The sequence below is a fragment of the Plasmodium brasilianum genome, chromosome 1 (assembly GCF_023973825.1).
Source record: "Plasmodium brasilianum strain Bolivian I chromosome 1, whole genome shotgun sequence".
Taxonomy (NCBI): domain Eukaryota; phylum Apicomplexa; class Aconoidasida; order Haemosporida; family Plasmodiidae; genus Plasmodium; species Plasmodium brasilianum.
In genome coordinates this window covers 1,452,483-1,524,571 of record NC_090114.1, presented here as the reverse complement: position 1 = coordinate 1,524,571, position 72,089 = coordinate 1,452,483, and the positions used below count along the sequence as shown (strand labels likewise).

General features: G+C 18.8%; 13 protein-coding genes across 13 annotated transcripts in view; 4 read left to right on the top strand and 9 right to left on the bottom strand.

The window, feature by feature from the left end:
• Nucleotides 1-448, top strand: part of MKS88_000607 (uncharacterized protein) — a gene marked incomplete at both ends in the record, with an annotated part of 2,603 nt that extends 2,155 nt beyond the window's left edge. The window contains one exon of the mRNA XM_067217253.1: nt 1-448. This exon is cut by the window's left edge and continues 691 nt beyond it. Coding sequence (XP_067075841.1) covers nt 1-448 — 448 coding nt within the window.
• Nucleotides 449-4,416: 3,968 nt separating this feature from the next.
• MKS88_000606 (uncharacterized protein) lies at nt 4,417-5,610 on the top strand (the record flags this gene model as incomplete). The annotated part of the gene is made up of 3 exons (XM_067217242.1): nt 4,417-4,443; nt 4,582-5,313; nt 5,437-5,610. 3 exons carry the CDS (start codon nt 4,417-4,419, stop codon nt 5,608-5,610), a joined length of 933 nt encoding a protein of 310 aa, XP_067075840.1.
• A 2,683-nt stretch (nt 5,611-8,293) lies between these two features.
• MKS88_000605 (uncharacterized protein) lies at nt 8,294-9,190 on the bottom strand (the record flags this gene model as incomplete). The annotated part of the gene is made up of 2 exons (XM_067217232.1): nt 8,294-8,977; nt 9,104-9,190. The coding sequence occupies 2 exons, from the start codon at nt 9,188-9,190 to the stop codon at nt 8,294-8,296; spliced, it is 771 nt and encodes a 256-aa protein (XP_067075839.1).
• Nucleotides 9,191-11,837: 2,647 nt separating this feature from the next.
• On the bottom strand, nt 11,838-12,922 carry MKS88_000604 (uncharacterized protein; the record flags this gene model as incomplete). The annotated part of the gene is made up of 3 exons (XM_067217221.1): nt 11,838-11,963; nt 12,085-12,708; nt 12,836-12,922. The coding sequence occupies 3 exons, from the start codon at nt 12,920-12,922 to the stop codon at nt 11,838-11,840; spliced, it is 837 nt and encodes a 278-aa protein (XP_067075838.1).
• An 11,093-nt stretch (nt 12,923-24,015) lies between these two features.
• Nucleotides 24,016-25,009, bottom strand: MKS88_000603 (uncharacterized protein; the record flags this gene model as incomplete). The annotated part of the gene is made up of 2 exons (XM_067217210.1): nt 24,016-24,795; nt 24,923-25,009. The coding sequence occupies 2 exons, from the start codon at nt 25,007-25,009 to the stop codon at nt 24,016-24,018; spliced, it is 867 nt and encodes a 288-aa protein (XP_067075837.1).
• A 2,454-nt stretch (nt 25,010-27,463) lies between these two features.
• MKS88_000602 (uncharacterized protein) lies at nt 27,464-28,347 on the bottom strand (the record flags this gene model as incomplete). Its single annotated transcript, XM_067217199.1, has 2 exons — nt 27,464-28,126; nt 28,258-28,347. The coding sequence occupies 2 exons, from the start codon at nt 28,345-28,347 to the stop codon at nt 27,464-27,466; spliced, it is 753 nt and encodes a 250-aa protein (XP_067075836.1).
• A 6,117-nt stretch (nt 28,348-34,464) lies between these two features.
• On the top strand, nt 34,465-37,037 carry MKS88_000601 (uncharacterized protein; the record flags this gene model as incomplete). The annotated part of the gene is made up of 4 exons (XM_067217190.1): nt 34,465-34,485; nt 34,603-34,681; nt 34,780-35,637; nt 35,899-37,037. The coding sequence occupies 4 exons, from the start codon at nt 34,465-34,467 to the stop codon at nt 37,035-37,037; spliced, it is 2,097 nt and encodes a 698-aa protein (XP_067075835.1).
• A 2,077-nt stretch (nt 37,038-39,114) lies between these two features.
• On the bottom strand, nt 39,115-39,988 carry MKS88_000600 (uncharacterized protein; the record flags this gene model as incomplete). Its single annotated transcript, XM_067217179.1, has 2 exons — nt 39,115-39,777; nt 39,902-39,988. 2 exons carry the CDS (start codon nt 39,986-39,988, stop codon nt 39,115-39,117), a joined length of 750 nt encoding a protein of 249 aa, XP_067075834.1.
• A 2,542-nt stretch (nt 39,989-42,530) lies between these two features.
• MKS88_000599 (PIR protein) lies at nt 42,531-44,421 on the bottom strand (the record flags this gene model as incomplete). Its single annotated transcript, XM_067217168.1, has 3 exons — nt 42,531-42,695; nt 42,867-44,258; nt 44,404-44,421. The coding sequence occupies 3 exons, from the start codon at nt 44,419-44,421 to the stop codon at nt 42,531-42,533; spliced, it is 1,575 nt and encodes a 524-aa protein (XP_067075833.1).
• A 4,862-nt stretch (nt 44,422-49,283) lies between these two features.
• Nucleotides 49,284-49,697, bottom strand: MKS88_000598 (uncharacterized protein; the record flags this gene model as incomplete). The annotated part of the gene is made up of 1 exon (XM_067217157.1): nt 49,284-49,697. One exon carries the CDS (start codon nt 49,695-49,697, stop codon nt 49,284-49,286), a length of 414 nt encoding a protein of 137 aa, XP_067075832.1.
• Nucleotides 49,698-52,049: 2,352 nt separating this feature from the next.
• On the bottom strand, nt 52,050-52,920 carry MKS88_000597 (uncharacterized protein; the record flags this gene model as incomplete). Its single annotated transcript, XM_067217145.1, has 2 exons — nt 52,050-52,709; nt 52,834-52,920. 2 exons carry the CDS (start codon nt 52,918-52,920, stop codon nt 52,050-52,052), a joined length of 747 nt encoding a protein of 248 aa, XP_067075831.1.
• Nucleotides 52,921-60,565: 7,645 nt separating this feature from the next.
• On the top strand, nt 60,566-61,352 carry MKS88_000596 (uncharacterized protein; the record flags this gene model as incomplete). The annotated part of the gene is made up of 3 exons (XM_067217134.1): nt 60,566-60,592; nt 60,739-60,885; nt 61,017-61,352. The coding sequence occupies 3 exons, from the start codon at nt 60,566-60,568 to the stop codon at nt 61,350-61,352; spliced, it is 510 nt and encodes a 169-aa protein (XP_067075830.1).
• Nucleotides 61,353-64,442: 3,090 nt separating this feature from the next.
• MKS88_000595 (uncharacterized protein) lies at nt 64,443-65,295 on the bottom strand (the record flags this gene model as incomplete). Its single annotated transcript, XM_067217123.1, has 2 exons — nt 64,443-65,105; nt 65,209-65,295. 2 exons carry the CDS (start codon nt 65,293-65,295, stop codon nt 64,443-64,445), a joined length of 750 nt encoding a protein of 249 aa, XP_067075829.1.
• Between the last annotated feature and the right edge of the window lie 6,794 nt (nt 65,296-72,089).

Here is a 72,089-nt window from a genome sequence, read left to right as displayed (position 1 = left end):
ATGTGTAAGTGAAGAAACCATAAATTATATATCATTAATAAATATAGAAGAATTGCAGAACAAAGAAAATTATAAAGAATTATATAAATATATAAAAAAAAAATTATTGACAAAGCTGTGTATCCTTGTGCTTATGTCGATATTAGAAGAATGTACAAAAGAGGTGAATTTTGATAATAGGGAATCATACTTGAATAGTTCAATAAATGAATGGAAGGCAGAAGTATATTCAGGTAACAAACAAGAAATTACAGAAAATACAATTGAATATATCAACAGTGATATAGAAAATAAAAGAAATAAGGAATTCCATAATCATATAGGGAAGGACAGTTTCAGAAATGAGATAGAAGAATGGATAATAGAAGATGACATATATGCAAATTCTATAGTTAATGATGGAACAATAAAAAAATCCCATGATATAGCAGAAAGACACACTTCATAAATTCATAGGTATACATCTAAAATATATTTAGATCATATTTAAAAAAAAATTCCGCTAAAAAAAAAGTTATTTGAATTTTGTAATACCTCTAAAAAATAAAGAAGTAGAATGTAAAGTAATGTGTAATAAAGAAGAAAAAAAGCGGCATGAAATATGAGGTTTGAAACTCAGACACTTAAAATATATTATTATTATATAGAATTTTTTTTCTTTCTAAAAAAAATATTCATTATAACATTATATTAATGCTCTATTCAATAAAATTTTTAAGATTATATTATATATATTAAAAAAAAATAAAAATTGATATTTGCATGTTCCAAAATATTAAACTTAGAAAAAAATAATATTTTGAATAATAAAAAAGAGCAAAATAAATAAATTTAAACACTATTTTTGAATTAATATAATATTATTACATAAATTTATATAATTATATTTTATTCGATTAAAAATAACTGTACAATATTCTTCACTTCTGAAAAGAAAATTATTATGTAACCTATAAGTATGCGCATTATTTGGAAATTAATGTTTTAATTGATATAGTAAATCTTTTCATTAAAGAAAAATGATGTTAAAATATATGAAAATGTAATTATATTCCACATATAATTTATCTTATACAAAAGTAAACTATATATTCTATAAAAAACTGTTAATCTCTATGCCCTAATAAATGTTCACATATAAATAGTTCTTATTTATTATAAATTTATAATACTATAACTGTTATATATATAATAATTTTTCTCTTGAGTTATTTATATATTCGAAAAATGCAAAAATCATATATAAAAATTCAATCTTTTAATAAAGAATTTAATTTTTTTTCTCAACAAATATTGTGGCTTAAATGAAAAATGATCATACATATATATATGCATTAATATCATTAAAGTATTTTTTATTTTTGTTTATATAAGTTTTATTAAAATATATTTAAATATCAAAGAAATTATTAGAATGACTAAAATGAAATTATTCTGGATGCATAAGTTTTTATATTAATATGTATATATTATTAACTTTTAAAAAAAGATATAAACCAATAATTATAAACGATTCTTATGGTTTATTGTTTTTTTTTTTTATACATTATAATTTATTAACATTTTAATAAAATCAAAGATGTAAAATATAATTATAAAAAAGTATATAAGTTAAACAGTACTAAATTGATAAATTTCAACACTTTTATAAAATGAAGTTCAAATGAAACAGAATAAGATTATTTCAAAGAAATTTCAAAAAATATCATATATTTTTATTTTTCTCCTTTCAATTAAATATCCATTTTTACTATATTATTTTAATAAAAAATATTTTGATACTTCCTTTTTGAGTATTGAAGGGTGTTTATAAATTTTGACTTTCAATAATTTTTCTTTTTCTCTTTTTTGTAATTACAGAATAATACTTTTCTTTAATATATAGTTAATAAGATTATTTCTTCTTATTCTTTTTTATATTATTTTATAAATTATACGTATATGCATATATATATTTATAACATAAACAAATATTAGATCTATTTGTTAAAACATATAATCCATTTTGATTCATAATAATTTTTTACTTTATTCGTATACCATAAAAAATAAGTAAATTATAAATTTTTATTTACTGATTTCTATTGAGTAAAAACTCTAATAACAACATTTCGTTTATTTTTTAAATGATATAATTAATGCAGTAATAATATTAAAAACAAAAATAAAAAATATAATATTCTGAATTAATTAAAGTATTATGATCAAGTCACACAATCCTAATTGTAATGTAAATTCTAATTTGTAATATAATATCCTCATACTACACAAAACATATATATTATAGTATATCAATAATTTATTTTTCAGAAAATAATTATTTTTATTTATTATTAATATTAACATTATTTATATTTCGAAAATTTTTAATAAATTAAAATAAATTTAAATATTCTTATTTTATATGACAAATAATAAATATATAGTTCTTTTAAAGTATATAAATTTAATATAAAAAAGGCAATTTTAAAAAAAATACTTTTAAGTTTTATAATATAAGATATATATCACTTTTATATTTAGATAATATTGAGTATATAGTACAATAATATTAATATGTAGGATTTCTTTTAATTTTTATATTTGATACATGAACATAATAATTTTTTTAATTTAATTATAATCATATAATCATATTTCAAGTAAAAATTATATTAAATATTATAAAAGAATATTAACATACATAAACTTATAAACATATTTATGATTTAATACAAAGTTCAAATAACAAAACCGTAATTTTTCGAAATATATAACACTCCATGATAACTATGTAACTATATTAATTGAAACGCTTATGTAAAAATTAAAAAAAGATATTATAATATTATAAATAAAAAAATAAAATATTAACCAAAGAATATCCATTGTAAAATAAATTTAACCAATATTTATTTTAACAGTTATAATAATTATAGTACTATTATAACTTCTACATCGTTCATGAAGAACAAGACAATTAAATACATATATGAAATAATAATAAAAAGAATTTTTTTTTTATAACATTTTTTAGTTTTTTTAAAATATATATGATTATGTATTAAATATATTAGTACAGTAAAGATATAACTTATAATTTATATATCATACTAAATATATATGAGTCTAGAGTATTTTAGAACAATATTATATATAAAAAAATAGAAAATTTTTATTATTATTTTCTAAGTACGTCGCATTAAATGTTATTACGTAGTTGAATCATTTTAAAATATATTATACATAAATAAAATATAAGTGAAAAACAACAATGGAAAATATTATAATATTAACTTTTGAAGCTATTTTATTATATATAAAAATAAAAACATCTATCATAAAAAAGATTACTAATAGGTTGTATGCTCTGTAGCTTATGATAAATTTTGATTAACGTATTAAACTCTATTTTTGTTATACTACAAGTACAAATGATTTCAATAATAAATTTCATTAAATAAGTTAAGATAATTATTAAATTTATCTTTTTTTCTTTAATATATAATTATAATTAATTTATAGTATAAAAATTCTTAGTTTTTCTGCATACATTTATATATTGAATACAGATATATATTATAGCACAACGAAATTTCTCAGGAAGAAAGTAAAACTTTGACTTTCACATGTTATAGGATTAATAGAATTGACGGATTTTTTTATAATTAAACGATATAGTTTAGTTATGGAATATTATATTTATCATAAAAACAAATTTTATCAGTAGCTATATTTTGAATTTAACAGATTAATACTTATTTTCATGTAATATACTACATTATAGTTAAATTTCTATTTCATTTAATTAAATTATAATTTTAGTAATATTCTTAAAGTTCAGTTTCTTAACCTATATATATAATGTAATATCTTATTATAAATATTAAATGAAATAATATGAAAGTTATTATCTTAAGAATAAAAAAAAAAGTTATAAAATAAAAAAGAAAATTCTATACATTATAAGTAGTTAATATTTGTCTGTTTATAACATTTTAAAAAGCCAAAACGAATTCCTAAATCGTTATTTCAGTATTATAGGAAATTTATATGAGAATGAACTAAAATTAATTTATTTTTTGTAATATATATGAGTTTAATTATATAAGCATTAAATGAATAAAAAAGTAGAGAAGTGTATTTTTCTCTATAATTTTTTTTATTCAGAATAAAATAATATTGTTTTTTAAAAAAATTATTATTTTATCAGTTAAAAGCGTTTATCATATATTTTACTACATGCAAAAAACTTATTCTAACAATAATATAAAGTAAAGAAGAAATTTTCCTATGTATTTTTTTTTATTTAAATTCTATGCATAAAAAAAAGGAATACAGCATATATAAACATATATATATATTTTTTCTTTTATATAAATATTAATATTACATAAATTTAATTTTAGTTACTTAATTCACGTATACGTATATAAAATGACACCAGGAACTACAGAAGAAAAGGTAAATTTATTTTTATTTTATAATTATATATATTGTTGTGTCAAAGTTTCATTGTTCTAGAAATGATATATAAATCTATTTAATTAAAATATCATTTTTCTTATTAAAATATTATTATTATATTCTTTTTATTTTTAGGAGAATACCGTGACATTATTTCTTCAATATAAAAATGAATTTGAACGAACACTCTCAGATACTCAGAATAGCAAAGGGAGTGGGGGTAATCCTGGGAGGTATTGTATTCGTAAAAATTTTAATATTATTACTGAAACTGATGAGACCTTTATCTCTCCCTGTCAAGACATTGGTAGATATTTAATTGAAATAAAGCAAAGTCATAATTCTTATAGCCCGAAACGTTGTAAATACTTGAATTACCGGCTAAATTCAGATGAAAAATATAATAAAAAACCTGAATGGTTTCAGGGATATAATAAATTTTCATCCCTGTTAGGTAATATATGTGAGAATTATATAAAAAATATTGAACCTGATATTTTATACAAACTTAAAGGATTATACAGATATTATGAGAATTTTAATGAATATAAAGGTAAAGACAAGGATACTAGTGGTAAAATTTGTAATGATATTAAAAATCTTTATAGCTTTTATAACGATAATTACAAAGAATGTCAGGGAAATAATGAAAATTTATTTTGTAAGGAGCTAAACAATTTTAAGAAAGCATATAATGATAAAATGAATAAATTCACTCCATGCGAAGGTTTACCACAAACATTACCACAAATAGAACAAACTTCAACACAAATATTACCACCTACAGAAGTAGATTATGTATTTGTTCCCATTTTAACAACATCTATTGTATTACTAATGTCTTTCACTATATGTTTTTTATATAAGGTTAATAAGACTTATACTTAAAATTAATAATAATTTATCACATATAGAATAATTTATTTTCACAAAAATTATAAGCATATAAAAATTATATTTTTAAATAAATATACATATATTTTGATGTAGTTTACTCCACTGAAATCTTGGATATATTATCGTTTACGAAAAAAAAAAATTATTGAACTTAACAAATTTCAAGAAGAATTGAGCGAATCCTTACAAAACCTTCATGAAGTACTAAATAGAAATTATGATGAAACTTCTCATAATATATCCTATCAACCTCAAGGACACACATGATGCAAAATTAACCGTTTATATTATTTTCAATAGAAAATAAAATATTTAGTGATATATATGTTACACTTATGTACAAATTTATTAAAAAGCAATGTAAACAATAAATAAAGAAATAAATATGTCTATAAAAATTATTCAAAAAAAAAGATAAAATAAATACGATGCTATTTTTAAAATCAGTAGTAGAAAATTCCAATTAAACGAGATTCCCCTTAGAATGAAATATAAATAATTTTAAAACTTAAGCATATAACACAAGATGATAAAGAAAAAGTGGATATCCTTATATAACAATATGAGGTAGCGTTTATTTTCTTAGTATTACAGAAGAAAAAACAACATTAGAAACAACACCAATAATAATATTATATAAATAAAAAATGTAAAATCTTGGAATAAAAACCTTAATCAAAATATAAAGTATATATCTACTTTTTTTTTATAACTTTATTCAAAATTTTTATTATTTGTCCACTTTCTACTTAATGTTACTAAAAATGTTACACATTACGTAACAGTTTTAACGTTTTTTCTCTTCTATTGATATATATTATATGTCATATTGTTGACATGGTATTTATCATTGGCGCTAAGGTAGATGAATTATAATTTTAATTGAATTCAAATGGGATAAATCCTAACCATTATTTTATAATTCATAAATATGTTCTGCTCTATCATTATTCTTATTGTTTTATTACTGCATTCATACCTTATTCTATACATAACATACATATGATTAAAAAAATTGATATATGATAAATAATAAAAATAGTGTAATACATTATAAATTTTTTGATAAAGTAAACTTTAATAATAACAAATAGTATTTAAATGCCTATGCTTTGTTTTTATTTTCTCCATACAAAAAGAAAAATACAACAAATATTCTTATTAACATAATAGCAAGTAACATGTTTATGTTTATAAAATGTGAGAAATAGAAATGTAGTTCTTATTTTATTGAGTTTCCAGATATAAACCATTTCTTTATTATCTATACATTCAAATAAGAATTATAATTTAGAAAAGTAAGATTTCATTTCTCATTACATGAAATTTTTAGGCACCGTGGTAATTTGTTAATTGTAAACTTCATGTACGCACTCATTTTTTTTATTGTACATAGTTACATATGTCTTTAAATTTTACTGTAAATACGAATTTTAGTTATTAACAATGTATAATATATTTTGCACTATACTTAATGTTGAGTTCAAAATAATAAACAAAAATATATGTAATATTAAAATTATAGAAAATTATTCAAACACTGAAATATTCATTTAGAAAGGATAAATGAAATAATTTTAATGATAATGAGATACCAAATTTTATTTTTAATTATCATTTCTTTACAGTAAGCATAGATTTAGTAAAAACAAAGTTCGGAGAACATGGTTCATAAATCTAATTAAAATAAAAGCAAAATTTAGTCTGTTACAATTGTTAATTATTGTTTTTATTTAAACAGTAATTATTTATTAAAATATATATTTACATACATTGTCAACCACATACTGTGACACATAACAAAAATAAAATATAAAAGTAATAAAGTAATGTTATCTTGCAACTTCATTTATTTAATATCGACTTAATATATTTTAATCAGAATTAATCTATAAAAATTATTTACTTAGTTCAAAAAATTCGATATTTACTTAATTTAATTTTTATAAAGAAATAATTTTAGTGTTGCAAAGGTTGCTTTCATTTATATATTAAATACATAAGATTTAAACAAGAAAACATTAACAATTAGAAAAATGTTTTTAAAATTAGAAATGTATTTCTTTTAAATTTTTTTTAAGTTTATATGTAAAAAAATATTTTATTTTCTTAAATCTATAAAATATATTTTTTTCTTTTTAAGTAATAATTGATTGTATATTTAATAATATTTATAAACTTATAAAATAAAATAAGAATGTAAATGAAATTAAAATATAATTCATAAGTTCTTAACTAAGAATCCTATATAAAAGGATATTACTTAATTATGTGTTTATAATTTTACTTTTATTCGATGTAAGGAAAATTAAAATTCTAATAAAAGAATTTTTACAATTGATATAATTTATAACACATTTCTTTCACTTAAGACATATTATATATAATAAATATTAATTTCTTTCTTAAGTAAAATAACATATATATATACATCAATACATCGAAATATATTCACTATCGTTCTTTTAATACAATGCAAGAGACATTTATTGTTAATCTAAAAATAACGCATTTTCTTAATAACCATAACTAATAATCATTTTAGATTACTATTATTTATAATATGGAAAGAAGAATTTTTAATTAAACATATATATTACCATAGTTTAATTTAATTATGCGAACTGCACTATGATACAATTATTTTTGTGCACAACAACATATTTTCTATACAAATATATATAAATATATGAATAAATACGTTATTCCATAATAATTATTAAGATACAATAATAATCTATATTCAAATTCAAAAGTATTAAAACATATAAATCCAAAAAAGTACTAAGAAAATATATTTCTCTTTTTGTACATAAAAAACAGTAGTTATACTCATGTGCTTTCATAATATTTTAAAAATTATATATATTCTCATTAAGAACATCACAAAAAATATAACACTTATTATTTCATATTAAATATTTCATTATGTAAACATATCCATTCCTTATTATTCATATTTTTCATTTATTAACTTAATTTTGTTATATTTTTCATTATTTCTTAAGATCCTATAGAACCCTATTATAAGCATAACAGCTAACGTAACCATAAGTACGCTAAATAATGCTATAATAAGATATGTAAGTACATCGTCACCCCAACCGTCTACAGCTTTCAATGAACTCAGAATATCAATCTTTTTAATTTTTTCCCATATATCTTTTAAAGATGGTAAACTTGATAATATTGGTATCCCTATTCCCAGCAAGATAAAAATAAAAAACATAGCAACTCCAGTTCCATACTTCCTAAATCTAATTTTGTTTAAAGATATATCACAAATTCTCCTGTTTCTTTTAAGAAAATGATCGTAATCTTTTTTTTTAATCCATTTTTTTTCAAAATGGAAATGTTTACCATCAAACATTGCATTATTATAATCTATAACTTCTGTATAGTATTGTGCCTTATTTAATAGACCTCTATTTGATTGTTTGTTTTTTTCTTTGTCTTCTTTTTCATTATTAGATATATTCTTTTGCTTATTAACACCATTTTTTAGAAAATTTTCTTTTAAACTTACATTATTCGAATATTTATCCTTTTTACTTTTTGCAAGCGATCGATAATTACTTGTATTTAAATTTTCACCTACCTTACAGTTTCCATCCAAAAATTTGCTACATGCCCACTAAAAGAACAACATGAATATTTATTATTTATATGAATAAATAACTCGTGCTAAAAAATTGTGATAGTAAATATAAAACACTACTAATATAAATAAAGTAAATATCCTTATATTATATAATCATACCATATCATTATTAAAATTACATATCCAAGTTAAAAGGAGAAACAAAAAAATTTTAATAAATATGATAAACTTAATTTTCTGTTTCATATTGTAAATCTTTAATATTATAATATATTCAGTAAAAACAAAATTAATAATAATATAATATACTTTTAATAATATAGTATCATATTTATTTAAAATTTTTTTTGTATCATTTGCTTCGTAAAAAATTATTAAAATATATATAACTATAAAGAATTTCACAACATTAACAAAGAAAAATAAATGTGAAAATAGATTGTAAAATTTTTTTTCTTAATATTACATAAAATTAACTCTCATTAAAAAAAAATAATGTGAATTTATTTATAAATATCAAAACTATATAATTTAATTATTTAAATTAGTACACTGCTTAAATAATATTTTTTATTAATTTTTTTCAAACTAAAATAGAAAAAAATATATATATGATCTCATATAATTTCAAAATATACAGTTTATATGGAATATAGAACATAGAGAATATAGATAATATACTCTTCATTATCATAGTACAATAATTACAAATCATCAAGGTATTCTGCTAACAATTCTAAAAGCATATACATTATATTGTAGGACTTATTTTTTATTCTTAAAAATATTCATGATTAGAGTAATAGTAATAATATATAAAATAACTATCATTTTGTGTCATGTTAAACCTAGAAGATTGTTTAGAAAATTCCTAAATATTTAATATCATTTATATATTGCAATACAATGAAAAATTGAATATATTTACCACTACATGATATACGAAGGAATACATCTTTTTAAGGCAAATAAAAACTGATTTTTAATATTTGTATAATAATTTTTGAAAATTATAATTTTTAGTAAGTAAAGGTTACATCATTATTTCTATATGAGAAAGCTTTATAAGAGTCTACATAATTTTTTTTTTTTTAATTATACTTATTCGGAATAAATATTAATATAATTCTAGAAAAACAAAAAAACATATTGTTACAGTGGAATTATTCAATATATGTACACCTATACATATTGTTTACTTAGAATAAAATAAATTAAAAATATATGAAGATTAATTTAAGAAAAAAAAAAAAAAAGGAACTAATAATAATAATTTTTATTTCTTTTATTAAAAATGTTATTAGCTATTTTTTAAAATCCTTATTCACAAAAGTTCACATATTCTAGTCTTATGTTCTGTAACTTTTAAGCATCCTTAAAAAAAAAAAAAAATTATTCATAGGTTATTCCATTGAATAAATAATAGTTATTAATATATAAGTAAATGTAATAACTGAGGCAAGTGTTAATGTTGTGCTATAATTTTTTATTCAATTTATAAAAAGTCAAACTTATAGAAGAAAATTACCCGTAAAAGAGTTCCATGAGGAACATTGTTCATTATTTACATTTAATTAAATATTACAAAAAAAAAAAAGTTCACTAAAATATATCTTAGTGAACTATATTTACAAACAGAAACGTTATATATTTATTAGTTATTCACAAATATGCTATACATTTATTTTTTAATTTATTTTTATTCAAAAAATGAAGTTTATAAATAGAAAGTATTAGTAATTATAAACATTAACTATGTATGTTCGCATACAATTTTAAAACAATATTAGCTCTTACTATATTTATAGTAAGCATAAATAATAAGGCAAATATAGAAAATTTAGTTATGCATAATTATATCCTTACTGAAAACGATATAATTTTTTCCATTATACTTAAGGAACGTTTCGATTTTTATAGATATGTAGCACATATACAAATGATTTTTATAATGAAAATACAAAGAACATCTGGAAAAAAAAATTTGAACATATTATTTATTAATATATGATTATATATAGTTCATTAAATTAATACCTTAACAATGTAATATATAAAAATAATATATATTATATTAATTTATAAATTTTTCAGTGTAAAAAATGTTGAGGTAATTTTAAAAAACTAAATTAAAAACGTATTTGATAGGAATATTAATAAGTTAAATGTTTTTAACTCTTCATTTAACATTAAACATTTCGAAAAATGAAGTAATTAAACAGTTATAAATAAATAATATTTAATAAATATTTTATTTTATTATATATTTAGAATTTCATATTTAAATCATGAAAAAAGTACTAAGCCCTTGGTAATAAGACCTACTATAAAATAGTTCTATAAGATTTATATCACAAAGCGTATTTTATAACATAAATATTAAGCTTATTTGTTCGTAAAAATAATATATATATACATATCAGTGTAAAATTATGTGTTAACTTCTCTATATAAAACACCAATTAAAAACACATTTATTTGTAATTTAAAGTAATCATAGAATTTTTTGATTACTAAAAAAAAAAAATCCTTTTAAAACACAAATCTATTAAAAATATAAAGCTATATAATTTATAGTTAAATATAAACTAGCAATGGTCATTAACAAAATTATACGTACTGTCCTATTATATATTAAATTTAAAGCAAATATATATTTTTTTCTTAGGAAAATTTTGAAATACAAAATTATACTTATAAAAGAATATTATTCAGTTATGCTGAAAACGAGCTTTGGAATAAAAATAGAAAAATATTAAAACTTTCTAATTAACAAAAAAACTAAGAACACATACATTTTCTGTTGTGTATCAAAAAATACACTTATATTGTATGGTAATTATAAAATTTTAAGCAGTTATTAGAATGTTTATTAAGTGTATTCCCATAAATATTAATGATAGTAGTTTGATTTCAAGATATCTATGCAGAAATAAAAATATTCCTTATTATTATTTTTCTCTTTTTCTGAATTTAATTTTTTCATATTTTTTAACTTTTTTATGGTAATAAATAATTCCTGAAATTAGAACAATACTCAATAAAATAAAAGGTACAAAATTTATTAGAATACGAAAAAATTGTCCTAATATGCACATATCACTAACTTGGTTTGCAGCTTTACACATAATGCATGTAACCTCTGTTGTTCCTTCATTAGATATACTGTGTTCCAAAAACCCTCCTACCTTTTTCAACCATTCTAAAATAGAAGACCATGGAGATTCCTTGATTATAGGTTCTAAATATTCTTTCGTTAAGCCTAGTTGATACAATAAACTACCTTTATTTCCAAATGTCAGTGATACTTCTAGTATAAATATTATTAATATAAACAAGAAGATTAATACAGGTAAAACAATTCGTAATCCGTATTTTTTACGCATTACTTTGTTGTAAACCTGATTACTAATTGTCTTGTTATTTCTAAGAAAATCCGTATAATCAAGTTCCTTGAATATTTTTTTTTCTAAATGGGAATATTTCTTGGTTTCAAATGTACAAGATTTATTTTTTATAGTTCCTTTATTATCTCCTGAAATATTTGAAAGATATGGGTTTGACTGTTTCTTTTTTCTCGAGTCATCTTTTTCACTATAAGATATATCTTTTTTTTCGTACACTCCGTTAATTTTCATTTCTCCTTTTAAACGTACACTACTTGCATCATTATTTTGCTTGTATTTTGCTAGTAAACGACACGTTCTTGCGTATAACCTTTTGTGATGTTTCCAACTTTCACCAAAAGATTTCTTAAGAACATACTAAAAAAGGAAAAAATTAAAATTTTAGTTATATAATTAAATATCTAATCGTAGAAAAACAACAATATTAAAAATAGAGCACAAAATATATTAATAATATATATATTCTTAAATAATGTTATTATACCATTTTAATGTAAAAATAACATATCCAACTTAAAAGGATCAACGTAGTAAATTTAATAAATAATTGTGTCTTAATTTTTTGTTCCATCATAAAGATATTTAAAACTATAATATATTAAGCGATAATGTAACAATAATATAATATTTCTATAATTATAGAGGACGCTATTATTATTATTTTTTTTTTTTTATTTTATTTTATTTTAGAAAAAACATATTAAAAATATATTACTTTAATTTTTTTATAAAAGAGTTCAAGAAAAATAACTGTAAAAATAAACTATAAAATTTTTATCTTAATATTATTTATAATTTAATAAATATAATTAAAATACTATAAAACAAATTAATTAATGAATATTCAAAATATATATATTATTTACCTAATGAAGTAATGGTTTAATATTTTTTTAGTTCTTTTCAATATAAAATAAAAAAATATATATATGATTTCTCAACATTTCGAAATATTTAGTATATGTAGCATATAGAATGTAAAGAATATAACTAATATATTTCTCCATATTGTAGGAAAAGTATTCCTGTTTTCAATAATGTATTCCTATTATTAATACAAATATTATTAATATTAATTTTGAGAAAAACAGTTTATTGCTAAAATAATATTAATTATTATATCAATATAATAAAAGTAATAATAAATGAAAAAAAAAATTTTTGACTAGTTTTTTCTTTATTTTATATGTAATATATGGGAAAGTTACTTTGTAAACTTATGCATTTTTTGCGTTCTATAATATAGGTAAAATAACGGATTTATAACAAAACATGTAATATATAAAAAAGCTACGTATTTCAATGTTAATAAGGAATGACCTTTTACTTTTGTAATATAATTTTGGAAGTATGCAGTATTTAATTACATATAATTAATGCTATTACATATAAATTAAATTATTGTAAAATCATCAACTTATTTTAATTTTTTTTAATTTAATATTTATATTTAAAATATATATAGTACAAACATAATAAATAACGTATAGAGCAATGTTTGTACTAACTGTATTAACATATGAATAATCATGGAAGAATAATTTACTTTAATTATTTAAAAAACAAAAATATATACAATTCGATGTTATTCATATCCTTCAAAGATATTTTAGTATTTTTTATAAAAAAGTACTGACTTCAACAATTACGTAAGTAAAAAGTAAAATGAGAAATGTTATTAATTCGCTCGTTTAAATATAAAATTTCATTAATTCTAAAATTAATAAGGTTTTATTTATAATTAGTTCTTTAAAGGAAAATTGTATTATTGTTCATTCATAATATCATACTTCAATTATAAGAAAAATAAAAAAATCCGTAAAAATATTTTTACATCAAACAGTTTATGAAAAATTTATATTTTATAATATTTTTTTTATAAATCTGATTTTTCATGTATATTATAAAGTAAGAAAACACATTACTACAAAAAAACTAATGATTTGGATATAATTAAATAAAGAACAACGTAATATATCAATATATAAAGTAATATATAATAAATTTTTTAAAATTATAATCAAAATATCACTTACAACAATTAAAAAAAAAAAAATTGTTAAAAAAATAAATTATTTCATTCTATGAGAGAAGTTGTATCAATTGTCACTTTGTATATTAAATTAAACAAATATATATTTACTGTATTAAATATCTTTTCGAAACATTTAGACATTTTATTTTTGAATATAAAACACATTTTTATATTTAATATTTAGTAATGTCAATAACGCAATTATATAAAACAAGAAAAAAATATTATATATATATAATAAGTCAAAATATTTAACAAATTCAAAACAATAAATTAAAATACTAAATAAAATATAAAAACATTATAACTGTTAAATATATTATATATATTATATATATTTTTTTTTAATTTTCTGTATGAATAAACTTTTCTATATTATCTAGGTTCCAAAAAAAAATATTTTTAAGTACACAAGGAATAATTTTTTTAAGAACAATTTCATTAATAATAAAAAAAATGTTTATTAGATAAACCATGTATATTATATATGATCACTCTATATTATTTTTGACCAGTATTTAACTTTTTTTTCATTTACTGCATTGGCCTCTATAATCCTAAGTATTTTAACAGCATATAAATAATCACTAAAATATATAATTAAATAACTAACAATCGTATATATTTACCCCCCTTCTCAGAATTATATAATCGTATTAGTATTTCTTCTCTAATTTATAGTAAATTTTCTTATAGAATAATAAAAAGTGTAATAAATGTACAATAAAGGAAAATATTCCTATGCATCCGCTTATAAAAATGTATTTATAAATGATTAATATTCTAAACTACTTTTTTTTGGAAGAACCAGCAGAATACTTTTTCATACACAGAAATGAGACCCATATATATTAGTTTTTTAACTACAAATATATGTATCATGGAAAATTGCTTATATAAAACAGAAGTCGATTTGTTAACCAATTTATTGATTTCAGCTTTTGAATTATCTTTGTCCATATACTAAAACTTTCCATCATATTCTTTTTCAATATTATAATATTCGTCGTTTTAAACATAATATCCATTTTCATATAACATATCATAAATCATATATTATTTGTTCCCTTATTATTTTCTGATAGAAATATATAAGCACTTCTATCTAATATTCCACGTGCATGGTTCTAACAAACTAAAAATTTGTTAAAGTTACAATACCACGAATATAAAATGTTTTTATTATTTATAATATAATAAATATGCCTACTCAAATAAAATTTCCACATTAATAGATATGTATTTTTATATAAAATAAAGCACAAAAATATATGAATTAAATTTTCTTCTATGTTATAACGCATTAGTGAAATAAGAACATATCCAAATAAAAAGGACAAACAAAATAGTTTCAGCTAAAATAAAAAATTTCATTTTTTAATTTATGTAAGAACTAATGAATTTTATAATATATATAAAAGTAACTAAAGAATTCAGTGTAAATTAACATGACCCTGACAAAAAGGTAAATTTATTTGCGCTGCTATTTTATTTTTAAAAAAGGTATTAAACTGTATTAGTATAATACAAATATATAGTAGAAATAAGAAAAGTTTATTTAAAAACATTTTTGTAAATATTTCCGATAAAATTTTTTATCAAAAAAGAAACATCAAAATAATTTTTGTTTATAATAATTATTTTAATATATCCTCAATATATATATATATATACATATATTAGTAATATAAGAGAACAATTCTGAATTTTAGTTATCAGTGCTTTTCAGAAGAATTAAAAATTAAAATATATTTTTCATTAAGAATAATTATTTTATTTGATAATTAGAATAAAAAAAATATATATGTTTTGAGAACTGGTACATAGGCAAATATTAGTAATATGGTTATTAATTTTTTTGTTAGATGCCTAATAATAAGCTTATTTATTTGTACATGTTATACCTATAAACACTATTTTATAATTAAAAAACATAAATTATATTATAGAATTTAATAATATACACGATATGAAAACAAAATTTATAATAAAAGAAAATTTTCTTTTCTGGTAAAATTTATAATTTAATATATTCCATATACTTATAACATAAAGAACTTTTATATAAGAATATATTGGAAATTCCCCTCTAGTAATTAATTAGTGTGCAAAATACTTATACTTCAAAAAGTACTATCCAATTTAACTTTTTTATATATATGTATAATATTATTAAATGTTGAATACTATTACTTCATATAACTTAAAATAATACAATATGTGTATTATGGCTAAAAATAAATTAATTAAATTTAAAAATTAAGTAAATTTTAATTTCTTTTTTTTTTTTTTTTTGTTTAACATATAAATTTGTACGTTCTAGAGAAATTATATTAAGATAAATTAAAAAAAATATGTAAAAAGAAACGTACTAAAAAAAAATTGCAAAAAGAAACTAATATCTTTAAAAAATACAGAAAAATATATATAATAAAACATAAAAAAAATTTGAAAAAATATTTAATGTATTATTTTTCTATTTCATATTTCAAATGAAGAGATAAGTTTGCATATTTTTTGTTGATTTATAAATAAATATAATCAGAAAACATGTATAAAATTACAACTTACATGTAACTTAGCAAAATAATATAAATCTTATATTTTATGAAATATAACTACAAATAATAAATATTTATATTCCAAAACGTTTGTTCAATATAATGGATGTAGTTAATTACAAAAGCATAATATATTATCTATACTATTTCAATTGTATATCAATAAATTGATACTAAATTTTATAATCAAATTACTTTTTTTAAAAAATAATTAAAAAAGAATATAAAAAATTTTTAAAGTTTACGTTACATAATGTATATTACCTTATAGAATAGAACAAGAATAAGATAATAATTTTTTTATTCCAAGTTTTCATACACATATATTATATATATACATATAAACATAGTTAAAAATATTCTGGATCTTAGATCTTTAAATGCTTTTTTCATTCGCATTTTAATTATTATGTATAAATTTTAAATTTATTTTTATATAAAAAGCTGTAAGAGCGCACCTTAGGAAATGATATCCTATATTATTAAGAACACATAATGATAAAAATTATATAAACATACTAGATTATAATTATATATTATTTTCTAAAATTCTGCATAATTAATTTAGCTGGTAATTTTTAGAGAATTAACTTTTTCCTATATATTTTTAATCATGCTATAATTTTTAAAAATGTTCATGCAAATTTAAATTAATTATGCATATTCAGTAAAATGAAAAAATGAACTATATGTAATTTTCATTTTTCTTGAAATATTTAACTAAGCCCTAAATTAGTGAATGCAACATCAGCAAATAGTATTACTAAATATATATATTTATTTTATATATTCATACCTGTTAATTCATACATATATATTTGTAGTAATCCCTTTATATCTCTTAAAATATTGTAGATACAAAATCGCTCGTAATATTCATTTCTCATAAATATATGTTTTGCAATATTAGATTAAGTCCCTTTTAATTTGTCCTTACTGTTATAATGATAATAATAATATAAGATATATGACTTTTTTTATTTTAATTTTTCGTTTAAAAATTAATTAATATGAGTTATACATATTTCCAGTGAAATTAATATTTTTCTATTGTTTCATTAAGTGATATTTTTACAATCATTATTATTATAGGATTAATAAATCTTTTCTGCAACACTATTACTACCATGAGTGATATTGAAGTATACTAACACAAACACATATATTTTAAAATGATCTCTAGAATAAGGACCATTCCTATTTTTATCTACATGTATTTGTTGTACTCTAGCACTGTACGGATATTTATCTTTTCTAATTGATTTACTTTTTAAAAATGCATATAAACTTTCCATATTATAAATATGTTTATATATATTTATCTAATATTATTTTGACAAAAAAAAAATTACAAAAAATATGGTATAATTTTTTGTTTTTTTTAAGTTCCAAATGAATTAATACATTATATGCAAACATGCACACGAAATATGTTTTTGCATATTTTTTTTTGTTACATGTTCATACTTTTTTAGATGTTAGTTTATGCATGGTAAATATTATAAACATGTTCATGTACGCGGAAGTACATCTTATTCATATATATGTATGTACATATAAACTTTGTTCCATAATTCTACAACAAAAAACTTTTACGTTTTTTTTTTATACCTTTAGACATTACATATTTATATTAAGATAGAGCATTGGTTTTCATAATACTTACGATAAATTCACTAATTACACCCTGTATAGGAATCTATAATACACGTAATAAAATGTTCGTTTTCATTTTTGATGAAATATTCAATGAGATTGGTGTAAAACGATATTTCTGTGCAACAAATAAATTTAAACTCTTCCCTCTTAAGGGAGCTTACACTGTTTTTCATATTCCTTTTCGTTTTTAATATTCTTAAGTGAAATATATATTTCAATGAACTTTGTTCAATGGTGATATTACGCCTTGTCACATATCAAATTTTCATTAATTTTCTCATTCTATCTTATTTACATAAACTTTTATAAAGAATCATTTACAATGTAGGCACACAAGGTTGTAATGTGTTCAAGTACTTGTAAAAAAAAAGCCAACATGCAAAAATTCGTATAAAAAATTTGTATTCATGTGTACTCATGTGCGACGTCTCAAAGTAAAAATTCTGATACGTGCATAAAAAGATAGTTCAGGAAAAGAAAAAAATTATATGCATCTAAGTGCGTTCCATATTCTTACATAATCATTCACTCATTAATAATCCTATTTTACGTATACAGACATTCACGTAATTGTATCCTTAAAGTATTTAAATTATTTATCTACATGAAATTAGTTCCAGACCATAAATATATTAGTCCATTTATTTTGTTTTAAATTAATTACACACACGTTAACGCATTTATAAAAATATTTTTGCAATGAGGAAAATAACAAAAAAAAATTTACACATATACATATGAAACTCAGTCATAAAAAGAAATTTCTGATGTCTTAATGGGAAAAAGATAAAGCATGACATACATTATGCATATTATTTCATGTATTTTTCCTAGTTTTATCATGTGCAATCTGTGCAGGAGACAAAATTTGTATGAACCCCTTTAAAAATATGATCAAATTATTCAAATTGTTTTACTAGGTATAAAAATAAATATTCATTTTATGAAACATAGAAAAGTACTTATGTGGAAAAAAGTAAGTGCACTCATTATCCTAGGAATTTATACATATATACCCACACATAAAGACACACGTATGCACACATATGGATACAATATAGCAATATATGTAACACAAAAATTTTCCGAACAAAGTAGATTTTATTTTTTAGAATCCTAAATTCCAATGGAATACATATTTATAAATTTATTTTCGCAGCTCCTGAAGATCAAAAGCAAACTAAGAGAAGAAAATAAAAAATGAAAAAATGTGGTAAATAGTTACATTTACAAGTTTTTTTTTGTATCTTTTTTGTATTAACCGTTTATATATATATCCTTCTTCCTTTATTAGAAGAACATCTTTATAGTTGTCCACCTAACATGCAAAACAAACTAAAAAGAAAGAAAAACTTTAAATTTACCTTACATTTATACATTTATTATCATAATTAATTATACATTATGTTATTGTTCTTTTTTTTATGTTTCCTGTTATCATTAGCTCTAGTTTTAATTTGGCATGGTACTTCAACTATCCTTTCCCTTCTTCTAGATTCTTCCCTTTTTTAGATTAACTTTCTGTTAATAAATTTAGATACTACTTATATAGAAAAATATAACCAAACAAAAATAAATTGTGTTCTTCATTATGTGCACATTGTTATTCTTACAATGTACATATTATTATACTCTCTATTCTCTACTTCCTTTTTAACTAAAATTTTTGCTTGCATTATCCCTTAATTTTTAAGGGAACAGCTAATAGTATACAATTAATTATGATCATGTCAACATTTACAATTATAATTACGCATTTTACAACATATATAATAACAAGTCAGCACTCCATTAAATCTTTAGTGAATTTTTTACAACACTTAAATAAGGATGCTAATTTTTTTTTTTTTTTAATTCTCGTACAAGTCATTTTACTTAAAAATTAATAATTAAATTTAATTATTTATAATATTTCAAGTATTAATTTCAAGAAAAAACAGAAAGGCAAAAAATAAAAAAAAAATATATCAAAAGTAAAGGTATAAATCCTAGGTAAAAGAAGGAAGTAAAATATTTAGGTAAAAATGATAAATAAAAGTGGGACCTAAATAATGCTTTACGTATAAATGTATATATGCAATATATATTAGTTTCTCATGTATACGTGTAAATATTTAAAAATAATTTAGAAAAAGTTAAAGAAAAAAAGAAAATATAACTACGAAAATGAATAGAGGCATGCAAATATGTAACAATATATATAGGACCTCATTAAAAACTAATAGAATAAAAGCAAAGAAAAACGCAAGAAAAGTTTGAAAGAAACATAAAAGAACGAGAATGCATTCAATACTAACGAAAGATATATATACTGTAATTGACAAAAATATTGATGCTAATATGTTTTTATTTTTGAACTTATAGAAGATAACTTGTCTCAAATATACTGTTATATATAAGAAAAGAAACTAATAACAATCAAATTATAGTAGTCCACAAAATTATTTCTTTAATTTATTATATATAAAAATATTTAATTATTATGTATAAATATTATATTATTTAAAAATATTAATAATTATTTAAAGATTATATTACTATATTTCATATGTGAGTTAGCTTATTATAACTTGTAAAACAAAATATTACACACATGATAAATTAATTATGAGATAACAAAAAAATAACTATATAAAACATTATCATATATATATAATTGTGTTTATATTTATTTCTTTGTAAATTATATTATTTTACTAATTAAATAAAGAAAATTTTAGTTAATTTCCTTTTAAAAGTTATATTACTTATTAATATATGAAATATAATATTACATCAACAGAGATATAATTTAAATTAATATACAATAATTATGTATCATATTAATATAAATTATTCAGTAAAAGTTCACTAAATTGATTTATTTTGTTATTTCATTATGCTTACAATATAAAATGACTATTTTTTAAGGTTCAATATATTTCCAAAATAATATATGCATTATTATAATAAGGAAAATTAATATTGTATTACATAAATAATTATTAAACATTTAATAATGTTACAATTAATATTCGAAAAAAATTGTGTGTTAACTAACTTTTAGCGTAAATATAAAGAAGAAAAAATAAAAATTGATTTTTATATGATAGCTCAGGAATAAAATTTCCATAATAGATATAGTAATAATTATTAATAAAAACAAAGAATAGTTTAAATTCCATGCTGTATATTACTTGATTAATATTTCATTCTCACTTGTAGTTAACACATAAGAATTCATTTAATAATTAAAGTTTAATTATATTAATGAGATTACTATTTTATAAAATACAGACATACTTCACGTAGAGATTCTTTAACAATTCATATATATTTTTCAAGTATTATTTATAATAATAGATAGCTAAAATAAACATTCATATAAATATGTACTTATAACTTTATAATTTATCATACTAAGAACAACATAAAAATTAATTCAACTTGAGTTCTAATAAAAAACAAAGAAATACAAAAAATTGTACTAATCTTTATTATAGTTCATTACAACTTTCAGATAATATATATAGATGCATTTAATGCATAAATTGTCTCCATATCTGCAGGTACAAGATGAAATAGAATTCGATCTTCTAGAAAATCGTCTTATTTATTTATTATATTTGAAAAAATAAAAAAAAAATATATTATCATAATAAAATTATTTTACATATACATATATATATATATATACATAAATATTATAAACATAGGAGAAAATATATTAATAAAATAAATAAATACTAAATATTAACAAAAGCAAATATATAAAAATATTTTTTATTATAAAAATTATTATCAATCTATTCACAATCTCTACACAGGTTTCTTCATATATGTGAACTAGACTTCCACAAGTCCTAAGTAAGTTTTTACCAAAAAAAAAGTATATTTTTTCTTTAATTCACAAAACAATAATTTGCAATGCATATATAAATGAAATAATTAAGACACATATTAATATTATAATTTCATTTGAATCTATAGTAAATTAAATTTTACAAATAAAATTTAATCATGAAATTTACTATAACAGATGTTTAATGTAAAATTATGTGAGATTATTTAATTTAAAATTGTACAAATAAAATAAATTTAATTTATTAAATAGTTTTAATTATAACTAATCTAACCAAAAAATAGATCTCTTGTATTGATTAGATGCTTATAAAAAATATGATACTTTTTCTTTTAATATAGTTTTATTTAAAAATTAGGCGTAATAAACATGAAATTGTAATTACTTATAAATTACATATATTTCTATATACATTTAAAATTATTTAACCTTCTTCTTAATATATTTATACACAGATATAGGAAAAATACATAAAAAAGACATTCGCTATATTGTACGATTGTAGAAAATATATGTTTAATTCAATTATCATTAAATATTATATATCTTATTACATATATTTTAAATTTTAACTATAATAAAAAAACAAAATATATCAAAAAATTATACATATTATCTGTTAATATATAATTGCATTATTTCATTAAATTTATCCTTTAATAATTTAAAAAACAAAAGTTAAAAAAATATTTAGTTCATTTATTTATTTATATATTTCAATAATTATACATTTAAATATTCTTCCCAAAATATAACAAATACCACAATTAAATACTATTATAATAAACTAAATGGTTTTACCTATTCATTTAATTGTATGTATTTATAATTCAATTCTTAGTAAATTATAATGCATAATCCTAATATAAAAAAGACATTATTTTGTTTTGTGTTTATAACTTCACATTAATACCCTAAAATAAAAAACTAACTAAATTTATATTAAAATATTTTTTAAGGTAATTATGATTTATTACGTACTTCACATTAAAAATATATGTCATAATATATATATTAAGTTCTTCTTTTGTAAAATATATATATATATATATCAATGGAACAAAATATAATGACTTTCTTTTCATTACAGAGAGGACACTTATACTTCTAATATAAAGTAATAATATGTTTTCTTAATAAACAATAAAAGAATTAAACTTATAGACTAGAAAAATATCTAAAACAAATCAACTACTTTTATATCAAATATAAATTAGCGCTCTATTAAATTTTATAAATTTTGATATTGTATATTCATTTTGATGCGCATACATATTTTTTACGAAAATATATTTAAAAACAAAAATGTATATGTGAACACACCATATTTATTCAAGACGAAACTCTATTTTATAATACAAATTAAAAAAACATTAAAATACTCAAATTCACAACAAAACTAAGAACATATATTTTTACCATTTTATATCAAAAACGATAAGTAGTAGCATTTATAAACTTTAAGCAATTATGCTCATATTTATTCAGAATAGTGCTAATGATATTACATGTATTACTTCAAATTATTGACTTCATTACATAAGTAAAAATATATCTTGCTATCAATTTTATCTTTTCCTAAACTTTATTTTTTGATATTTGTTAACTTTTTTATGGTAGTAAAGAAGCCCTAATATAATTGTGATACCTAATATTAATAATGGTACTATATAAACAATATAACCAAAAAAACTCTCTACATAAACATGCCCTTTTACTGGATTCATCTTATCTTTAGTACCCCTTAACATCATTTTTTTTATTTCCTTCATAGATTTGAATAACCAATTTAACTCGGATTTTTCCAAAAATTTGTGCAAAGGGCCGTACCAACCCTCTCCATGGCACAAAGTCACTAATCTAATCAATGCCCATGTAAGTCCACAATTGCAAAGAATATCTAATAAGATAAATATTGAAAACAACATTAACAATATTAGAGGTATAAAAATTCGTAATCGGAATTTTCTACGCATTATTTTTTGGTAGACTTTATCATTGATTGTCCTGTTGTTTTTAAGAAAACTTAAATAATCCAATTCTTTGAATATTTTTTTTTCAAGATGAGAGTATTTTTTTGTTTCAAATATAATAGATTTATTTTTTTCAGCTTGTTTATGGTGATTTTCATAATTGGATAAACCTATATTTGAATTTTTTTTCCCTGTTTTTGACCATTCCTCAATAAATGTATCCTTTTTTTTTGTTCCTTCATTATATGGAATATTTTTTAACCCTATCATACTTGAATTTTTATGATGCTTATATCTTTCAAATAATCTATTAGTTCTTAAACCTAATTTTCTATTTACATTGTATTTTCCATCTAATGATTTGTTAAATATACTCTATAAAATCAATGCAAATGTTTATTATTTATAGAAATAAATATTATAAATGTAAAAAGCTGTATTAATAAAAATTAAATAAGTAGAATATGAATAGTTCATAAACGTTTGAATGTTATTATCATACCACATCATTTCTGAAATAGAATATACAAGTTAAAAATATAAAAAAAGTAACATTAATTAATAAGAGTGACGTAAAATTTTTTTCCATAATGTATATTTGTATTATTGTAATATACTACGTAAATTATTAATAATAATATAATATACTTCTAATGATAAAAGAAGTTATACTTATCCTTTTAATTTTTTTTTAAATATATTTTGAAAAATCATAATAAAATTTATATAAATGCAAATCCTCCTACAACAAAGACAAGGATATACATCTTCTTAATATATAATTTTTATCTTTATTTTATATAATCAAATTATCATTAAAATGAAATAATATATGTTTATTTATGAATATTAAAAATACAAAGACTAATTATTTAATATATATCATTATTTAAATAATTTTTTTTTATCCTTCTAAGAATAAAATAAAAAAACATATAAATTTTCTTAATAATTTTATATATTGAATTTATATAGATCATGGATTATATAGAGTGTAGAGAATGTAGATAATTTATTATTCTGTTTATTGAGACTGTAATAACTTATTTTAGCGATTTTTTTCTTCTACGAATTAACATAACATTTTGTAAAAACTAGTTACTATAGTTACATATTATTAATAACTAGTGCTGTAAAAGATATTTTGTAGAATATTTTATGATATTTTAATTTTAACACTTTCATTTTTTATTGATATGTAATATTTATAAAAGATCGAATTTATATCATAATACTAAATATATAAAACAATATAAATTTAGAATTTAAATAAATTGTAGTTTTTTATTTTTGTATAATCATTTTATAATATTATAATATCTATTTAAGAAGAATTTATATTATCATGTGCAAATAAGATGTTTTAAAATTATTTTAATTAATTTATTATTTTATTTTTACTTATATATATTTATACACTAAAATATTATAATGTAATAAAAAAAAATGGTAAGTCGTGTATTCAAAGTATGATTATTATAATAATCTTAGTTCAATAAAACATTTTCTTAATTTTGACAAGAATGAATAAGATTTCACTTTTATTATCAGCACATTTTATCATGCATATTTAAGATACACATATAAATAAAAACATGTCCAAAATTACCCAATACTCATAATAAATATAACTATTCCATTAATAGAACAGAATAAAAATACACAAACATAGTAATACCTTACTTAGAGAAACTACTCAAATTAAAATTACAATACTATATTTTGAGTATTTCTTAGCAGTAAAATGAAAAATAAACCTGTATTCATAATGTTTGTAAATAAAAATAAAATTATAATTTATTAGAATTTATTTTAAAAATTAATATTAATATTGTGAATGTGTTAGGAATTATCAATATAATCTCTATGTATTTTTAAATATCTTTAATATAATATTATATCCTTAACATATATATAGACGTCCATAAAATATAAATCAAATACATAAAAAAATAATAGCACACAAAGAAAAGATTGTAGAAAATATATATTTGCTTTAACTATTGATTACAATTTAAAAGTTTAGGTATATATAACATTTTTAGATATTTACAATTATGTAAAGGAAAATAAAAATAATTCGTATATGTTACTAATTAATGCCTTATTTATTATAATTTAATAATTTAATCTTATAACCCCATAAAACATAATATTAATACATATTATATTAAATTGTAAATTTAAAATATTATATATATATTGATAATTGTGTAAAGATCAATTAGCACCACAATTAAGCACAATAATAAAAGCACAATTTAACATAACTTTTCATATATTAGTAAAAAAATAGAATACACAAATTAAAACATGATTATTATTAATCTATAATTAAACAAAAATGCTTTGTTAAATAGACATAATCTCACATTCACACTACTCAAAAAAATGAAGTCTCATGTATCTATTTTTATATTAAATTTTTTTTTCTATATTACTCATAAGAAGTATTTTATAGAATAATTATTACGTTTTAAAGAAAAAAACATGTATACGTATACATATATATCAGTACAACAAAATATATCGATTTCTCTTTATTAAATACAAAAGAAGAAGCAATTACTTTTAATTTTAATATATAACACATATTGACTAATATACTGAACAAATAATTCTGATCTCAAAAGAAAATTAAAAATATAGATCAGCACCTTTCATTACTGATGCAAGCTATCATCGTTCTATAAATATATATGAATTGTGACACTTTTTATTCTTTTTAAAGGATTAATATATATTTTTAATAGAAATATATTTAAAAGCATAAATATGAACATTAGCTTATAGATAATTAATTCTACATAAATAACACTTTGAAATACAATTTGAAAAACCTTAGAAAATTCAAGTTCATAAAAAAATGAAGAGCATAATTTTTGGCTGTTTTTCATTAAAAAATATGGTATACAAACGTACATTTATAACATTATGTAAATTATAGTAATGTTTATTAAGAATATATAACTAAGGATATTTCACATATTGGTTCATACTAATAATTTACTTAATGAGAAATAGATATTCGTTATAATTTGTTTTATTCAGTCATCAGCTTTATTATTTTATATTTTTCATTATTTCTTAAGATTTTATAAATTGCTACTATAATTATGACAGATAATATAACAATAACTACGCTATATAATATTATACACATTTCGGACGCTTCTAATGCCTCATTAAGTTTATCATAAAAAACTGATAGTAATTCTATGAGTTTTTCTCCTACTCCTTCCAACACACTATAATGATGCAATGCGGGGTATCCAAATCCTAGCAAGAAAAAAAGAAATAATATAGTAACTCCGAAACTATAACTTCTAAATTTTATTTTCTTTAAACTTATATTTCTAATCCTCCTTTTTCTTTCAATAATATTATCGTAATCTTTTTTTTTTATTAATTTTTTTTCAAAATGGAAATGTTTTCCATCAAACATTCCATTATTATAATCAACAACTTCTGTATAGTATTGTGCCTTATTTAACAAACTTCTATTTGATTGTTTGCTTTTTATTTTGGCCCCCTTTTTATTACTATATATATCATTTTTTTCATTCACTTCATTATTCGGAAATTGTTCTTTTAAACGTGCATTATTTGAATTGTCTTGCTTATATTTTACTAGTGATCGGTAATTTCTTGTAACTAATTTTTTAACAAGATTGAAATTTTTATCCAAGGTCTTACTAAATGTACTCTAAAGGAGAAAAATTATTATTTATTATTCAGAATAATAAATAGTATAATGCTAAAATAACAGTATTATTAAAAAATAACAGGAACTATAAATGTAATTTAAACAAATGACATTAAATTAAATAACAGTACCAGATTATTGCTAAAATGACATATCCAAGTTAAAAAGAGAAACATAGAAATTTTAATAATAATATGTAATTTTATTTTTTGCTTCATCATTTAAACTTTTTAAATTATGTAATCAAGTTGCTAAAATTAAAATGATATGCTTATGAAGATAAATGATGTTACATTTAGTTAAAATTATATTTTTGTTATTACTCCGTAAATACATAGTAAAATGTATAAAACTATTTTTATTTTATCAGATATAAAATGTAAAATTACTTTCATTAAAATAAAATAATTCTAATTGCTTCATTATTATGTAAAAATTATAATTTCCTTATTTAAACTAAGTTATTAATTAAATGATTATTTTATTAATAATTTTGAAAATAAACTAAGAAATAAATATGTTATTTTTTATTATATATAAATGTTAAGTTTATCTACAATACAGTTTGTAGAGAATATATATATTATATATACTTCTATACATTAATATAATTATTACAAATGTTATGATTATTATCATATTAATAATTGTAATTTTGTAAACATTTTACTTTGTTAAAACTAGTAATTTAATAAATAATATTATTATAATATAATAATTATAGTAATAAAAAAATACGTTATGTTAATTATAACAAATATATTATTTCGTCTGTAAGTACATAAATATTTTATTGAGTATAATTTTTTAAAAAAAGGCAAATTTACACGGAAATACAAAATATATAAAGAAATACGCATTCTAAAATCAAATGAAGATTTACATTTTATTCTAGTATCATAATTTTGGAAACTTATATATTTTAATTAAGTTAAATTCATTTAATTATTTCAGAATAAAAAATCAATAGATTTATCTACTTGATTTCTTAATTTTCTTTTTAATTAATTATATGTATTTAAAAAAAATATTGATATATTAATAAAACAGACGAAGAGATTAAAAATAATAATTTTGTAGAAATATTATGTACAATATCACTAGTTTAAAAATATATCAAATTAAATAAATTCACAAATAATAAGCATTACACCATATATACATATAATATTAGAAAGAATAACAATATAATATACTAGAGTAGGTGATGTAATAATTTTTCTATTTATAATACTAGAAACAATATATTATTTTTTATTTATTCTACTAAAAATACTGCGGTTGGAGTAAGTTTCATAGATGAAGCATAATAAATCGACATAATTATATTAATAATATATTGTAAAAAATATTTTTAATAACAAATATATATTATACAACAATATTTCTATTTTTAAATTTCATATCTGATAAAATGAAAATTATAAAAATAATATGTTCATACAATTATTGTAATCGTCTTGGATATAACATTGTATTGTTATTCTTAAATAGTTATGACGTCTATGAAAATAGATAAAACTATAAATAAACATTGATAACTTTAATATACTTTATTAAATTACAGACCAAAAAACTATACTTACAAAAAATATCATTATTTCATTTTCATTGTTATAATATATATAAAACATCAGTGACATTATATATGAGGATACTTATAAAATATTTTTGGCGTTTTCTCATAATTTGGTCGCCTCACATTTATACATACAGCTAATGTTTCTCTATAAAATATATTTTAAAAGAATTTAAGTATTCATAATAATATACATATAACTTATAAAATAAATTATGTAATACAAGGGTATTTTATATTAGAATATTACGAAAAATTTACTTATGAATCTTTTATATTTGAACAACATTCATTTTCATTAAACATATATTTAATCTTTTATTCTAAAAAGTATATTTGCATTCGCTAAATTACTTATTTTTTTTAGATCTAGAAATCATATACAAATATATTCACTTTCTTTTTGAACATCTAATTGTCTCCTAAAATATATATTCAACAAGTGAATTATGTTATTATATATGTCAATAAATTTTACTTATTTTTTATATTATATTTTTTATTTCTAATAAAAAATATTATTAATATTTATTACATTCTCATAAAATTACTTAAATGTAAAATAAGATTAAATTTCAAAATATTATTTTATACTTATGTTATCTATATAGTAAAATGCGCGCAAAGAATAATGTATTCATATAAATGATAAATTTTTAAAGAATGTAATATATCGCTTATATGGATATAACTATAATATATTTATATATAACAATATATTTTCCATCTCAAAAAGGAAAAACAGTTTAGAATATTTCCCTTTTTTATATTTTTAATAAAATTTACGTGCTCATTATTTTTAAAAAATATTTATTCTTATATTCATATATAAATCAATGCGTCTATGTTTAAACATGTTATTACTTATATTACCATATATAAAAATGTATTATAAAAAAGACAATAATTTTCATGCGCAATTCCAAAACTTTAAAAATAAATATGGTACTAATAAAACTCATATGGCTAATTGAAAAATTACATTGTTTTTAAAATATCCTATTTAGATAAATTAATCTACTATAAATTTCTGAATTACGTGTATATTATCACAAAAAAAAGCACCCTATAATATCTTAGGACATAAATTTACATCATTATGTTCATTGATTACGTTAACCTTTATTGAAGTGTTTTTCTATTTTTTCATTCTTCTAAAATTATAAATTAATCTAACTAAAAAGAGGAAGCAGTTCTTTGTCTTTCTAATTTAATTACATAAAATCACTGTTATAACAGTGTTGAATTTACTTATATGTAATATTTTTAAAGGTAGTTTACTTTATATAGACTTTTCTGTTGTATTCAATAAAAAAAATGTAAATATTTTGAAATATCATAATAAGAAAAATGAATAAATATCAATAAATTGTTCTGAACATGATCTGAAATATTCCTCTGATAGCAGGTATTATATAATATATAATGATACACAAAATTTCAATTTGTTCAATTTCATTAATAAATATATTTCTTCATAAATAGTTTTCAACAAGTTAATTCTAGTGTATTTTAAAAATATACAGAAACGAAAAAATATGAGAATAAATTTTTTAGTTATAATATTACGAACAAAATATTATATATATGACTATGATTCAGAGAGAACTCTAGTGTATTCTTATAAAAAGAAGCTAATAAACATTTTTAATTAGATAAAAAAAGACAAAATGAAATTAATGCATAAATATTTTATTGAAATTTACGTACTGTGAAGAAGGGATAGAAAAAACGTAAAAGCATATACATATAAAATATGTAGACAATATTAATATTATTATGCAAGATTAACATTGTTAGGATATACAATATTTATCAGAAATTAATCAATATAATATATGTATAAAAGAACATTTCAACAAATAAACATGCATAACTTTATCACTAAATATAATGGAAAAATAAAATTTTCATGGAATCGATTAAAAACTGCTAATAATAATGATATTATTTATATTCATGCAAGAGTAATTCGTGAATTTTCACTTTTATAATAGGATAATTAAATTGTCATATATAATAAAAACTCTAATTCAAATTATGTATTGTCATTGTTATACTTATAAAATTTGGTATTAAAAAAATTGTACATAGAATTATAATATAAAATCAAATAGGATTAAATAATATTAACTAAAACTCAACAAAAATAGCTCATACCCTAAATTCAGAAAACCTGGATAAATATAATTTATTATATCTTGAATAATGTGACATACGAGGAGGAGTTCCTTATATAATATGATGCTAATCTATGTTTATTTATAGAAATAAAACAGTATTCATAAAATTAAATCATATTTATCAAAAAAATATTTTCATTTTATTTTTCACGTATATTATAATTTAAGGCTGCTTTCACTGTTATAATATATGTATAATTATGAGCCATAATGTTAAATAATGTGTACTTTAAATTTACATATGTAACTGATTTTTTATAATAATACGTATAAGAGATCTTATATTGTGTATCCGTATATATTAAATAAAAAAAAATTATAATATGTTATTTATCGTAACTTAATAAAGTTGAATAAAATTTTTTTTTTACGTATATTTCATTTCCTTGTTGTTCTGCTTTATATATATATTGCAACATATTATATTATTTAACGTAAAAAAATTTACATAAGAAAAATATATATTTTAATGTAAAATATTTTATTTTAAATAAAAAAAGTATCTATGCCCATAATTATAAATAAATATTCAATAATTCATATAAATGTTAGTTAATTTTTCATTATTTCTAATCATAAGTAACTAATAAACGGAAAAACCATAAAATACATGTAATTATAAATTTAAATAAAATAATAAAAAATACATCAAAAACAAAGTAAAAAAATATTTTAATATATTTATAAAACATTAAATAAAAAAATAGCATATAATAAATTTTGTTATATATATATTTGAATAGAATAATTTGTCAATATATTCAGTAAGCTTTCATATATTTGATAAAATAATATTTTTGGTTCTTACATATTTATCCACTATTATAAGTTCATTATATATTATGTTTAGCTCATAAGTAATATATTTTAATTTATAATATCTTATATGGTAAATTATTTTTATACTTATTCGCTCTTATATTTTTATTATTTAAAACAAGTTTTTTATAAATTGAAAAGGTTGAAAGGTACTAAAAGAAAAAAACAATTTTAAAACAAATAATTCGTATAAATATAAATTCAAATATTAAAAATAAATGAAAACTATAACGCTTTAGTATGTCAGATTGATGAAATTTTAAAAAAATAACTTAATTTTTTATATCAAGCAATTATTTATAATTATTTATAATGAATATGTAATTTCTTTTTTTCTAATATACTTATTATTCGTTATAACTTATGTGCTAGTTCCAAATAAAAATTTTAAATAAGTAAAAATATTTTTAAATTATAATAGAATAACATATGTTTCTAATGCATTTAAACTGTTTATAATTTCTTTTACTAATTTGTTCATTTAAATGTATTAATAATAATAAATTACACTTTTTACATAAATGCTAAGATGATACAAATAAAATTTGTTAAATCTTTGTTTTCCTATAATTATATAAAATAAAAAACATAACATTTTTTTTATCTAATTGTTATAATATATGCCTAAGTAATTACATAAATATAACTATGAGACTTCACTCTCTTATGCTGTAGTTTATTATTTCATTCAATATTATAACATTCTAATACTATATTACATTATTACAATTTATATTACTTTTTTTTTAATATATGATAAAGTTAATCTTACTATATCCCTAAAATTTTTCATTTTTTTTATTAATTGTCTAAACATATCTTCTTTAATAAATATGCCTAAATATACATTTTTTTGATTAAGCAATTTGTATGCTTCATAAATTTATTCATAGTAAAAAAAGTTAATTGTCATATACAGAACATATATATATATATAATATATTAATTCATCATAAAACTATTCAGTGGAATAGTATATACAACAAATAAGGAAATTTTAAGCAATACTTATAAGTAATATATTAAGTGTAACTTATACTTATTGATGCTATGTACTCTTACAAACTATAGTAATTAAATAATATCTATATAATTAATTTCCTTTCTATATACAATATAATAAGTTTAATAATGCGATAATAAAGTAATTATAAAAATATAATGTTCTATATCAAACATAAATAACAAAATACTACAATAAAAAAGAAACATACTATCATATCTAATAATATTTTTTTGTATATATTATATTTTCTGAAAAGCAAAGAAATGAAAGATATAATTATATTTAGTACAGATAATAATATTTATATATATATGTTCAATAAAAAAAAACATTAAGGAAAAGATTCAATACTTACATAAATGTTATTTTTATAGATTCAAATATATATTATTTATTAATGTTACTTATATGTAATTATGTATTGTTATCTATTTAATATTTTCCTTTTGATGTTAATATGAATTTTTTACCCAAATACATAGCTGATATTTACTATTAAAATTTAATTAGGATATATCTACAGTTGTGAAATATTCATTTAAGTTAAAGGAAGGTAAGAGTTATATAAAATGTATAGTATTTTATTCAGTTATTATGTAGTTCATATATATATTCTCTTGTAAATGGTAATTTTATTTCTTTTCATTAAGATATGTTAATTTATAATTACAATATTGATAAAATAAAAAATATAAATTTGTATTTTTCCTCATACTCTTACTAGGATTTACAGTATACATGTATATTCATAATGGATAAATGTTTTACCCCGGTAATATTCTTTATTTTTTATATTATTGTTTTTATGTATAAAATTTTTATTTATAATAAAAAGTTGATAATAAAACCAATGTAAATATTAATTATTAAATAATTTTTTTGAATCTAGAAATTGAATGTTCAAGCTTCTGGATATTTCTTGTTCATTAGAGAATCGAAATTTAATAACATTAAAACATATGTAAAAAGTAAAACTAGTTCCTTGATTAAGGAGAGAGATAAAAAATATTTAGGAATGGATGCCAAGATTTAGCTAAATATATAATTAATAATATATCTCCTCCAGTATATTATAGTAGATTAAAAGATATATGGGAAGGAACAATATACAATTGGATAAAAGTTGAATACGAAAAATTAAAGCAACATGGAGGATGCCCTGTGATTATGAATGAAAAGGATTTAGCACTTCTAAATTTAAATTATGAAGTAGAAGATTTCTGTGAAGAAAAAGAAACAAGAATGAATGAAATAAGTTGCCTTAAAAAAGGCCATACTGATGAAGGTAAATGTAATTCAGAATGTGCACTTAAAATTAAAGAATATAATTCTTGGATTAATAGTAAAAAGGATTATTTTAATAATAAAAAAGAACCCATTATAAGTAAATGCAATATCCAACCATCTCATTTTCCAACAAAAAAATGCAACATACTAGGAAGTAATATATTTAGTATGCTTACTGAATGTAGATATAATAATTTAAATGCACTTGCGTCTCATACATCTAAAGAAGACGAAACACCTTTACCAAACGTTAGACATAATACAGATTATAATCTACCTGATCATAATGTTAAAGCGGAAGAAGTTGATGAAAGTTCACTCAGAGGGGAAATTCAAACTGAACATGGCGTTCAGAATGCATCCCAGTCTAATTTCCAAGACCTATTATCAAATGGATCTTCAGGTACACAAAGTGATACCATAAAAATTCAAAATATAGAAACTAAGCAATATGAAGATTCACATATATCACCAGAACCTGAAACCAATGAACAATTGCCACCAGCCCATAAAATAGTGCATACTCCAGGTGCTCATGTGTCACTAGGACCTCATTCTACTGAAACCAATCTGTTAACGTCTGAAGCATCCGTCCCTTCTTCAAGTTCTGATAATAATAACCACCCTAAAATTCTAGGTACAATTAATTCTACTTATTTTGCTATTTTTCAAATATCTATGTTATATAACTTACATATATAATATAAAATTACAGATTCAGAAGAGCATACAGTTGTCACACACATATCTCCAGTTCTAATATGCGTTATATGTGTCATTGTATTTTCCCTTTTTATTAAGGTAAAATAAATAATAAATATTAAAATATATATGAATATTTTATTACTGTAATAATTTATTATATAAAAAAAAATTTTTTTATAGTACGCTTTAATAGGAATGTTTAAAAAAAAAAAAAAGATAAGACGAAGACATGTTAAATTTATTAGATTACGTGTACCTTCATTTTTTAACAATAAAAGTAATCTTTTAACAGATGATCAATTAGCACCCTCAATATATGATGATGAAGAAATCATAAAATATTTTAGAATAAATGAACTTAAAAAAAATGTAAACTTATCAAAGCGAAAAATAAACAAGTCCAAGACCATAATAGAAATACATATGGAGGTAGTAGAAAAATGCATAAATGAAAAATGGCAAAGTAACAAAGAAGAATTCTTACAAATATGTCTAGATGAATTCTCAAAAAGGGAGTACAGAACTTATCCCTATTTAACAAAAGACGATCAAATATCAGAAAATATTAAATGTACCTATGATATAAAAAAATCAAGTATTCTATGGAATAAATGGATGGAAAAACATAGAAATATTTCTAATAAACTGAAAAAAGAAGATTGGTTTAATAATTTAAAAAATGAATGGAAAAGAGAAATAGCTTACATCCAAGAAATGGAAAAATTTAATAAGAAACTTTCTAGTGAAAATCACAAAGTTCCATTTTTAGAAAAAGAAAAGGATCTATGGAAACAGTGGATATCAAAACAGAGTTATGTTATAGAACAATATATGGAACAAGACTCACTCAAATTATTAGCAATGGATTTGAACAATATATCAGATGAATGGGTAAATAAAGGTACTAAAAATTATATATCACTAATAAATATAGAAGAATTCCAAAACAAAGAAAATTATGAAGAAATATATAAATATATAAAAAAAAAATTATTAACAAATATATGTATTCTAGTACTTACGACGATATTTGAAGAATTTAAAAAGGAGATGAACTTTGAAAAAAGGGAATCTTATTTGGATAGTAACCTAAATGAATGGAAAAAAGAAGTATATTCAGATACAAAACAAAAAATTACAGAAAATATTGAATATAACAGAAATGACTTGAAAAATACACGAAATAAGGAAGTCTATACTAATATAGGAAATGACAGTCTCAGAAATGAGATAGAAGATTGGATAAGTGAAGATAATGCAAATGTAAATTTCACAGTTAATGATGAGAAATTAAACAAAACCGTTGAAATATCAGGAACTCATATCTTATAAATTCATAGGTATGCATCCAAAATATATTCTGATGATATTTCAGATAAAACATCCGTTGTCCATGAAAGATAATTCTTAAATACTCTGATATCATAAGGGAACAAAAAAGAACAATGTAATGAGTAATATAAATAAAATAAGCAAAAGTCATATATAAAAATAAATATGCATATTAGGAGATATACATAACATATATATTTCTTTTTATTTCTGTATGAACATCTAGAAAAAATTTATATTAATCTTTAAATTAATAAAAATGGGAATTTTTTAATGCGCATGTAAAAAAAAAAATTAATTGTTTTGTACTAATTATTAGAATATTAATTCACGAAGTTTTAAGTAATGTTTTTTGGCTGAATCATTAATAACTAATTTTATTCGTAAAATTCTAAGATATGTTAAATATATATCATATTTTAAATGCCCATTGGTTTATAATATATATATATTAGATTAATACAAAATATTGAAAAACAGTCTCCCAAAATAATAATATTATAGAGAAGATTAGTAACCTACAAAAAAATTCGTTTAATTATATGCATGTTATTTGTCAATTGTTTTTATGTTTTTCTTAAATATTTAATTTGTTTATACTTCATTTATGTAATCTATCACTGAAATGTTATAAACATAATAACATAATGTTTTTCATTAACAGGAATTTATTTTTACTATGATTTATAATAAGAATATTTTTATTGCACCTTCAAAAAGAACAATAATTATATTCTTAATCTATTTTTCTTTTACAGTATGCTACAAAGTTACATGTTATGGTGAATATCACTTTCTAATATGTATAATATAATATAAAGTTTAATAAACTTATTTTTAATCTAATAAGTTATTAAATAAATAAATATATTTGTTTTTTGTTTAATAATACGTAAAGCGTAATATATTGTATATATATATGTATATGCATTCCTAACTGTATAATAAGTTATATGACAAAGAAAATTATAAAAATATTAAAAAAAAATTTCGTCACAGATATATTTATATAATATTAACTTGAAATATTTCTATCATAATTAATCTATAGTAATTATTTTTTTAAGTCAAATACAAATTAAATATATGTTTAATAGTTTATTTTTTTTTAAATAAATTATTCCAGCAATAAAAAAATTGCTTTTATTTATATTTTAAAGCATAATATTAAAAGAAAAATAAAACATTTTAAAGATTAAATTATTTTTTAAACTTATATTGTTTTTCCTTCAAATTTTCTTTTTTTTTTACGTATATAAATAAAGAAATATTTCAATTTCTTAAAATTTTTAAGTTTCTATTTTTCATTTTAAAAACGAATAGTATATTTAATTATGTAGCCAATATTATAAAATATAGTAGCATTGGTGTATTTAAAATTTTAACCATATTTCCTAAATTATGCATTCTTCATAAAAGGATATTTTTTTACTATATATTTTTAACTTCACAATTATACTATTTAAAAATATATTATGTCTATCAAAAATATTTTTTAAAATAAATATATATCATATTGTATATATGGTAATGCTTATTTCGTAATATAAACTGCAAATTCGCTTTTATATTAAATATATATATATACAAAAGAATACATTCAATTCGATAATGTACTAAAAAAAACATATTTATTTCTAATTTTAAACGAATAATGACTTTTTTCATTTCTATAGATAATTATTTAAGAATAAGAAAACACAAACAAAAATAATTGGTACTATTTTTTATACTACAAATATAATTTGGTACATAACATCGAGAAATTAAACAAATTGCACTTTTATATATTAATTTGATAAAATTCACATATATTTTTCTAAAAAATCTTGTTAGTTACAGAAATATATATATGAGCCATAATACTCTGTTTAGATAAGAAAATATATTAATATAATAAATGAAAAATCTATTACTTTCAAATTAACAAAAAAAATAAAATAAAAATAAGTGTATATTAACACCATAACTCATTAATAAGTCGATTTACATACAGGAAGTTTTATTTATTTTCAACAATTATAGATATATTTGTTATTTATATATATGAATATGGAAATTATAAATCTTATTTTTTTTATAAAACTACCTTATGTAATAAAGAATATGCCGTATTATGAATGTCACTTTTTTTTTCTAAAGCCTTTATATATTTTAGAACTTTTTTATTCAGATACAAAATTGCTGCTTCAACTACAAATGTTAATATCAAGAATAACGCAGCTGATGAAACATTCTCACCAGATATAGGTAAAAGTTTATCAATTGCATCCAAATAATCCAATTGTTTTAAGACAAGTAATGCAGTACCAACTAGTATATGGAAGCTACCTAAAATAAAAATCCCAAATAATTTTAACTTAATACTTTTTTTTAAAAACTTAAAATCTTCAATAGCTTCATTCCTAACTATATTTTTATAATACATTTTGTCAAATGCTCTTTTTTTACAATATGAATTTCGACGGGTATACATATTAAATTCATTTCTTTTAGGTACTTTATAGTTTTCTCCACACTTTGATGAACATTTATCTATTCGTATACTTTTTCCTTTAGTTATTTTTTCATTGTTATATGTATCTTTTTGTTTGTACTTTCCATTATTTGGTATAACTTCATTTATCCATTTAGTATTTGAACACTTCCCTTGTTTATGTTTTGCTAGTAAACGATAAGTTATTGTACATAATTTTTCGTCAAAGGAATAATTCTTATAAAAATATGTATAAAAGTTACCCTACAAAAAAAAGAATATTATATGCATAAATTAAAAGAATAAATAATTTATTACTAACGAAATTGTTAATAAAAATAAAATGTAAATAATATTAATTATACATGCATCTATATTATTATCATACCAAATCATCGTTAAAATGAAATATCCAAGTTAAAAGCATAAACATAAAAGTTTTAGTAAATATGAGTAACTTAAAGTTTTCTTCCATGATAAAAAATACTAATAGTGTAATATATTCAGTTAAAAAAAAAATTAATAATAAAACTATATTTTGCTAGTTGCAAAAGACATTATAATAAGCTCTTTTAATATCTTTTCATAGATACTTAATAATATGTACATAACTATAATTCATTTTACTATATAAAAAATGGAATATACCCCAAAAAATTTATTATAAAATAATTATCTTAATGTAATTTATAAAAACAATAACTTTCATTAACATAATGTATTATGGACTAATTAATAATTATCCAATATATATAAATTAATTATTCTATATATTAGTACATGTAAATAATTTTATTTTTTATTCCTTTAAAAAAAAAAAAAAAAAAAATGGCATATGAATATTTCTAAATATTAAGTTTACATAGAATATAGAACATACACAATATATAAAATTTTTCACCTTACTTATAAAGATAATAATAAAATATCTTACTAATATTTCGCATATAATAATTATAATTTTATAAACATAATATTATGCAAAAATTGCTTATTGCTAATAAAATACTAATTACTACAATATAGTAATAGTGAAAATACTAACAAAAAAAAAAATAATATATAAGTACTAATTTTTGTGCTATATCATTTAATTCATTGAATTATTTTCTATGCAATCCTATTAATTTTTTCATAGTTTATATTACATTAAAAAAATAAAATTTTCAACATATTAATAAAAAAATATATATTTTAATAGTAAATAAATATTGATTTTTTATTTTTATAATATATGCTTTGAAATTGATAATTTTAAAATATATATAATTTGTGCTTTTATTTCTAAATGAAAATTTTTATGTATGCTTAAATTCATTTTTTTTTTTAATAAATTATATCTTAAGGAGAAATATTAATAGAATAAATAGCAAAAAATAAGTTATATATTATTAATCTATTGGTTTAAATATTTTACTCTTATAAAATAAAAATAAAAAATTTCTATTTTTTTTTTTTTTTTTTATAACGTATTAAATATTATTCTGTATGTTGTAATTTAATTCCTATCATATAGAAAATAAATAAACTACATTTTTATTCAATTTTAACAATAAAATAAATTTATATTTATAAAGTCTTATGAATATTTAAAATTAAAAAATATTTAATTAAATTATTCTTTTTTTAAGTAGTATTTGAATTTTTTATTAGGAAAATTGTGTCAGTAATTTATTAATTAAAATAAATTCACAAAAATAAAAATTTTACGAACAGATAAAAATCGGATGATGTAAAATATACATAAATATTTTTAAATAATTTAATAGCATATACTTATGCAAAAAGCAAAAATGATTAATCTTTATATAATTTATATATATTCTATAATGATATCAATAAGATTTCTTTTTTTAATATTGAATGTTTGAATAATAATAATGTTGTTATGTAAACACTAGCGGAACTTCAACTAAAATTTTATTAATAATTATGTCAACTAATAATAGCGATATAAAATTTTGAAATGAATCATAATTTAATTTTCGTGCATAAAACGTATTACTATATGCTGTTTTTTTTTTTTTTTTTTTTGATATAAATAATTGTATTAACATTTTTATTAATGACGTTTATTATTAGTTTTTGTCATCTATACTTTAATATATTCTTCTTATAATTAATATATATTATATTAATAAAACCTTTTATTAATATCTTTAATATTCAAATTTAATTATGTATATTTTAAATACAATTCTTGTCTAGTATAAAGTACAAAATATTCATTAACTACAACTTATATAGATAAAAGCTGCGTGCGTCAGATTCCATATTAGGTTACACAAAAAAATTAGATACAATAATAATATATAAATATTATTACGAATGTAAAGAGTTTGTACATGCATAATAATATAATATATAATCTTAATTTTCTATTTATCGTTTATTATAAAAAACAAATAATCTAAAAAATATTTTATTCTGGTTTAAAGCAAGATTACATGAGGGGGAATTCATAGGGATACTATATTATCTGCTAATTTATTTCTTCTCAATTCATTCATTATAGCTATAAATAAAAATTTATTTTTATATTATATATAACTATAACATATTTGTTATATCTGAATCTTTAACAAATCATAAAATCTATTTATTTGACCATTTTTGAGTATAAATAAAATAAATAAATATATTTTACCAATATGCATTTGCAACTCGTACTTTATTAGAACCCTAATTTCTTACTAATCATCAAAGTTAAATATATTATTTCACATGGAAAAAATAATAATATCATTTGCTAAAATTATAATTATTTTTGAAAAAAACAAAGTGTTATAAAAAAATTCAATTAATAATATTATTACAAAATATAAAAAAAAGTACACACAAATAAATATAAATAGTGGAAAACAAGAACATATATATATTAATTATGCCATTTTTTTTCTTGTTCTTTTTAATTACGCATATTTAATAGAAATGTATATTTATCTGAATTTTGTATATTTTTTAATATCTATAAACTAGATCATTTGATAGTCTGTATAACACCACTGATATGAAGTTCATCGTTCTACATTTACTACACTAAATCTCCTCCTACTAGAATTCCTATAAGTACGTTTTATGAATCTCTTTTGTAATCTTTCCTGATTTAATACAGTGAAATTAGTCCTATATCTTTTTTTCCTTTTTTTAATTTTACCTAAACATGATCCAAATGGAGTAAACTAATAAAAAAATAAAAAAAGTAAAACTTATAAAATATAATTATTTTAAGATAATAAAAATTTAACAAAAGTGCATTATGAATTGTAACTTATAACGTATTAATTGTAATAATTTTTTTTTTTGATTATTACCTTAAGATAAAGGAAAAAAATAAATATGAATCCCATTACTAATGAAACTACAATCGAAATACGGACGAAAACATTCCTTAATATATTATATTCTACATAATTTCCAGAATATATTTGTCTATTTGGAATCTGACTATAAGTTTGCATGTCTTTTTTGATCATTATAATTTGGGAATTACCTAAATCTCTAAAACTTGATGAGCTTGATTTCAATCTCCTTTTAGTTTTAGCTATATTTACTAAGTATTTTGGGTTCCAATTTTTTCCTTTTTTAAATTTATAACCACCAGTGTCTTCTTCTCTTATAAAAAAGCCTTCTTCAACCAACTCTTCCATATATTCACACAGTCCGTAGTCATCATTCTCCGAAGCGTTAGATTGACAAGTGAGTGTTCCTTTTCCAAAATACCATCTAATACTATCGTCTGTCTTTTCTTCAGGTGACATATTATTTTTTTTTACTGGACCACTTACGCGCAACTGGTTCGTACTTTTTTGAGATTCAGACATTTCCGAATATGTACTAGATATTATCACCTGTACTTCCTTAGATGAGCTATTAGAGACATCTTCTTCAGTATTTCCACCATCTCCAATTACACCACTTCTTACATTAACATTTGCTCGGAATAAATTACAGGGCATACCTTCATTATTTGTAGAAGATCTCTCATTACTAGGAATACGACATCCAGTGAAATAAAATGAATTTATAAAATCTTGATCGAACTCCATAGAATCAGGTTTTTTTTTAGTAGTTTCATATGTAATATTTTTTAATCCATTACAACCTACTTTTTCATTAGAATCTAATTCAGCTAAGAGCTTACTTGGATCAAACTCATCTCCACAATTCAGAAAATAGTTAGGGCACTTCAATATGTTTTTTTCACAACACTCATTCTTTTTTTCATTATATAAATCTTTAATAGAATTGAGATACTTTTTATATATGTCAACTTTCACAGAAATACAAAAATCTTTACTTTTAATACTCTCATAATTTGCAAAATATTCATATAAATATCTCTTATTTTTTTTATCATTCAATCCTTTTAAAATATTGTCATCGAAATTATAACTACAATTTAGTATCCTATAATCTTCGGTAATGGAAGTTTGGAGATTACGAAATTCACTGACAACTGAGTTGACATCTATATATGATGAACTTTCTTCAAATAATTTCCTTAATTCTTCATATACCCAGTATTTATAATGTAAACAACGGTGACTATAGTTCCATACCTCATCCTCTTTGGGTATATTTTTTAAATTTCTTGCAACTTTTTTACAAAGATTAATACAATTATCTTTGTATTTAGTTTTTACTAAATCGAATCTATTGCAATTAAGGTTATTACCTACGTTTTTCTCCGATTTAAATTCCTTATATATTTTATTTGAAGGTAACTGTTGTAAAATTTCTTCCTGAAAATTGAATGATAAAAAAAAAAATTAGCAAATAGTGAAATGCTCTTTATAAATTGTGAATATTTTCGTAATCTTCCACATTAGAAATAATACATAAATTAAGGGTAATATATTATTATTTTTATGAATAATTAGAATATACATAATTTAATTGTTCCATTTCTATAATTTCCTTTCAACTTTACGATGTTCTAGAAAAAAAAATAAAAACTATACATATATAATAATATATGTATAAATTATGACAACATATTTAAAAATTAAGCATTTTGAGTATGTTTTTATATTTTAGCATTTATACTAATTAAAATGTTTCTTAATTAAAAATGTCACCTAATTTATTTCATAGCATAAATTGTAATTGTATCGTTTTTATTACATTATTATAATTAATTTTATCCTAAGTAAATTTAGCGTTGACACTATAATAGTAAATAGTGAAAAAATACTAATATCTGCTATAGAAAAACCCCATAATATATATATTAAACCAGTATTAATATATTCACTTTAATACAAAATAATTGTTTTAATATAAAAACTTAATGGATAATTATTTATTTTTGTTCAAGCAATTTTATACTTTTAAATATATTTTTATGGATCACTATAATTACCTAATGAAATCACAATATTTTCCTTTTGACGAAGTAATTATTTCAATATTATTAATAAAATAAATCCATTAAAGTTATATCGCTTATTATAGTACAGGTATTACAATAATACGTACATAAATACAGTATCGTCATTAAACATATGCATATTAAAAAAATCAAAATATGAAAATGAGAGTATAATATTACAGAAAAGTAGAGATGAAACCAAAAAAACAAAAATTATTTTTAACATAATAAAAAATATCTATTTATTTATTTTAATTATAATTCATTTATTTTTACGTGTTCTATGTAACCAACTACATATTCTTGGCCTTTGTTAATGTACATGTTAAATTATAATTCACGTTTTTATTTTTTATTCCGTATAACCGTTTCCATTGTATATTTTTCCTTACGCATCAATGTTTTACATATAAATAAAGGAGTGTGATAAATTAATTTTAAGTAAATTTTTAAGAAAATATATAATACGTTAATTTTCTTAAGTATAAGGATAAAAATATACTTGTTTTTTCAGTATAATAAAATTATTATTTTAAATGTAACAGAATAAAAAATTAAATTAACCAGAATACTGCTAGTTAAATATGAAAAATTTCTTTTACTATATCTATTTAATTTTTCACAGATACTAAATTAATAATGACAAGTAACATCACAATGTTACATAATTCACAGATTTTCTTTAAAATTTCCTATTCCTTTTTTTATTTTTAATGATTAATGTACTAAAATATGATTTATTTTATAAATAATTTTTGAGAAAATAGTAATGAATATTTTTTTACTTTTTCGAATGTGTATTTTTGCAATAGAGAATTTTAAAAATGCTTTCTTTTAAAATATAACAATTTTATCATAATGATAATATGGGATTCAATACGAATATAACATATGAAAATAAAAAAAAAAAAAAAAACAATACAGATAATATTTATACAAATCAGTTTTCTTTTTATTGTGATATATTCGAAAATTAAATGAAATAATTTATTTTATTTTATTTTATTTTAATTTATGTCTACTCTCATTTCATTGATACATACATTAAGCTTTGTTTTACTTCTAAAATGTAATGTTTTTCTTTTTTTTTTTTTGTATATTTATTTATTATTGATTTCCTTCATAGTATAAATATATATAAAATCATTTTTCTTTTTTAACGAGATCGTAATAAACAAAAATATATAATTTTTATTATAATATTATGCCTTAAAAAAAAAAAAAATAATAATTTTACATATTTTTTTAAAATGAAATATCTTTTAATTTTAGTTTTTTTTATTTATTTAGTTTGAATATTTAATTTAAGCAGAGGCCTCAACAATTGTGCTGATTAATCTCCTTATTAAAGTTATTCGTAATATTGTACAGAATAGACTAATAATATATTTAACATAACATACTGTTAATACAATATTTTATATATTTTGATTGTTACATATTTTACTTAAATTATGTTTTAAAATGTTTTTCACGTATTAATTTAGAATATTTTTTGTAGGTTATATGAAATTTATAACTTATTACATAATTTATACTACTATTAATCATTAATCGTACACGTAATCTAATTATTATTACATATATATTAGTTTTTATAATATTCATTTATATATATTTTATTAAGTAAAATATGTTATACTTAAATAATTTATCCCCTCCAAATTAAATAATTTATTAATATATGAATTATAAAATCTTTTCTTTATACAATGTCTTGTGCGCTTCAAGTCCGAATAAGCTCCGGGGGACAATGATAAAAAAAAAATTTCTTTATTGAATGTTTGTTCCACTATTTTGGATTATTTCTAAAACATAATTTTTTAGATTTAATAATCAAATTACGTATTTTATTTAATAAGTTATAATATATCAATTGAACGGCGTAAGTTTAAAAGTTCCAAAAATTTTATATATTTTCAAAAGATTTGATGAAATTTGTCCATATATAATATATTATTACTGATGATTTAATTTTTTTACAAATAATATATATTAGAAAAAGAGTAATACATTTTTATTATGATGAACTTACGTTTAGTTTGAGCATACATATATATTCTTAATTAGTATAAAGCATTTATATGTAGCCTTAAAAATAATATTTATATTTAATATATAATTATAATGTACGAATGTATTGTTGTGGAATATTGTTTTAAAAAATATATAAATAGAAAAACTTATTTATGTATTACTTAAATGCTAAAATGTTTTTCATTTAAACATTTTATTAACGAAAAAAGTGAAATTTATTACAGAAATATATTTACCATATAAGATATTTCCTTTCTCAATATTAAATATATTTCTTGTCTGTATAAACTTCTTTCCTATATACATTTGTATGTTGAAAATAATCAAATACAATATTTACTGTTAAAATTCTACAAGATAATTCTATAAAAGCATCCATAAAATTATGATCACATCCTTTTGATCATATGAAGAGATAAAAGAAAAAAATGACATTAAAACTTAGGGATATAAAACCTACTAATAAAAATATCTTATTCACATATTTATACTAATTCTATATTAAAAAATATATTTTCTATCTTATTTTGTTACATATTGCACAATTTTTAGTTCATCATTAGATGTTTAATATATATTTTTACACAATTTAATCAGAATAATAAAGCTCCCATATTATAATTATTAGATCTCTGGAAATAATATATTTTGTACTGATATATTATATATAGGCATAAATCATAAAATTTATTACCAGTGTATAAAATCAATTAATTTTTCTTTTTTTAAATAATATGTAATACAACATATTTTTCTTTTAAATACTTTACAAGAAATATTGAGCTAATAATAGACATCCATAAATATTTCTTTAAATATTTATCCAAATACTAGTTACATTTAAAATATATTTTCATATTATTATAACAAAATTAGGAAATAATACACTATATAATAAACAAAATTAAAAGTAACATAAGGAAATTATCTCAAGGTAGCTATTAATTAGCCAACTTATTGAATATAGGTTATTAAGTAATATACGAATTTTGTATATTCATAAAAATTCTTAAAAAATTAAAACATCTTATAAATAATTGAATTCAAAATAACAATTAAATAATTATCGTAATTAGTATAATCTAATATATTTTATTGCTACATATTAAAATAAGTTCCCAACCACTATCATAGTAATGTCAAAAAGTTATACAACCCAAAAACTTATTAAAAAAAATTTTGTTTTTTAAAATAACATTACAAAAAAAAAAAAACTAATATATATTACTAATAAAATAAATCTTTTGTTTTTTTCAATTTTATAATTGTGTCAAATATTAATAATTAAATTATTAATTATATCCAACGTAATTATTGACGAAATACAAAATTAATTGAATATACCACATTTAGAAATGATATATAAACTTTCCATTATTTAATCCCTAATAAGTGATATTTAGAAAGAAATCCAACAGATTATCTATTAGTATTTTCTTAATTATTATCCAATAATACAACGTATTAAAAATATAAAAAATAAATAAAATATATAAATTTTCAATAAATACATATACAAATAATTTGTGAAGTATTGTGTAAACACTAGAATTAGGTACAAATATAATATAACAGTTGATTTAAAAACTTTATAGAATGTAATGATTCCGAATACTCAAGTTATTAAGCAATTATAATTAATCCATAGGTGAAATGTATATTAATTCATTATATATTTATAATTTCATATTTATACAATGAAAAAAGAACTGAATATATGTATAAAATATGATTCCAATATTTATGTGATAAGATACATTTCACGTAAAATATATCTTCCATATAAAAATTTTTTTTTTTTGCAAATTAAAAAAAATACATGTATACATATGGATGAAACGAAATATATGCACATTGTTTCACTAAATACAATAGAGAACACACTTTTTTTTAATTAAAAAATAATACATTTAATAAATGAACAAATAATAATATTAGATTACAACATGTTATAATATATAACGTATAATATTTCATTAAAAATTTAAGTTATCATATTTCTGTATAATAGTGTGAACTATGTTATTATATAATCATTTTAAAGCACAAATATATATTTTTCATAAAAATGTATATATATATATATAAACGTATATTTATTATATAATATTTAATTACTTAAGAATATAACTTGAAACATAAATTTAGAAATATTAGAATGTTCAATACACCAAAAAAAAAAAAAAAAGAATATAATGTTTTATTGTTTTCTATAGAATATATTAATTATACACATGTATATTTATAATATTTTACACATAATATATATTCTTATTAAGTTTATCATTAAAAATATTATAGCTAATAATTCATATTAAAGAATTCCTTGCAGAAGTATATATGCCTTTTATTATTCATATTAGTCATTCATTAACCTAAATTTTATATATTTTTCATTATTTATTAAGATCTTACAAATTGCCTTTACAACTATAATCGATAAAGTAATGATAATTGTACTTAACGTTATTCCTAAAAGACAATATTTTTGTGATTCTGACAATCCACATATACCTTGTTCAAAATATTTAAATAACGGAAACTCAGTAATAGATGTCAATACTGTATCTAAAGAGTTCATCACTGATAACACTGGTATTCCTATTCCAAAGAAGGAAATAATAATAAATATAGCAACGACATAACCATAATTTCTAAATTTTAATTTTTTTAAAGATATATCACAAATTCTTCTTTTTTTTTCGACATAATCATCATAATCTTTTTTTTTTATCCATTTTTTTTTAAAATGAAAATGTTTTCCATCAAACATTACATTATTGTAATCTATATATTCTGTGTAGTATTGTGCCTTATTTAATAAACTTATATTAGACTGTTTGGTCTTTCCCTTTCCCAATTTTTTATTATTATATATATTTTTTTCTTGGTGCTCTCATTTATTTTGTATATTTTCATTTAAACCTACATCGTTGTAATTCTTATACTTTTTATATTTTGCCAATAATCTATAATTTTTTTTTATCTATTTTGCTACTATTATTATAGTTCTCACCTAAATATTTGATAAACGTACTCTAAAAAAAAGAACTTAAATATATATTATTTAATATATGATATAAAGTAATTCTGAAGAGCAGTAATAATAAAAATAGCACGTAAAAATTATGAAAAGTGAAGATATATCTATATAACATTATCATACAGCTTCATTGTTAAAATGACTTATACAAGATAAAAAAAAAATAAACCCAGAAATTTTAAAAAATAGGAGAAACATAATTTTTTGTTCCATCATATAGAAATTTAATTTTGTAATATGTTCAGTAAAGAAAAATTAACAATAATGTAGTATCTTTTTTATGTTAAAGGTACGTAATTATTCATTTAATTTCTTTTCTATTTTTTTGTAAATACATAGTAAAGTTCATATAGCTATAATATTTTTTGCTATATAAACAAAGAGAAGTAGCTTTAAAACTAAATTATATAATTATTATTTTAATGTTATTTTTATAAATGTAATGTTAATTAAAATAATATAATTTGTATTCATTTATACATATTAGAAATGTATAAATTACTATTTAATATAGCAAAGTAATAAAATAATTTTTTTATTATATATTTTTAAAGTAAAAAAAAATTATATGATTTCTTAATATTTAAATATATTTAGTATTTGCACAATATAGAATATAGAGAATATAAATAATTCTTTCTTCTATAGAAAAAGTAAATTATTATCTATTTTAATAATTTTTTTCTATTAATTAAACTAATTTTATAAGCATAATATTTTGGAAAAATGTTTATGCATAAAACATATTAATAATTTTAATAATAGTAATAATAAATAAAGAAAACTGCATTCCTTACAAATTTTAGTATATAAAATTTATACCACTTTCATTAGTTAATACATAAATGTATTTAAAATTTTATTGTCCATATTATAATTTAAAAATAAAATATGTATGATGTAGAAACTTAAAAAAAAATATATTTCAAGGATAAATAGTCACGGTTCCTTTATTTTTATAATATAATTTTTTAATTTAAAAATTTTTAATTATACATAATTTATACTAAAATAACAAGTTAAGCTTCTTTATATTTAAGGAAATAATTTCTTTTTATTTATATATATATATATATATGTATATATATATTCTTTTAGTAATATAAAAAAAATAAAAAAATAAAAAAGAATTTTAACATATGCAACAATAATTAATAAAAATTAATTCTTTGTTTCCGTTCTTTATTATCATAAGTTATAAAAACAATTTATAGTATGTTTATTTATAAATATTTTTTATAATACATATTTAAGTAATTTTGAAAAAATGAAATAAAAACACCCATGGACACAACAATCAGTTAAAAAATGTTTTTAACTCTTCATTTAATTGTGAAGATTTAGAAGTCTGAAATTATTAAAGTTACATAAAACCAGTATTTAATAAAGATATTGTTTTATGATATATTAATATTTTATCTTTTAAAACATATAGAACTAATCATTTATTAAAAATATATTTACAATAAATATTATAATTTTGTGTTTGTTATAAAACGTATTTTATAGAATAAATTTTATGCTTATATGTAAGAAATAAATATATATATATACATTAATGCAACAACATATCTTCACTTCATTCTATTAAATAAAGAATATATACATTTATCCTTATTTCAAAACTAACAATGATCTTATTAAAGTTATTTAAAAAAATAATAAATTTGTACTAGAGCAACATAAAAAATTGAAACGAACAAGTTTTATTTCAAGCACAAATTATCATACATCAATAAAATTCCATGATTATTCCATAATATATTAATTTTATCTCACATACATATACCATTCATCAGTATCTATTTTAATACATAAATATAAATATCACACTGTAATACTTAATATAACAGAAGAAAGACTCTAAAAACATATTGTGTAGCACCAATACATTCAAAATAACAAATATACTAATAAAGCATCTATTTACTTTTGAGTACCAAAAGTTCTAGCTAGCATATGTACATTCATGTAATTTAGGCAATTATGCATATCTTTATTGAACATATAACTAATTATAATACATATTTTTATTCATATTACTAGGCACTCTATATAAATAATAACATTTTTTTATCAATTCTAACATTTAGTTTTCAAAATTCTTTTATGTTTTCTAAACTTCATATAAGTAAAAGCTAAATATATTATCAATATGACAATTAATGTACCCAAAAACACAAGAAATGATATTGTATATTCAGGTATTAAAGATATAATATTGTTGCCATCACTACCAGAATAAATACCAAGAAAATTTTTACTATTACCAAAAAAACCACCAATTGTACCTCCTAATGATGCTAATAACACGAATGAGAGTACTAAAGTAAGTAAAAACATTTTGTGTCCAAACTTTTTACACACTAATTTTCGGTATGCCTTATTTCTTAATAACGGTTTTTTTTTTATAATAAAATCTATGTAATCAAGTTGCTTGAAAAATTTTCTTTCAAAACGAGATAATTTTTTTTTCCCATATATTAACTTCTTTTGCACTTTATATTTTTTATTGAATTCTTCATATAATGAACTTCTCCTTGATTGTATGTTTGTTTGTTCGTTTTTCCTTCTGTTGTTGGACATAGCTTTTCCATCATTCTCTTTATCTTTATGTATCTGTTGTTCTGGCTCTACATTATTTGAATTATTTTTTTCATCACATCCTCTTAATATTCTAAAATTACTTAAATATAATTTTATATCATATTTTTTCTGTCCATACAATATATGAAATGTGCTCTAATAAAATAGAAAATATTTATTATTTTATCGATTAAATAACCACTTTCTCGAAATTCGAGTTGATGAAAATAAAAACCTGTTAAATAAAAAACACAAAAGTTTTTAAATAATAATATCATACCTCTTCATTGTAAAAATGATATATCCAAGTTAAAAGGATAAGCAATCCAATTTTCATAAAATAGATGGACTTAATTTTATGTTCCATGATATATAATTTTATAATTGTACTATATTCTATAAGAAATGATACGACAATATGATAATATTTTTTTAATTATAAATAATAATATATTTTTTGTATTAATTTTTTATTTAGTTATAAAAACATAATATAACATATATATAATTAAAATGTTGTATTCAATAGATATAAAGAATAGAAACATTAAAAATATATTATATAATTTTTATTTTAATGTTATGTATAAAAAGTTAATTTTAATAAAATTTGTATTTATTCATAAATACTCAAAATATACAATTTAACTTTTTAATATAATACAGAAATTAAATAATTTTATTTTTATTGTATTTCATAATATAAAAGATAAATGAATATCTTAATATTTATAAATATTCAAAAAATACAAAATATAGAATATGTATTAAGCATTATTATATACGTCTAGGATGCGATATCTAATTTAATCCTTTTTTTCCATTAATAATTCAAATTTTATAAATATTATATTTTAAAAAAATATTATTGCAATAATATGCTAATGGTAATAATATAAAAAAATAATAATATTTTATACAACTTTTTCTGCTCTAACATTTATAGTATTCCTTTATTTTCTACATATACTATATATATCCTTTCATTTCCATAATATATTTAAATGATCTAACGTATAAAATACTGCTTAATCTATTAAATAATAATATATGCTTTAAAGGACAGAAAGTACTAATTTGTTATTATTGTAAAATTAATTTTGAAAATTATATTTTTATTTAAATTAAGACACAATTTCTAAATGAACATTTTCAAATTTGTTAACATAGTTTTTATTTTATTTTTAATTAATTATATATATTTAGAAGAAATATTAATATAATAAGAAGAACAAAAAAAAATAGTAATATTTTATTATATCAATGATCTAAAAAATTATTACATATATAAAATAAAAAGAGACCTTCAATTTTCTTATGCTTATTACGTAGTATATAGTATTCTATATAAGAGAGGTTTAATTGTTATTACGTAAAAAATAAATAAACTATTTTTTTTTTTAAATTATGATTCTAATAACTTTATGCACATAAATACTTATAATTATTCAAATTTATATAATTAATTAGAATTCTCTTTTAATAACTAGTAATTGTATATTTTACGACAGAAACTATATTGAAATTTTTATACTCAAAATATATTCACAATAATTACTATTAAGAATGGAAGTAAGATTATATAGTTATAGGGTTAATATAAATATTTTAAAATAACTCAATAACGAACACCTATATAAAAAACCTAAATCGTTGATATATTTATAACTAATACATGTAATATTCACAAACTATTGAACATATATATTAACGATGTATCTTTTTCATATTTATATTAACAATTATGTACTATTCTAAAAATATCAATTCTTGTAAAAACTCACCATATCGTAATAATAAATCATAATAAAAAGTTACTTATAATGTTATAGCGCCCTTTATATACACAAATGTTCACATATTAATCAAAATTGAAGAACAGTTTTTTTTTGCAAATTGTAGTATTTTCGTTATCTTTATTTTAAAAAGGTAAAAATAAAAAAGAAAAATGCAAATGAAATATATATTATATAATAATAACATTACAGAAAAAATATAGTTCTCTTACAATTATTAACAATTATATTGTAGTGATACTTTTTTTCTTATTAATTTCATTTCTTATATATTGAGAATTAGTTTTTAATTCATATGCATAATGTATTTTGTGAAAGCATAGTTGTATAACAAGTGAATGAGTAAAAAAACTAAACGAATAAAGTCTTTTTTTATTCTATTATAAAATCTTTTTTATATTACATATAAGACTATTTCATACAATATTTATGTATATTTTTCCAATCATAATAAATACATTTTGTATTATTAGTAAATTTAAATCTATTTAGTAAAAATATCACTAGAAATGCCATTTTTTTATATATTAAAAAAGTATTTTCATAATTCTTAATTTCTTATATAATCTGATAGTGTAACATTTGTAAATTTAAAAAAAAAATTTATAAAGAATATATTATTTAAAATATAATTATTTAATAAAAGAAAAATCACAAATAAAAAAAAAATAATTATATAAAAACAATGGGCATATAAAATAAAGTAAAAGAATGTAATTACTACATTTAAAGTTCAAAAAAACAAATGCTTATGATATATATTAAACAAAATTAAATTTTTTGTATTACATATTAATATTTAACAATACTTTATACAAATCAATGATAAGCAAAAATATGTTTTCCATAACTTTTTGATTCGTAATTATCTTTATATTATAATTTCTGTAGGTTCATATTAAGTTCCTTTATAAGCATTTTTTTTATTTTATTTACTTTTTTCATAAATGGTTAAATTTAAATTTTTTTTTTTTTAATATTGAACTTTTAAATAATAAAAATTTATTTATTTAATAATTTTTAATATAATTTCAATTAATATTTTATTTATAATAATAAACATTAAAATTAATAAGATGTAACTTTATAAGGACACCGGTTTTAATTTCTTTATATGATATTTATTTTTTCATGATGCTTCTTCTTTGACACAAATAATTATATTAACATTTTTAATTATGAATTTTTATAAATTTTTCTTTTACAAATATAATATATCATTCCAATAATTTACATGAAATAACAATAATAATATATTTGAATTATATTTTTAATGTGCAACTTTTTGTTTGTACGTATTTAATAAATATATTATACTTTAAAATAATAAGGTTGTTCATATACATTGTTTTATATATTTGAAATAAGTGTTGCACCAATGGAATATTATTTTATGCAAAATATTATGTAAAATAATAATACATATATTTTGTAGAAAAATCATTATATTTCTTTATAGATGTTAAAATTATTTTTAGGAATTAATTGATATTTATAAATATTTTGTTTATAAAAATATATTAATCTATGTATCACCGTGCTATGAAGTTTACATTTTAAGATATGCAGAAAATATATATACTAAATTACTGGCTTTATATGAAATAAACAAATTTAGAACTTCAAATTTATTTTTATGTTAAATATAAATGTAATATATTTTATATATTAAAAGCTTTAAAAAGGCATAAAATTAAATCGTTATACTATTTTATAAGTAAAATTATTGCTAATAAAAAATATTTTACCAATATATCACTGCATCTCATAACGTATTACAGCTCTAAATTATTCATAAATATCAAAATAAAATTTATTTTTTTTACATATATAATATGGTAATATTGTCTTTTAAAATCATAATAATGTAAAAAAAAAAAAAAAACTTATAAAAAAAGATAGTATTGCACAATAAATTAAAGTAATATTATTACTAAAAAAAATACAAAAACTTACATGTAAATAAGCAAAAAGAATTCATAAGATAAATATATATTTTTTAATTATATATCTTGTTTTTCTGTTTTTCTTTCTTTATTGTCATTGAATATAAATATTTATTAATATATTTTTGTATAATTTTTATATATTTAATGAGTTCATATTTTTCATAACAATAAAAAAATATAGCTCATTCTACTTATTTTCTACGTTCAATATCCTTTTGTTATAATACACATCAATACGTTCTGAGGCCCTCTGTGACCATCATTGTATTTGTTAATTCCCGGAAATTATATTTATATCTTCTTTTCCTTTTTTTAATTCCACATATACAAGATCCATCGGAAATAAACTATTCAACAAATGAAATAAGTATACATATATAACAAATCATTTTAAAATTAAAAAATATTAAGGAAAATACATTATAAATGGAAACTTTTAATGTATACAAAATACAGGATAAAGTTTGGAATTTATTTTAAAATAAAGAAATAAAGAAGAATTATTTCCATTACTAAAGTAATTATAATGGTAATATGAACAAAATTAATATGCAATATATTAGATTTTTTATCTTTAGTAGAGAGAACTTGCCATTTGAACTTTTAATATCAAGAACCACTTCTGGACTAGTCTTTCCAACTTGCACATATATTCAATGTCCTAATAGTAATGAATTAATTTGGGACGATACTATTACTCTTCCATTTTCTTCTTATTCTTTTTTAAATAATTCTTTTAATTTTTCAGTGAACCATACCACCTCACTGTACAATTTCTAAATTCAATAGTTCTTTTCCTTTTCGAAGTAATCTGATTTATACCATATTTCCATATATTTGTAAATTCTTTCGTTTATCATCATTCATCTTTTAAGATTGACAAGACCTTCTTTCTTTAACAAATTTCCATTTAATTTTATCACTTGTGTCTTTATATAAAGATAACATTTTAGTTATTTCTTCAGGAATCCTTTGATATACCTAATTCTAGTTGTTACATTTTAAGTTTTTACCAAATCTATACTACGTTTTGTGATATGAACTAGTTATTAACCTATCTAAAAATTCCCTTTTTCTACATTTTTTCCAGATGCAACCTCATTATATGAACCTTAAAGTAAATTTGGATTAATCAATATGAATAGCTGATATAATTATATAATGAGGTATTAGCATTATCCATATTATAACATCTACAATAACTGACTTCAAAAATTCTGGTACCGAAAATTTAGAATTTAATTTTTTTTTTCTGCGGTTTCATCCTCATCAGTATCTAATATTTTATTACAATACTCTTCACACTTAAATGTTAATACAGATATATTCTTAACTGAATTACTTTTATCATTAAAATGTATATCAGAATGCTGAATAAACTTTATTCCATATCCCGAAAACACATCTTTCTCTATTGCGTATAAATCATTTATAATATTACGGCTTACTTCCACTTTATTAATTCTATCACCCTTACAAGTTGTTTTGCTATTAAAATTCTTATTATATTTTAAATACTAATTCATATATTTATCATCTATGTATATATTTAATTGCGTAATATCACTATAAAGAAAATTATAGCGACAATAATATTCATCTGATATTTTATTAATTTTAGGCTTTATATTAGTAAATTCTCTGAGAGCATTATTGACATTCATTATTTTCTATTATCTTCTTTATTTCGTAATATATGCAGTATTTATAATTCGTGCAATGCTCATAAGATACTTTATCTATAATATAATATATTTTTTTTGTAGGTTCCTATAATTTTTTTACAGTGTTTATTATTTTGATTTTTATAAGATTCTTTTAATCATTTGAATATATAAAAATAAAAAGTGTGATTGTACACCCTAAAAACTTGTTTGAAAATCTCGTATATATCATATTACCCTGATACATTTAAAAAATTTATTCTGGAAATTTAACATGAATGTGAGTTACGTTATACCTTTAAACTATTAATGTCTTAATGGTTATTATTGTCATAAATATTTATTGTCAAGTACACAAACATTTATTTCAACAAATAAGAAAACATACATAATACTGTTCTTCTATTTATTAATGTTATGATCATATTATTAATATGTTAGTTGTATGAAATAATGTATGAGGCTATTTAAGATTTCATCATGAAAACAATCTATATCAGTAATATGTTTTGTTTATTTTTATAGTAATATCTTTTGATATATAATATTATTCATACTAAATGTTTTCACATAATTTTATAATTTTTTTAAATACAGCATTAATAAAAAAAATTAATATTTTTAATTAGGAAAAATATAATACGTTTTATAATTCAATATTAAATTATACAACAAAAAAGGTTCAAAAGTATTTATAAATTTTAATTTTTTTATATACTGAATTTTTCTTACCGTAATTACGTTTTCAGAAAATTATATTTTTAATTTATATAAAAATAAAAACCTTAATACATGACGGAATATTCAGTTAGTTCCGCTTTCTATTCTATTGATACAATGTTTATAATTAAATGTAATTTTAATAATAAATTATATATATTTTTTTATCATGCATATTTACATGGCATTTAATATCAAAACTATTATAATATAATAATATTATTTGTATTCCCCTTATATATTACGAAAAATAATAGTTTATTGAATTAAGCAATTATAATTATTTAACATAATGCAATATTCGAATAAATGATTATAAATTGTTACAAAGTAATAAATATATTAATTTAAAAGTAACTTCTATAAATTAAATATTTATTATAACAAATTATATTTTAATTTTATTTGATTTACTAAAAATCAATCACATCTAAAAAATGGAAATAAAAAATTTTTTATATTGCACTTTTTCCAATTATTGTAAAATTGATTTAGCTTTTTTTTAACGATTTCCTACGTTTGTTTTAAATGTATTTAATTTTATGGTAAATTTATTTATAACATTAAAATGTAATAATACTTCATTATTTATATATAATATTAAATACGCCTAAGCGCAATATAATTTACAAATATATTATAAATGGCAAAAAAAAAAATTTATTATTATTTTTTGAGTATCTTGAAGCATACGTTATTATGTAATATAACTAATGTGACATAGAATAGAGATTAATATGAAATATTTGAAATATACAAAGTTTAAAAATATGATCATAATAAATTTCAAAATTATATTACTATATATGGAAAGTAAAATACGTATCATAAATATGATTTTTAACAGCATGTATATGATTTAAATTATAATGATAAATTTTAGTTGATATATTAATCAATATTTTTATTATTGTACAGGTACAAGATAATTTCAATAGCATATTTTATTATAGACTTTATAACAATTGTAAAAAAAATTTTCGGTGTTTTATTCTAAATATATAATTATAATATATTTACGTTATAAAAATAACTTTTTATTAAATAAATATATAAAAAATATATATATTTATAATATAATAAGTCAAATGTAATAAAAATGCAACTAAATATTTAAATATTCTTATGTAATATAATACAGTAAATTTATTAGTTTATAATTACAAAATATGTTATATCTGTAGAAAAACACATTTATTATTAACAGTATTTTTTTTTGAAGATTAATATATTTAATTTACCACAGATATTTTATAGTTATATATTATATTTACATTTTAATTTCAGTAATAACCATAAATTATATTTTTTAACGAGCATATATATTATTATAACGTATAATAAAAATGAACTGAAATAATTTTGAAAGATATTATTTTAAGATTGTAAACAGTTCATCATTAAAAAACAGAAAAATATATACTTTTTAAAAAGATAATATTTATCTATTTTATCATTTTACAAGATAAAAGGTGTTTCCTATATAGATATTCCTATATAACGTTCAATTTATATGAAAATGTACTTAAATTAATTTTCTGTTTATTTATAAAATATAAATAAATTATATAATCCTTATATAAATTAATATAAAAGGAAAATGTATTTTCTTCACTAATATTTTTAATTACGATAAGGTAATCCTGTTTGTGAGTTAATTATATTTACACTTGAACGAATATATTTGCAACTGTAGAAATTATACTTCAGTTTTAAAAAAAACTAATGTGGAGTTTTAGTTATGGAATATTTTTTAAATTCAATGCATAACATAAATGAATGCATAGTATATCAACGCATAAATTATCATTTCAATATTTATGAAAATATTATCTTGATATGAATTTAATTTTTGTTATTTAATTCACATATACTTAGGTACAATGGCATCCGTGAGTTCAGGGAAAAACGTAAAATTTATTATTTAGTTATAATAATTATATATATTATTATATTGTAGAGTTCATTGTTTCGTAAATGATATAAAAATCTATTTCATGCAAGTAAATTTTTATTTATTTACTTATTATTATTATTACATTTTTTTTATTTTCAGGAAAATTCTGTGACATTATTTCTTAAATATAAAGAGAAATTTGATAATGTTATCTTGGATACTCAAAATGTGAGAAGGGGGAAGAGGGACGAAACTCCTGGAAATAAATATGCTAAAATGCACAGTTATCGTAATTTTACAAGCCACGTCAAGATATTGGGAGATATTTAATAGAAATAAACGAACACTATATATATGATAGTCTCAGACATTGTAAATACTTAAATTACATAATAAATACAGACGGAAATAATAATAAGAACACTGAATGATTTCAGAGATATAATAAATTCTTGTCTCAAACAGAAAATACATGCATAAAAGAAATAAAGAGTATTCCGCAGTACGATTTAGATAAACATAAAAAACTATACAGTTATTATAAGTATTTTAAAAAATTTAATGTTCAAGACAAAGATTCTGATGGTAATATTTGTAATAAAATTGTTGAATGTCAAACATTTTATAAGAATAATTACCAAGAATGTGAACAAAATAGGGATAATACATTTTGTGAGGAGTTAATCAATTTTAAAAAAGCATATGATAATAATATGCTCACTGTAACTCCTTGGTGTGGTTTACCACACATTTTGCAACCTACTCAAGTATAGTACATATTTACTGCAGGCTTAACAACACATAATATATTACTAGCATCTTTCACTGTATTCTTTTTATATAAGATTAAAAAAAAATATATTTAATAATGGGTATATTCTACCACAATGAATATGCTTATTTTTACAATTTGTTACTTGCACAAAACAATTTTGTACTAACGTATGTATATATTTAATTTTTTTATATACTTTACCCCAGTGAAATCATGGTTATATAGATGTTCACAAAGGAAAAAAATAGTTGAACTTAACGAAGTTACAAATTAAACAATAGAATTGATACAAAACACCCAGAAAAGCGTAAATGCAAATTATGAACGATGTTTTCATAATAAAGGCTATTATTCTCAAGGAAAAACTTTAAGTAAAAATTACGCTTTTTAATATTTGTAGCAGAAAATCGAATATCCATTGCTATAAATGTTAGATATATATGAGAATTTACAAATAAATAATATTAACTAAAAATAAATAAATGAATAATATTTATAAAAATTACAATAACAATGATATACAAATTATTCAAAAAAAAGTGTAAGATAAATGCAATACTATTATGATAGTCAATATCAACAAAAACTACAAATACATGATTTTTTCTTTAAAAAATAAAAGAAATAACTTTAAAAGTTAAATATATAATACAAGATGATAAAGTATACCTTGGATTCCTTAGAAAATAATATGAAGAAATATTTATTATATAAGTATTAAAAAATGAAAAATAAAAAAAAAACAGCTTTCAAAACAAAAACAATAGCATTACTATATAAAATATAAAAAAAAAATTTTGAAATAAAAGCACTACTCAAAAAATAAAAAATTTATATTTTTTCTTCAAAAAAATATTTATTTAAAATTTTTTTTTTTTTTACTCCTAAAAAATTATATAGAATTGAAAATTTAACCCAATACCGAATAATTTCATAATCGCTGTATTCATGTAGCAGTTATTATATGTAGAATTACAGTAAGAATATTCATACAAGACTATGACAGAGAAATATTATACTCTTTCTAGAATTAAAATGGAAATATTTCTATCTATTCGTTAATAATTCTTAAATACGTTCATCTATAGTACTATTCTTAAATTTTTTTTTTTTTGTCCTTTAATATCCTTTTATATGTTTAACATTTAAAAGTGTAAAAAAATGGATATATGATAGAGGAGAACATGTATAAAATTATTCTATAATTATAATTATTTTACAAATATGAATTATAATAGAAACAATTAGTATTTATATTTCTATATTTTATTTCTATTTACTTCATACTAAAGGATATATTCAACATATATTCTGCTATTGTAATAGTAAAAAACATGATAATACTTAAAGGGTATAACAAATTAAAAAGTGACTCTTCATTACTTGAATTTTCAGCTAAAATTTCACTTTTATAGTCAACTTGGAACTAATATATACATTGCTATACTTACGTTACATTAGAAAGGAAGCTCCAATGTTTTATCACATAAAAATAACAAATGACGTTCTAATATGTAAATGAAAACTTTAGGAATATATTCTCATTTAACTACTCCACATAACAATGCATTATACTGTATATTTTTGTATATATGAATTTAAAATATTAATCCAGATATGGGATTTTTCGGATTGTTCTTATTATTACATATAAAATAATAAAAATAAAAATACTTATTATATTAAATTTTCCACATTATAGAAACATTGATATATGCATATAAAAAGGATAAATGTAAGCATTTATATGACAATGAGGTACACAATTTAATTTTTTATATCCACTTTTTTATAGTAATCATAAATTTAGTACGGATATAAGTTCTCACCATAAAATTCATATTACTAATAAATATAAACACTTTATCTGTTATATTTTTTTAATTATTCTTTTTAATTTTATCGTAATTATTTATTAATAAATGTATATATTACGTTCAATGTTAAAAGCATGATAAGTTGCATAGAAAAAAATTATAAAAATAATGATGTAATACTTACTCATTAATTTATTTATGTAACACTAACATAAAATATGTTTAACAGTATTAAGCTATTAAAATTATTTACCTATTTCATCTACAAATACATCTTTTTGTTCATAATTTACTTTTTATAAAAATATAATTTCAGTAGTAAGTATTTCTTTTATTTACATATCAAAAATATTAAATCTATACGAAAAAACTTTTCTAAAAATAAAGTAAATATTTTTAATATTAAAGTTTCATTTCTTTTAGCTCTTTCTTTAATTTGTATAAATAATAAAATATTTCAATTTTTTAATACTATAAAGGTAATTTTTTTATTTTTAAAACAAAATTGAATAATAATAATATACCTAGGCTAACAAAATAAAGTAAAATAGAAAAGGGAATAAAATTAAAACATTAACCATAATCTACTAATTCAGAACCTTACACATAAAGGAAATTATTTTATTATATATACATAAAACTTCATATCTATACCACCCATAAAATTAAAATGTATACTTAGAGCTTCAAAAATAAATATGTATCATAAAGTATTTATCATTAAACTTATTTTGTAGAATAAATATAAAGTTCGTTTCTATATTTTAAAAGATATATATATATATATAAATAATATACATTCAAATAAATATTATTAAACTTATTGTATAAAGTACTAAAAATACATTTATTTTTAATTATAAAACAATAACAAATTTTTTGTTAACACAATAAATAATCATTTAATTCTAGTAAATGTTAAAAAGAAATAGTTTATTTTTTATAGTAATAAGTAAAAATTGGAACAAGATATCAATAATAATATATAAATGCTGATTTTGTATATTAACATTATACCATATACACATATTTTTTAAAAAAATATTGTTAAATAAAGATATATGTATATGAAACATAATATTCAGTAATGCTCAGAAAACAATTTGAATTGCCAATTGAAAATCTTTAAAATATTTTAAATTACAAAACAGTGAAAGATATTTTTACTTTTTCAAATGAACAGTGTAATATACATTCAAACGGATTTATGAAAAATAACAAATTAAAGGAATTCTGGACATTTGTTTATATCATTTAGAAAATTATAGAACTTATCTGTAATAAAATACTTTATGGAAATAAGGATATGCAGTATTATGAAGTTCTAGTTTTCTATATATTTCCCATAAATACTTTTCAATTAAACTAAAGCTATAAATAATAACTAATATAACTATAAATGTTAATATTGAAAATCCTATAGATGCTCCATAGTTTGCATACTTGGAAATATAAAGCTTACCTCCTTTTTTATATAATGGTATTAAAAATATTAGTAGAATTCCTATTACTGTAAGGAAGCTTAATAAAGTACAAATTAAACCTACTTTTTCTTTTGCACAATTTCTTAAGAACTTAAAATCAGATTTTATGGATTCCCTAAGTTTTTTTCTATAATATAATTTGTCTAAACTTCTTTTTGCTGAATATGATTTTCCTTGATGGTTATTAAAATATTTACTTTTTCTTATACGTTCATTTCCTCCTAAATTATTTAATGAACATTTAGTTGATTTTTTAGATTTTACTTTAGTTACTTTTACATTATTAGACATACACAATTTTTCATACTCTCCTACGAATGGGGAATTTTTTACTATCCATACTTTATTCGAATTTTCCTGTGTCCTACGTTTTCTTAGTAATCGATAAGTTCTTTTACCTAATTTTTCACTAGTATAATGTTTTTTACATAAATATTTGCTGTAGTTACTCTAAAAAAACAAATATACACATGTTAAAAGAATAAATCGTATAATTCGAAAAAATAGTATTAATAAAATTATAACTCTAAAAATATATATAATATTATTGTACCATATCTTCGTAAAAATAACACATCCAAACTACAAAGATAAAGGTAGCAATTTTAATAAATAATAGTAACTTAGACTCTATTTCCATGATATAGTTCTTTTAATATTCCAATATATCTCTAAATAAAATACTAACAGTTTTGTAATATTCTTCTATTAGTAAAAGTTTTTAATTAATTAATTTAATTTTTTTATTTTTACTCATAAGAGCTTAATAAAATATATAAAACTATAAGGTTATTTGCAACATAAAGAGATAAAAATAACATTAAATACATATTATAGATTTTTAATCTTAATTTTATGTTTAAAAAAATAGTTTTCACTAAAATAAAATAATTTGAGGTCACTCATAAATTTTCAGAATAATATAATACTATTATTTAATGTGGTAGAAAAATCATTTAATTTTATTATTATTCTTTTATAAGCAAAATAAACAGATATAAATTTTCTTAATATTAGTAAAATTTAATATATTTTAAGCATGGAAAAAATATTACCAAAATGTAGAGAATATATATAATATATTGTTCTATATATTTATATAATAATTAGTAACAACATTTTTTTATTAGTAATTATAATTTTTAAAATATTATGTTTTAAAAAAAAAAGTTATTTCTTATAAAATATCAATTATTTTAGGCATATATAATAGTAATAAAAAATAAAATAAGTATTATATACAATATGCTGTTATATATTATTTATAGAACTTATAATTGTTTCTATGTAAAAATATTTACCTTTTTTATAATATATAATATATTTAAAAAAACATATTGATTATATTCTACAGAATATATGAAAAAATATATGTTAAAAAGCTAAATAAACACTGACATTTTATTTTTGTGCTATTATTTTTTAATGTTATTAATTTTAATTAAGTTTATTTTATACCAGTTATTTCTAAATGAAATGTCTTGAAATACATTTAAATGTTTTTTATTTTTTTTTTTATTAAATATATATGTTTAGTATAAATATTAATAGAGTAATAGATAAAGAAACAAAAAAGGAGTTTATAATTATAATTGGCAGAAAAATATTAAATAGAATTTTCTTAATTTATAAATATATCTAATTAAATAAATTTTAAAACAAGAGTAATATACAGAATATAATATATTCATAACAAATAAATAAATCCTTAAACATTAGTTATTGAATTATATGATATATTAATTTTTCCGCTGATAATTTTAAAGCTAATATATTTTTTTCACTTATCCTTTTACTAATATATTTAGTTCTTAAAATTATTTGAAGTTTTAATTTAAATAATGAATATAAAGTATTTTTTTAATAACAATTTTGATAGAAAGCATATGTTTTGTACATATATTTCTGTTCTTTATGTATTATAACAAAGAAAGTAATAATTATGAACACATTATTTACGAAAGATGTTCTTTTATGCATGTAATATTAATCTATTTTATTTTCTACATTAATTATTACTCTTCGATGGGTATATTTAGGTAAATATAAAAAAAGAAAAAATAGATAAATTTAAAATACTATTTTAATATTAGAATAAAAAAGACTGGAAAATTAACTTTATTATGCTTTTGTTGTTTTAAATTATTTATGGTATTATCATAATATTAATAAAGTCTCTGATTTTGCTTCTTTATGACGTTGCCCTATTTATGTAATCCCAATTTTATGAACACAGATGATATTTCCAAAAAAAATATGCGTTATGTGGATTTATAAATTTATAATAATTCATTTATAACTTATAAAAAAGGTACAATATAAATAATAAAATTCTTTTAAATATTTACTTACATAAAAAATTCATCATTCCATGAGAAGTTCATTATATCTAAAAATAATTTTGGTACTTTTTTTTTTTTATTAACTATGAATTTTCCTAAATTTCTTGCATTTTTTCTGAATTAAAGTTTAATATGCAAATGGTTTGTATTTTTCTTTATATAACTAATTTTCTCTTATTTAATTATTACATCGTTAATTATGTTTATACATATTCGTATAATTTTCGCAATATTTTGCACATACACTTTATATTAATTATTATTTTCGTTACTTCATTTGTCTATATATATCATTTATATTAATATGTTGTATCATTAAAAGATCGGCTCCATGTTATTATATATACAGTAATTCCTTTTTTTTCCTCAATATATTTTCCTCAGAAATAATAATAATATTTTTACAAGTACATTGGAAATTTATCTCATTATTTTTGAATAATCTTTAATATTTTAACATATTTATTATTAAAATATTATATTGTTTCATTTATAATGTAAGAAATTAAACATTAATATATTTACATATTAATATATATCCTAATTATTATTTCAGATGAATAAAATTTAATATGTTTACGCATGTCCTTCTTGTTATATTATAATTCTGATTTATATCTGTTTCTTTATTAATATTTATTTTTTTAATTGATTTAGTATATCCTATAACGCTCGTGTTCATAGTTTATGTATGTTAACATTCATTTATACAAGTTCCTGGCAAAATACATTGTACCCTCTTTATTTTTTCATTATAATTATACTTGAATATGAAAAAATATTTTATACCATTAAATATTTATTTTTATTTATATATTATTTTTAAACTATAAGGTTTCGTAAGTGTACACATTTTATATGGTTTGTTTGCATTATATATTATACTAATTAAAATGTTATTTAACGATTCATATATTTATGAATATAATACATCATTCTTTTCACTTTCTTATAATACGTCCCTTTATATTAAAATATTTGTCTTCTGTATTATGCATACTTAAAAATATAAAAACCTAACTTTATGCTTTATTTTAAAGAACAATATATATATCGATGCAAAAAAACTTCTTGACATCATTTCATTAAAAATAAAAAAAGACACATTCATCTTAAATTTAAAAAGAATTATACTTTTTTCTAATTGTGTCATCAAATAACTATATTAGAATTCACTAGTTAGAAAATAGAAAGTACCATTTCTTATAGCTCAAATGTGTAATAGCACTCCACATCAATACAAATATATATATTCTCCCATAACTTATATATTTAACAAACAGTAAAATATTTTTCGTTAAATACTATTTACATAAACGAAAATAATTATTAAGACGTAACATATAACTTAATATAAGCAATATATTAAAATATACTTTTAAAAAATCTATAATTATTAAATTCATAAAAATGCTAATAACATTTTTTTTATTACTGTATTTCAAAAAGGATAGGTCTAAATAGGAACATTTAAAAAATTTAATCAGTTCCATACATTTTTGTTAGTCAAAGATTTAAAAAAAATATAAGTATATTTTAGTATTAACGGTTTCTCTATACCAAAGATCTTATTACATATTATACATTTTTCCTTATTATGAACTTAATTTTTTGATATTTATTAACTTATTTATGGTAATAAACAACAGCTAATATAATGGTTACACATAATATGATGAATGGTACTGAATATATTAGAAAATATAAAAAATTCTCTACATAATTGTAATTACCAAAGGCTTCCCTTGATACTATCTTTCTTTAAATCTATTGCTTTTTCAGATCTGAAAAAAAAATAAAAAGGAGTTTTCTTGAAAAACTAGTATAATCTTTTATATCACCCACTTGGAAATATAATATTCAATATCTTAAACAATCCAAAAAAAGGACTATAACAACAAGAATATTCTAATATTGTAGATATTGATAACAACAAGAGCAATACTATAGGCAAAACAGTCCGTAATACGTATTTTTTACGTATTATTTTTTTGTAATTCCTATCTCTAATTGTTCTATTGTTTTTAATAAAATCTTCAAACTCAAGTACTGTGAATACTTTTTTTTCCAAATGGGAATATTTTTTTGTTTCAAATATGCAAAATTTGCTGTTCATATGGTGCTTATAGCTCTCCCCATTATTCATTGTATATCCATTCGATTGTTTCTTTATTCCGGGTACCCCTTTTTCATAAAAGGATATATCTTTTATTTTATTTACTAATTTATTTGGTATATTTTCTTGTAAACATAAAATATTTAACTCCTCTTCCCTTTTATATTTTCCCAGTAATCTTTAAGTTCTAATACATAATTTTACACTAGTGCTGTGATTATCATATGGAGGTTTGTTGAAATTACTCTAAAGAAAAAATAAATATTTATTTATTATATAAATATATATTGTCATTCTAAAAATCAGTATTAATAAAAATTAAATACAACAAAATTTAAATAATATATATATCCGCAAATAATATTTTCATACTGTATTAATGGAAAAATGTCTTGTTCAACTTAAAATTATTAAGATATAAATTTTAATAAAAAAAAGTAACCTAATTTTTTTTCCATTATATACATCTCGGTATTGTTATATATTCAACAAGAAAAAAAATAAGTACTTAATACGCATTTAATGATAAAAAATACCAAATTAATTTGAATATTACTTTTTTATTAATGTTTCATACTAACTTAATGGAAAGTATGTAACAAAATCATTTTTTACGATATAAACGAACAAAAACATATTTTAAAACGTATTATGTATTTTTATTTTTATTTTACATTTAAAACATGTAATTTTTATTAATATGAAATAATTTTTACTTTTTCATTAATATTAAAAATATATAATATGGTAAATTATCCTTCTACACTAACTGAATAGTTCTTTATAATTTGTTTAAAACGTAAAATTAATAAATAAATAAATAAATAAATAAATAAATAAATAAATAAAATGTATATGATTTCTTAAGGTTTATAAATGGCGATTTTATGTAAAATATAGTATATTTATACAATAGAATGTGTAGAATAGAGGTAGCAAATTGTTCCATATACTAAGATAATAAAAACTAATGTTAAAGATTATTTTTTACTAATAATTTTAATTTATAAACATTCGAATTTTTATTGATAAAATATTATTTGGCTCCTAAATAATATTATTATGATAATTTAATAATATATAAATAAAAGAATATTTTTTTTAATTTTTTGTTTTATTTATAGTTCCATCATTAATTCTTCTATAAACATATTCATTCATAGTGTGGAATATATTTAAAAAATGGAATTTATAATATGCTAAAAAATCGAAAAAAAAATTATATATTTAAATGCATAAATTAATTATATTTTTTTTTATTTTCACAATAATTTTTAAAAATTATAATTTTTATTTAATTTTTATTCATAATACAATTTGTTAATAAAATGTTTTTAAATTATTGTATTTAAATTTTTTTTTTTCTTTAATAAAATACAAATATTTATAGTATACAAATAAAAAAACAAATATAAATATATCAAAAAAATTAAAACTTCATATTAGTTCGTGTGAGAAGAGCTTTGATCTCAAAACATTCTTGATTGAATAATATGCTATTTCAATTCTTTAAAGAACAAAATTATGTAGTATATAGTTTTAATTTATATTTATCATAGCAATTCAAGTAATTTTTACAAAATAAAATTTACTAAAAAACTAAGTAGATGTTATAATAAAATAATAAATGTATACATTCTCTTATTTCTTAAAACAATATAGATAATACACAATTAATTATATTATACTTAATATTGCTACTAAATAATATACTACATAAAAAAATTTCAAAAAAAAAATTAAAAATAAACTGAACTGTCACCTATCAGTCCATATTCTAAAACCTAAATTTACATTTATAAATTATATATTAAATAATAATTCGTCTTTTTTTTTACAGCACAATTACTTAATTATCTGTATAATTATGAATGTTCTAACAATAGTCAATATATACTATTTATATTTTAATACATTCTTAAAGTATAAGTCTTTACATAGCATATTTATGCAAAACCATAAAATATACAACACATATATAAATAAATATTTATACATGATTACATTTTTATACAAAATATATATTTATTTTAATTACTCCTAATGTAATTTGTAACTTTACAAATATAAAATATATTTTTAGAAAATTACAATAATGTTAGGAGAAAAAAAGTGCATATGTACATATAATATATTAATATGTCATTAAATATAATTAATTAATTTGAAATTCAAATTATATACAAAGTAAAATTAACACATAATATATTTATTTATAAATTTTCAATTATATTTATGTTTAATTCATTTTTATAAATTTGTATTAACAATTAAATCAATCCCACACTTAAATAATTTATGATTTTACATTTTTATTTATTTGTAAAGCCATAGGATCCACATGTTAATAATCAATTAAAAATAATCCATAATTAAAAATTATTTTATTTTATTATCTATATATAATATTACATTTACATCATTCAGAAACCACTAAATGTCTTTTAAAAATTTTTTTTGCATTTAATACCTTATAGAACGCATTTTACACAAAAAATATTTTATAGAATAAATATTAATATTTTTTTAAAGTAAATTATATAATACATATCAGTGCAAGAAAATATATTCGCTCCGTTAGATATAAATAAGACACATTTATTATTAATTTAAAACACATTTAATACATTTTCTTAATTACCTCAATAATTATCATTTTTTAATAGAACAATATAAAAACTAAAAGAACCACCTTTTAGTTCAAATATAAATTAGCTTACTTCAATAAAATTACATTATATATATTATTATATATATATTTTAACACACATATGTTTCCCGTGAAATCTATTTAAGGATACAAATGAATATGTGAAGATAAAATATATAACTAATCAGATACATCATTTAAAAAAAAATTACTAAATTGAAAATAATTAAATTCAAAAAAAAAGAAGAATATATTTTTTTACAGTTGCATAACAATAATATCATGTATACATGCTCACATTTATACAATGAAATCAATTATCCTTA